The 72089-nt window shown below is 34.1% G+C and overlaps 2 protein-coding genes across 3 annotated transcripts; both read right to left on the bottom strand.

The window, feature by feature from the left end:
* Positions 1–23476: 23476 nt before the first annotated feature.
* LOC149784265 (G protein-coupled receptor 84-like) lies at positions 23477–48519 on the bottom strand. 2 transcript variants are annotated; one of them, XM_089932295.1, is made up of 2 exons: positions 48214–48519; positions 23477–32188 (listed from the first exon to the last, which is right to left on the bottom strand). In XM_089932295.1, the coding sequence occupies exon 2, from the start codon at positions 32051–32053 to the stop codon at positions 30896–30898; it is 1158 nt and encodes a 385-aa protein (XP_089788421.1). In that variant the 5' UTR covers positions 32054–32188; positions 48214–48519; the 3' UTR covers positions 23477–30895. The 2 variants fall into 2 exon arrangements, with proteins under 2 accessions (XP_089788421.1, XP_089788422.1); XM_089932296.1 differs by lacking the exon at positions 48214–48519 and adding an exon at positions 33666–33824.
* A 16073-nt stretch (positions 48520–64592) lies between these two features.
* LOC149784264 (uncharacterized) lies at positions 64593–68554 on the bottom strand. Its single transcript, XM_089932969.1, has 3 exons — positions 68425–68554; positions 67740–67903; positions 64593–64910 (listed from the first exon to the last, which is right to left on the bottom strand). The coding sequence occupies exons 1-3, from the start codon at positions 68552–68554 to the stop codon at positions 64881–64883; spliced, it is 324 nt and encodes a 107-aa protein (XP_089789095.1). The 3' UTR covers positions 64593–64880.
* Between the last annotated feature and the right edge of the window lie 3535 nt (positions 68555–72089).

Below are 72089 nucleotides of genomic sequence, written 5' to 3'. Positions count from 1 at the left end.
TAGTTCCCGGGGTATGACAGGTCGCTTAGATCGCCCTCTGAACCTGCTAGAATGTCGTTTGCCAATCTAAGATTCACAAGGGGATAGTGTATAGCTGTAAATTAATGCTGAACCATATTAAATCCTATGGTGGGGCCCCGAATGGCCGAGAGGTCTAATGCGCTCTCCGTTACCGATCACTGCCATTTCACGTCTGCCCGGTTTCGAGTCTCGGATTCAGCCCATGTGGGTATGTGATAAAGCTTGTCAGTAGCTTCTCGTGGGTTAGTGGTTCTTTTTGGGGTTTAACCGGGTTCTTCCTCCACCATTAATAATGGCTGCCATGTTTCGCCTATGTTGTGTTAAAAAATGGCGTTGGAACCTACAACAACAACAACAATAAATCCTATGGTACGTATATAACGTACAGACATCATTAGCTTACGGTATCAGCATGCCTAACACCCGGGAAATACTTTCTAAGGCTTCACCCAAGTCTAGTCATCTTTTGTGTTAACATTTTAGAACGTAAAACGTTATATCATTTATGTTAAAGCAATATTTTTGTTCGATAATAAATTACGAAAATAATAATGCGATGATTTCTGCGATTGAACTATTACAACGCTCGCCTATTCAACGTACTGACCAACTCATTGCTGAAAGAAAATTATATGAAATTTTGAAATATAATTTAAAAGAACGAAATTCCGAACATATACAGACTTTCTTCCGAGTACCTTTTCATTAAGTTACTCAAGGGGCAAAGAGAATATCATTTGCTAATGCCACCGATGATACACAAATTCATCAATTCGTTCCACTCGCATCTGGCATAGAAAGAAACACATTAGAGTTGTCCCGCCAAAATGAGAAAAAAATTTTTTGTGAGAAATCGTGTAGGACAGATAATGACATTTTTGTTAGTGAATTTTAGTGTGTTAGAGCGTGAAATGTTCCATAGTGATATGGGAAGCTCTGATTTCTGAAATAAAAATAAATAATTGGCCCTAAAAGAATCATTTAAAAAAAAATGGTTTATCGTAAATCGCTAGCAATTCTGCGATCTGGAAACATGGTATGTTAGATCATTTTGCGGTCTTTACACTAACAAAGTACTTGTAATCTGTGGAATGTATTATAATCCTGAGGTGTGCAACGGGAGTATTAATTATGTTCATTCCATAGCATATTGCTATCTTGCAATTATCATACTTAATATACCGGTAGACTATGTATGCATTCTATTTGTGGTATGTTCATCATGAGAGGGTATCTTCAGATACGTCGATTTATATATGTGACTTAGATAGTGCCTGATAATTAGATGTATAAATTATCTCCCTTGGATTAAGTCATGCATAATTACTTCCTTGTATCTGCAGCGGAATTTAATGTGGACAAATTCGTTGCATATTCCTCTAGATAATTACCAAGCCTGATGTATAAGTTCACAAAACTTCTGTTTATGTTAGTATGCATAAACCGAATATGAAGTTTATTGCAATATAATTTCTACATATTTGTTTTGATTATATAACATAGATACGGTTCTGTATCTGACGTTTCATAAGAAGCTTTATTGTAAGAAAATGAAGCCTCGTGTTGAATTCGTTTACCCTTATTTGCCCTAGAATGCCTTTTGTCAAGGTTTGAATACCTTTCGAATCATTCCTTTTGTCGGATATTGCCGCATAAAAAGACACTAACCTGCTTATCTGTCAACATTTTTCTGTAGACTGTCATATATTACATAAGTTTCCCATGGTGGTCCTCCACATACATTAACACATTAACATCAGCGGCCAAAATTTCCTTCTACATATTGAACGATGAGATATTGCGATTGTGAAATAACCGTCGTCTTCATCACCATTATCATCACCATTTCTTCCTTCATCATCAATCAAAATGTATTTGACATAAATAAAACCTAAATGTATTACAGTCCGTTCTTTTGGGGGTGAATATGAGATATCCATTCATCTTATATATGTATATATGTATGTATGTATGTATATATGGATGTATGTATGTATGCATGTATGTATGTATGTATGTATGTATGTATGTATTTATGTATGTATGTATGTATACAGGTAATCAAGATCATGATATATTTCATTCTTAGAAATGACTAAATATATATAATTTCAGTACGAGACAAGGTCTGTGACTCACAAAATCGTGTACATATTGCACTTGATTTTATAGTAGTATTAGCGTTTACAACAGTGAAACCTTGCAGTCATTACAAATCTTTTCAACGAGCTACCGCACATTGTTAAGAATTATATTCATGAAATGTCAATGGGCAGACAGTGTCAAAATTGTGTGATATTTGTTTGGTCAGACATTGTTATTCAGGCTCCAGACCATCAATATTTTCACGACTGTACTGCTTGTTAATACATTATCACAAAAAAGTAAAGTATGCCGCATCTGCTTATATATTACCTTGCATTCGAATGAACATTTTCAACTGACTCAGATCAGCTATCATGATACGCTACCTGTTCTGGACAAACCTCCCTTCTAGATATATCTTAACACTGGTACCTAATAAAAATGGAAGACTTTAGAACTGCAAGATTTCGAACACTCTATACAGCGATTAATTGATGACATGATAATATCTGTTTCATAAAATGTTAAAGCCACATGAATTAATCGAGCGATGATGGAATCGGCTGCGATTGTTAAAAAACTCGTGTAAAACCGGAGCATATCATTTTGGACAATTGAAGTTCTGACCCATTTGAACTCACAGTGTACTCCTAAGCGATGGCACTTATCATACAGCGGGAAATATATAACAATAGATTTTGTTATAGCTTTGTATTGACGTTTAATATATTATGTGCAGCATTGTTATGATTCTGTGCCCTTAAAATAAGAAACAAATATTAGATAAATGCCACAAGCCTTTTAAAATTCAACAACTAATTAATTTCCCCATAACACAAAGTAAATCACCCACCAAAAATAACGAATAAAAAATAAACAAACAAACTTACGGCTTTTGTTGAAACGCGGTAATATAATTCCTGGTTGACTGTAAATCACTGTTTCTTTCCAATAATACTTGTATTAAGCTTTATGAACATAATCACTGAATTAAATGTTTTGAAGAAATAAATTCTAGCTCAGATTACATTTTTTACACATCAAGAATAAATATTGATTATGCTAGATCTTAAAACACGAATGAATAATCTTTCCAGTAAAACGATTATATGATCATTCACTTGAAATCAGGTCACAATTAATAGTTATATGTATGTTTGTGTTTATGTGCATGTGTGTTTACTAATTTTGATGGGACATGATCTGCCAGGTATGTTTTTAAATAACGTTACATTTTATCCAACTCCAATTTAGGCAAGCACCATTGCCGCAGTAGCAGATAATTGTTTTTTTATTGACCCATGATCAGCATTTGCTATGCCTTTCTATTTCCATGAATTGTACAACAAAAACGTATACAACAATTAAATTGTTTCTCCTGGATGAGAGACGAACATCAACGTGTTGGAACAAATAATGGTTTGTTACCAAAAAACTACAAATAGAGTCAAAGGAAGGATATATTTTGAACGCTAACGTATGATATGGACTGGACATGATTCAGTACTTATCTTTCGCTTATCGTCGAAAGTTTTAATTTAATCTGTACATATTTCTGTCTCGTTATTGAATTTCGTATAGTCATTTTGTAACGGTCATTAACTACGCATGTACTGTTTTAATTATTTTGACCTACCACAATGGATATATACAGCCTTCTGTTGGAATAATTAAGGTACCGCAAACTATATTATACTATTAACACCTTATTGGAATATTTATTAACTATATTAACATACCTAAATAGTCAAGTATAATTCTTAATCTAAACCCTAGCACATAAAGCTTGAATGTAATCAGCAGTAGAGAATAATACTTGCATATCTATACAATATTACATCAACCTATGTCCATTAAATCAGTCTCTTCTTTACTATATAGGATCCTTTAGACATGTTGAGGACGAAAATCTGAAGCAAAACTATCATAGGGAGGAAACAAGAAGAACGAAATGGAAGATAGCGGAAGATAATGGAACCAAGAAAACTGTCAAAACTTTATAACAAAATGTCAAACAAATTAAAACAATATTAAATTAACACTGACTAAATTGTTAAAAGGCAAAATGGTTAGATGCACACAATTCAAACTGTCACAAAGTTGTGCAGGCTAGAACGTAGACACATACACGATTATACGAACATTCATGATCAAATATAATACGATCATTATCCATATCAATACTCTAACAGTAAAGCAATGTTTATAAAAATGTATGGTGTGTATATGTGCATTTGAATCCAATCCCTGAGAGAACTTTCAACATATATTCGCTTCCTTAATGCATTTGATAACTGGTAAAAGCGGTTTATGATTTCGTTCTAAAAATTACTTTTTAGCTACATTCAGGTTTAAGTTAATATCTCTTTAGGAATGATTTGAAATAAGAACCGTTGTATATATGACAAGAGTACACTAATTTTCTGCATTTCACTTAGCATTTATAAACTGGACAAATTCTGTAGCATTACCTTTTCCCTTATTCATATAGACTATGTAAATTGTTTCACTTCACCATTTTACCATTATATTTTTCAATTTCCGTTTATACTCATTCGTCCCTGTGATGTCATTTCCATGTCAAATCCACTTGAGTATTTATCACAGGATTTCAACTTGTCCCGAAAGTGTACCCAATATTTTATCCTCTGAAGTTTTTGTTTTGAAGATGACTTCTTGTACCGATGTGTATAAGATTATGTCTGAAAATATATGAGCTTCTCATAGAGCGGCTATTTTGATTCGCTTGTAATTAGGTTATCATTGTGACAAATCAAATTTTATTTTCATCAAAAGTAAGATATATAAATTGTGAAAATAGAACTTGAGGTCAAACAGAAGAAATTGAAATTTTAAAATAATAGTATGCTGACTCTCTATCAACGTAACTTATTTCATGTTTTAATGGTTACTGCATTTGTATGGGAAAATATGAAACAGTTTTTCTCATGTAAGTACTACACGACCTTTGGAGCACAGTATATCCATCCTACAAAACGAGTTCCTATTTTCACGTACAAATGAAAAAACATTTTTATTGTATGCTGATGTTCTTATTCTACCTAAGGATTAATTATATTAACAAAACACACAACAATAAACAAAGTTACTGAATGTATGCGGTATTCCAAACTCAATACACAAGCGCTGATGCATCATTACACAACAACACCATTATTACTGTACACATACCTCCGCCCAGTAAACAAATGAAGTCAGTGCAGCGCTCGACATAACTTTAGAAAAAATGGCGTATCTAGTTAAAATTGAAATTTGGAGTCATATTGTGAATGAATGGGCATTGCAACAACTTTCCAATTTGATCTGGAATGAATAGATTTTGGTATTGTTTTGATTCTACGAGATTTCGTGATTACGCACTGGATTTATGTGACAATTCCACATGCAATACATCAGATTAAAGAGGCGAGAAGCGTGTTGACATCTGCAAATGTGTTTCTGTGTATGTCATTGAATGTTTGAAATCATAAAGTGAGGCAAAATTCAATTATTTCAATTGCAACTATCAAAGAGACGCTATGGACTTTGCTTCTTACTTCATTTTATGTGCACAAGGGAGGATGTAATTGCACTTATATACTATATTATAGCACAATTTCGAACTGTGTAATTAAGACTAAGAACCTATGATATAGATCGTGCAATTAGGAATTGCAGAACTAAGAAAGTTCATTTGGAGGAAGTTCAGGATGTAAAACTGTAGGTATATATTATGCCATTCTTAAAATAATAATAATGAGATGACTTTGTATAGCGCCTAATCTTTAGAAGCTCTAAGCTCTTTACAACATTAGACAGCACTTATATTATAAAAACATATATAATGATACGATTACAAAAAATAAACACCATGACATTAGAAAACATAAAAAACATGCTGAAAATATTTAAGGTGGGAAACATTATTAGGTCTTTAAATTTGTTATCGCAGTCGAAATAAGTGAGTTTTATTACCAGCTAAAGAATACCATTTATGCCTTGACACTTGTATATTATTTTTAACGACCCTTTCTGGCGTCTACTGTATAGCTAGACTAAATCCGAAACATTATACTAGAAAAGGTAACGCGGAATGTGCCAAAGCAGCTGTTATGTGACATTCCACGAAACATGTGCTTTATTTCATGCAGATACAAATTTAATCAACCAATACGTAGAGCAACCACTATGCGATTGTACATGATTTGTTTACAAACAAATGGTATTGGCGTTTGAGTCTATTAAATGTTTACAATACACAATAGTTCCTTTATGCAATTTAATATGAAGCTGCGCAATAACGTAAAATACTGAACGATTCTGACATCGTAACGTTAACGGATAATGCATGATGATATAATAATATTGGTTATTTCACAGGCACGCAATACAAATAAAGTAACTGTAAAAGTAGACCATATGGATAATCAGCAGAGAATATGCACCTTGTAAATTACGGTTACAATCTAAATATGTTGTACACTGATCACATAGGCATATTCACCAACTTTCTATTTTTTCGTGGATACTATACCATATTGCTATAATTTGTAAGCAATGGACTTTGTCAAAGATTCTGTCAAACTCCATATTTACATCGTTTGACATGATTAGAAAACAACTACCAATAATTTGGTGAGAACGCCAAATACATGTCTCGATTATAATTAAAGGAATTCAATGATTTGTGATGAAATAAATTAAGATGATATGTTTTTTACGTTTGGATATAACCTGACAATTTTTTTTTTTAAATGTACTTTATTGTATAAACGACTATTTTTACAATTGATACTACATGGGTATGTTAAACTAAACAGGAACATTGCATGTTCTGAAGAACATATAACAAAATAATGCAAAGAGGGATATTAATCTAATCAAGTATATGAATTCATTGTCCTGTATCTTTATGAGCGACGTTTGACTTAACATCATTTTTAATATGTCTCATATGTTTCCTTTTTAGTCCTGACAGCATCAGAGGCAGGCAGGCTGGATATATTTTCCAAATATGGCAAGGGGTTATTGATGTTACACATAAATATGAGATACAGACGTTGACTAATTTGTCATAGTTACAAACATTGGTCGCATTGATAATGTAAATGTGCATGATAGCTACTTACGCATAACAATTAATTCATCTATGGTTTTGAGATCAGCTGACATCATCCGTCTGAAACTAAATGAAAACGAGTAGTTTACGTTATAAAACATGTTATTGACATGACACGCAAATGGTAGTATCCTGTTATTGTCATATTGAATACAGATCATTGCTTTGCAATAGCTTCCGATTAACTGTTGTCATTTGACAAATTTGGATAACTTGTCTATTGTTGTTGCTCAAGCATAAAAGCTGTCTGCCCTTACAGAAGAAACAAAAGGTCTTTAGATATGTAAGAAGTAGGACAAAATAAGATTTCTTCTCTGAAACTTCACGTGATATTGACGTCCTTGGCCCATCTATTCTGCTCTACATTACAATGTTTATACCATTGAAAGATCTTCCAGAAGGAAGGAATTGGACTTTGGATGAACTCAGTGACATACAAGTGCAACTGTTACTTCCAGTAATTATATTTATTTCTATCACAGTGATGGTCGGGATAGTCGGCAATGCACTTGTTCTATATGTCTATATATTCGTTTTCAAACTGGAAATCTCCACCCACAGATATTTTATAACCTTCTTGGCTTTGACGGATTTTACATTTTGCATGATTTGCTATCCATTTGTAATCGGAGTTTTAACCCATCCATACATGCTCGAAAATGAACTAGCTTGCAAGAGTCTCCGTGCATTTACTTACTTCAATATTTTGGCATCTGTTCTAGTTCTATCCGTGATTGCTCTTGATAGATACAGAAGGATATGCAGACCACATGGAAGCCAATGTTCCGTAAGAGGGACCAAACTTATTTTGGGAATCATCTTGTTCCTAAGTTTCATTTTTTGTTTTCCGTGCTTTTTCATCTTTGGAAGAAACACCATGGAAACTGGAGTTGCAAATATCACAGGTTTTCAATGTTTTATCGATGATACTTACATGAACACGCAGTTTCCAAAAGTCTATTTTATGTTTCTCTACACTGTTTGCATTATCTTAACTGCAACAATATCTGTATTCTATACATTGGTATGGCGTCAAATAAGAAAGCATAAACATTCAATGGTTGGCACGTTATCTCATGCTATCAAACCCAACGCGTCACATTGCACATCGGAAGCGAATGGAGTAGAAGAGGTCTCACCTCCTACAAAGCCAGATCAGAACAACATATTTGATGATGAAACAAACGTCAATGATTCTGGAAAATGCACGAATGAATACACAAAGAAGATCAAACCTGAAAAGAAAGCTGAATTAACAAAGATCATACGCGCATCCAAGATGCTCTTTGCTGTTACGGCTTTCTTTGTGTTGAGTTTTGTGCCGTTTCTTTCTCTGAAACTGCTTACCGTTTTCGACGAACTATTCATAAAATGTCTAGACAATATAAGGGCAATGTTTTATCAGCTTCTATCCAGAATGTTTGCAATACATTTCATGGCCAATCCATTTATTTATGGCGTCATGGATAGCAGGTTTCGAATGGAATGCAAGAAATTTGTGTTGAAAAGATAACGATTGTAAGGTAGTTATTTACTTTTTAAAAGATATTGTACGTGTTTCACACTAGACACAACTTATGATCTATCGGAGTCTTGACCATACATTATAAAAATATACATGTCCAGAAAACTTAATTACAATACTGTTTTATCAGGTAACATATGGGCAGGTAGGTTTTGATAAGTGTAGATAATCAGGTCTGAATGAATTACTGATACCCGATACATCATTTATTCGATATATTCTGCTGAAATGGTTTTCGGACATGCCGAAATTATACGAGTGGAAACCTACTGACTGTCAACATGTTGTTTTTTAAGGATATTATAAACCTATCATTGACTCCGTGATATCAGACTTCTATATATTTTGAACAAATAGCAACACACACTATTGTTTTGAATCAATGCCATATGATATCAAATTACAGCGTCTGAACATGTAAATCTAGCAATGCCTTTATTTGTTGAAATTATTGTTATGTAGTGTAGTCTTATCAGGAATAGATATGTTGCATAACAAATTGTATTATCATTTTCTGCATGTATTTGCTGCGCTAAAAATATCAACATCAACTGAAAACAGCGTTACAATTAAACTGATTTACGTTTTAGAACAGTGCATTGGTCTTGGAGCAAGTAAAAAGCGACGTGGGTGAATATACATTGTTAACTCGGTTTCAACAGCTCATCAGAGGTGTGGTGCAACCCCTTTCCATTTGTTTGTCCGCACAGAATACCATCAAATATGTATTTTGATGGGGATTATATTTATCTTACAAATAACTTGCATGCACATCATAAACTGATTATCATATTTATTGTACATCACTTGCTGTAAAGTAGCTACTATTGCTTTGGAGTATAGGGACAGTGCATGATGGACAAAATTGGAAGTTTCCTTGAGTCACGATTATGCTTGCATTGTTATACTGCACATAATAATACAACAGTTTAATCCTGATGTCGATGTAGTAGTTGCTAAAACTGAAAACATACGTCATTTATAAGTGCTTTCTTGGGTTCACAATATTTAACTTAGGATCTTAATTGCTATCAATAAGTTCATTGACCCATGATACAGTTTATTGACCACCATCATCAACTAGTAACCAACACTAGTACCTAGTACATTATGACCAAAACCCGCACCTACAAACATCTATTAACGGATAAGACGTTAAGTTAAGTAAGTTTGTTGGAAAAGTAACGAGGATTTCAAACAAGGGATTAACATACACTTACATAGACAATGAAGACAGAATGATGTCGAGAAAAGATGAAGATATCCTTGCAATGGATGAGTTTCTTACTTATGATGGTAACTGAACAATAAAACAATCTGACACCATACTCGTGCGCATCAAGCCCTACAATGCATTGACCTAAATGATTGACACCGAGTTCGACAACTGTACGGAAATGATATCGTTCCTAATTTGAAAGAGTTAGAACAAGTAGCTTTAGCGAACAATCAAACAAGGATCAATGTGCAAAACTCGAACTAAATATAATTGACATATGTATCTATTATCATGGATTAACGATATACAAAATTCTTTTTATATAAACAATGTGTGATCCTATCATCAAGAGTAACCAAATATAGAATTTATAGAAACATATGAGCAGTGTGTAATTCATCCATCTGTACTCTATATTTATGATTAATATCTACTCGTGTAGCGATCAGAACATATTTCTGGTTCAACAGCTGTGGTCGATTGGTCACTTAGTCACCACACATCATCCACCTTCCCACTTTGCCGAACGATCTCATGAGCTTCATTATACCATACAGACCTGTCGACCCTGATGTTTTGTTTCCTTCTTGTTGATATACTAATACCGTTGTCCTTGTCAAAGTCACGATCGACAACATACGATTTGCACGAAACCCCACTTATTTCTACGACTCACAATTGCATACAGCTAAATATATTATGTCCGAGCGATTTGGTAAAAGACACGGTTAAATACGAATACAATTATACACGCTATGCATTTGGGCACATGAATTGGCTCAATTATAGATTTAGTAGTTCATCATGAATTATTTTAAGAAATTTGTATTATAGTAATCACGCTTTAAGATGAATATGTCTGACAAGACAAGAGACCTTACTTATCATTCATGCATGCAATTAAAATAAATTTGTCCAGTCAAAGAAATGGTTAACTCAATGCAGAATATAGTTGTCTGATAGCATGGCGTTATATCATACAGATAAAACTTTCCTTGAAATTTAGAGTACATTCCAAAAGATCACATATAGCAATCCTTGCAAATAAACTGACTCTTCGAACTTTGTGACAAATCTAGTTGTATTGTGATATTACTGTTAGACGTTATTCAATAAACACCATGGTTTTGGCAAAATCCACACCAGAAAACATAATTTTTTCTCACTGATAGCACTTCTCTATTGCAGATTTGTGTATCTAGACTCATTATTTAGAAACAGATAAAGTGGAAAATGAACAACCGTCGGTTAACGCTGTTCACCGCAATTAAACCGAGTAAAGTTTTATTAAGATATAAGGCGTTAACGTTAATTACGAACAATTTTAATAGCAATATCCATTACTTAATCAATAACGGAATGAGAACAAAATAAAACCCCACACATATAATCTGAAACTCATCATTTACAATATCATTATAGCATGAGAAAATATATGCAAATCTCAGTCTGTTTTCATGTGATCGGTCTCTGCCTTTTCCGACTCGAGTCACCTTGATCCGGAAACCATGTGGAAACTTTCGCATTGTTCAAAGTTAGGATAAGATATTACTCTGTTTCCAGGTCAAAATCAATTCCGAAGAGGTAGGATAAATATGTTCCTCTCCACCATCATAGTGTGTTGATATTTTTACAATGCTAAGTGTTACCGGACACTTGTTTGTACGCGTTCGACCTCAAAGATACATCATGCCATTACTTACGTATATATTTACCGAATATCAGTCATGGCTTCCATACCACTAAACTTATGCATCGACTGTTTTCCCGTTTCCCCATACAATATAGTTTTAAACGCTTGTATAATGGGGGACCGTAAAGCTGATCTAGTTGCAAGTCTGAAGACCTCACTTTGTCCATTCATCAGGTCATATATGGGATTGTCCACAAATAAATCTTCAGTCAGGAGAGTTGTATAACTTTAAATTATAACGAAGGGAATGCGATAAATCGTTTAATCTGATAACATACTCGTGGACTGCGAATCAAACGTTTTGGTATACCTAACGAGACTCATATTTCCCACGACGTCAGCGCACCCAGTGTCACGTAAGACCCTAACTGATTGACCAATGAGATTACCACTAGCTCGTGGTAGCCTCAACTCGTTAGAAAAGATAACTGTCGATCGAATCATGTACCGAGTTTTCATTCAGAAAATCATTAAGCTTGTCGCCTCCTTACCAACCCATGCTTACAGTACCAACTGTGACTCTTTGGACCAGCCCCTTCCTTTCTGACTATCGAGCGAGATGTAGCCCAACTCCTTACATATATAACGTGATATATCCTTAAACATCTGCAACCGTTCCACATTCGAAATATCCACTTTTGTGAGTACAGGTTTTCTCGTTTGCTCTGGAGTTGCCCTCTCGGGTTTACCATGGCTAAACATCTAGTGGAATATTTGTCCAATTAGCCCGTATCTCTTAATGAGTGAATATACATCCATCAATTTACCCTTAAGTAACTTGCTGGAACAGAGCGACTAATCACCCTTTCTCTTCTTCTTGAGTGTGGCATATCGTACAAAACAGGTCTAAGAATTGGTCATATTTTGCTTATCTTCCTCAAACAGTGTAATTATTTGCCTCTTACTTTGGTCGAGTTAGGGTCGTATTCTCCCTCCCTTTTATATTGAAATAATCCACATATCTTTATATGATTCCCATTAACAGTCTTATCACGTAACTTTGCTTGTTTCTCCCATCCTAAATTATTTTCGTCCAGTTCTCGTACCTTTTGTATTTTCTCCCTTTTTGCTTTCCTTTCCATCCCTATCTTATCTTTCTTTTGCTGCTGATCTTTCTTCTTACTTTCAAATGCCATGTTTCCCCCCTCAGGTTGGTTCTTTAATTATACATTTATATCGTTCCCTCTCTCTTTATTTTACTCTGCGTCTCTCGAACCTATACATAACCAAACTGTTTGCTCATATCAATTAAATTTTTAAATTATGACACGATTAATTATGTTAATTTACGAATCCTTAGTGCACTGCCATGTGAAACAAACAGTTATGAAATTAAGCAAACAACACAAACTTACCATTTCCTTTTCATCATTGTTCGAGTCTATGACATATACGAAGTGGTATCTTTAACGTATAGCCCTATGTGGCCTTTCAGCCAGGTAATATTGGTTAGATATGTACGTATGGCACACTATTTAATTAGTGCTAGTACGAGGAGACACCAAGTTAAGAAATGACCTATCCATATCGGCAATAGCCACATGAAGCCTGAATTAAAATGCCACAAGTATTTATCTCGTTAGAATTTTCACAATTGCTTATGTCGGACTGTCCCTATGGTTAATTTTTTCTTTACCGGTTGCTGTCATATTGTACCTTTTTAATTCAAATTTAGAATTTGATGTACATACCTTTCAATATAATAGTGATCCTATTTATTGGTCCTAATTATTGATGAAATTGATGTTCAATATAAGACGGTAGGTAGAAAGAACAACATTCATAACTGTTTAGAAAATTTGCTAAAATGCGTTTTGCAAGTGTCAAACTGAAAACCTCCAGTCGGTCAACCTTTCTAAGCAAATATTATCTGGTGCTTATTTGTTGTTCCTTCTCCAGAACATCAGGCGGCGCTCTTTTCAATTCTAGCTGGCTTCAGGTGGATGTGAATTTACAGTTTGAGGATAGCTATAAACAGTTGTTCAGTTCGGAGAAGGATAAAGAACGGGAAAAGTATTAAGAAGGAAAAGCATAACAATTATATTTGAATTTCAAACCATATTGAATACATAATATGAAGTGATGTATCATATAGCGATGGATACAATCAATATACGAATCGTGGTCTTATCTAGTGATCTTATTATGCAAGAAAAGAGCTTTTATGTAACGACATGCTGTTACTATAAATTTGGACTGGTTCTAAAGAGCATTGGGAAATAATGTTTCATTTTGTGTGTTTGTGTGTGTCTTTATCCGATAATTTTTCAACGTAACTTAATAAAGCATTATATCGTAGAAATCATGATTGCACCAATAAATGTTTTATCTGACTCGGTCAGAAATGTTTTATCAAGACAATAATAAGTGTGTTGCAAGATTATCCAATTCGACAATCGAAAATAAGAAAAGAAAAATGTGAAGGGGAGGTAATGCAGATGAGAAATTATAACGTAAACTAAAGGCCATGCGATAATAATAATTACAAATTATACTGGATTGTCTTGCTAATATAATATAATACGGCATGTTCGTTACCCGTTTTGCAGACATATTTGCTCGTCACGGTAAAATGAACGATGAAGTCTCACATTGGTGAAATATTATTCCAACAGGGACGGTGGTGAAGTGGGCGAAAAGTCGCATTCTCCGATATTTTATGATATCTTTGAGTTGATGCCACTAAAACACTTGTGTGTTCATTAGTACTTTGAAGACTGGACTATTGTACCTGAATTATGTATGGATCATATCAACGTCTACTCCAGAAACTTCAAAAAGATAAAAACACAGATGTGTGGATCATATTTAGCGTACCAAGATCATAGCACACCTCCTCGCTGCTCTGTATCCTACACTGGATATCCATCCGATCCAGAATCAAATACAAAATGTGTTCTCTGCGCTACGTTTAACTGACGGACTCTAGTCCATCATACCTATCCGACCTCACCCATGTGTACACACCAGCAGGTAGAACGGTACAATTTGCGGGGCTAAAGGTGTAGGGAACATTGCATTTCGAAATTAACAACAAAACTAGTTGTGATTGGTTCATTATATAAGAGTTGTAATTTCTCATAGGCTCGAAACAAAGCTGTCCCTCCTGGCAACATGTGAGATTATGTTAATTATGTTAATTCATATAGAGATGATATTTTGTATTTTTTTTAATCAAAATAAATGTGATACATATGTCTGAAATTGTGTCTGTTGTGACTAGATAACTCTTCCCCTGTCTAGTTCCAGCTCTCTTTAATGCAATGTAGTACCTGGTTTTGTCCTTGTCAAATTGACAATATAACACTACTCTCTAGAAAATTGTCTGACATGCACGCTAAAGTAGGATATAAAATATATTTATTTCTCCAAACATTATCATTAAGGTATATGTAACAACAATTGGTACCGTGATACCTAAAGAAAAGAATAACCTCTCAGTGTATCCATATAAACGCATACATTTGGGCGGCATTTATGAACCTTACTAGTTTGATGTAGGAAAACAAATGGCTTCTGAGCAGTTTTGGTCAAATATTGAAAGCCCTTTAAGAATAAAATGTATGAAATCATCATAAAATAGCATAAGGTGGCTTTGAATGGTGACTTTTAATAGCTATAGCTATGGCAGATATAGACTTGTGTTCCCTGATTCATTTATATATGTGCTGTTAGCTCCTAGATTGGAATACATGCAACACAATAAGAACTATAAGCATAATATAGTTTATTTTGGGCAGATATTGACTATTTTACCTGTAAGAGATGTAAAATCATGTGTACAAAAACAGCTATCTTGTTCTTGTAAGGCATACCATAAACCATGATAGAGAAAACTTGTAGATAGAGTTTTCTCTATCATGGTTTATGGTACACTTGTAGATAGATCACTTTTACCATGAAGGATGTTCTGGTATAAGTAATGTTAGGTAATTTATTAAACATATAATATTCGTACCTACTTCGATTTTGAATTGTCCTACTCTAATTGTCCGTTTAGTACAGTTGCCTGCCTTACAATTATTCATGCAGTTAGTTAAGTTCCCTTGCATTCCCTTTTGTTGAAGTAGCAGGGAATACCTACAAACAAGAGCAGTTTCTTTTAGTCAGCATTTTCCATTGACATTTGTATAAGCCCAGTTATAATCTACCATTGATTTTCAATTAATTCTATTTATTTCTGTCCAGCTATTCTTGTGGAAGTTCCACATTAGGTCCAACATTAATGATATATACCCCTTTTATTCACACTGTGTGCATTCATTCCATTCAAATCCACAGTGTTCTTGAAACGTTGCATCCCATCACAAGAATCCAAACTGGCATACGGTCATGTCTGCATGTTTATGGAAGACCCCACTCTACATGACGGCAATGTAGAAAATATGAACTTTGTGATATGAAAGAGCCGCATCATCTTAAAAATTAAAATTACATGACTCTTGAGGTCTCCACTAAATATAGAAGTATAAATGTTAGGTTGCCACTTTATCAATAATTTACTTTTGGATAATTTAATTGCAATGAAATTCGTGCAGGTAGTTCATGAACTCATATATTACATGTACATGGAATATATATTAGAGGTTACCACACATTATGTATACCATTGAGTTATCTCCCTTACACCAGTCATAACATTTAAATTTTTAAAAAATCTAAGATTGTCAGTGACTGGGTATGAAAAGAAAGAGAAGATTTGCGAAGTATTATATTAGCCCTCAATCTTGATGCAACTGTTAGTAGAAGTAATTTAATAATTTCTCACAGTAAAATGTACAAGTTTAAAAACTGATAAAGTATGTATTCTTTGGTCAAGGCAATTCACGGCCTAACGTTTTAGCGCATTAATTTTAATTTCGTATGTAGAAGAAATATATATTATATATATTTATCTGATCTAAATTATTCACTTTTTTATATTAGATGGAATTGAACACCACTTCACCTGAAATGTGTGTATCTGTAAGGGATGTTATAGCACAGTTGCCTTTGGGCTGTCCTTGGACCGATGGGGCCCTGCCCCATATATTTGTCCAAGGTGAGGTCATCAAACAGTCCCTTCTCATTTTTCGCATTGCTTATTTTGTCTCCTTTAATTATATTATCATAAGCTACCTCTCCCTTTTTGATATAAACTTTCCTGCTGTTTTTAACTTCATTTGACGCACTATACTTAGTGTGTATATTTTGGCATTTTCCTGTATTTTATTCCCCTCATTTCACCCCCCCCCCCAATCTAATATAACTACTTAGAAGCTGTGATTTACTATATTTGGTGACTCACTGTCTTACTGAATCAATTTTATTCACATTACAAAGTAGGGAAACTTTCTATTTGTATTACACAGAGGATGGGTAGGTCGACCTTTGTGTGAGGACTGGTGGATAGTGACCACATGTATCTGCAGTGAGTGTAAAATGTTCAAAGCTTATACTTTATAATAAGATTGGATCATGTCAACCTGTCCCTGTTGTTAAGTTCTGCATCTACCAAACAAATAGAATTTCCTTCATTTTAGGTGAATTGTACATTTTGAAGTAGGGCAGGTACATAATATTTCGTACACTGACCGTTGACCTAGTTATTACATACTATGATAAAATGTGATTTATCCCATATCACCCATGTGAAGTTCAATAAGTGCTGATATGAATACTACACAAGTCATATTTAAATATATTCATTTTATTAAAAACTTTGAGTTTGCTAGTGAAGCAAAAGTATGAAAACAGGAGTTCCAAACAGCTCAATGACATTTATATACGAATTCATGTCATACATAGCTTACTACATGATACAATTTTATCTCACAAGTGAGACTAAGTACAATTTGTTACTTATACAGTCCTGAACTATTTCACAGGTTATTTGAAAAAAATTAAGGTTTGCTATAGGTATAACGGTATTAAGGTCTCAAGTGCGCAAGTCCAGGTGGGCGGGGCTTTATGTGTAGCGAACATTGTGTTTTGAAATAAACAACAAAATTAACTGTGATTGGCACATTAACTAAGAGTTCTACTTTCGGTTAGGCTTAAAACAAAGTTGTCCCTCCTGGTTACATGTGAGATTATGTTAAATCCTATCTAGATGATATTTTCTATTTTCCATGATTTTTTAAAAAATGTGGTACACATGTCTGAAACTGTGTATGTTGTGGCTAGATAACTCTTACCCCTATTTAGTTCCAGCAGAGTTATCTCTCTTAAATGCAATGGAGTTATTGGTTTTGTCCTTGTGAAATTGACAATATAACACTGCTCTCTAGAACTGTGTGTGACATGCACTCTAAAGTAGGATAGAAAATATATTTATTTCTTCAAAAATTAGCATTAAGGTCTATGGAAAAACAATTGGTACCGTGATACCAGCAAGATAGTTACGCCCCTCTTCTGATAAAGGTATACTCATTATTCCTAGTGTGAAAACGAAGTCATATTGACAATGTTCTTTTTGCATACCTGGGTATTCAACTGTATTGTTTCGCTATATTATTATTAAAAAGAGCATCTTTACTAAATCTTCTATATTGTTATTAAAAAGAGTATCTTTTCTAAATCTCCATAACTGCCTTAGGCATTGCTTTTAGAACCAAGTCATTTGTGACGTTCAATTTAAGGTACGCGTTGGTATCACGTCAAAGATTGAAATACGTGTATTTAAATACTTTCCTTCTCCTTTACAGTTACAGTTACCATTACATTGATTTTATAAAGCTATGGCGTGTCCCCTTTCATCTCATAAAATTTGTGTCTTTATTGTTTTTATCATCTGGTTCTGCAATAATTTTATTTTTTCTGTTCATCTGTTCACCTGTTTAGACTGCAACATTTCATAATTTCTCACTCAACATTCAGAATACATATCTTTATAACTCTAGGTTCTTTGTGACAATAATGATAATAATAATAATAAAAATAATAATCTCTTACATTATTCCTGAGCAAATAACTAAATGTGTCACGAGGTTTGTGCATGTATGGTATATGTCACTGTATTCGTGTATGACTGTTTCTCATATGCAACACGACCCACTCATTCTTGATTGTTTTCATTGGAACTGTATGACTCTGAAGGGTATTATTTGACCCGTATGGTGCGATCGATGGTAATGCTGGCTCTGGAGACGGTATGGGTTTACTCGCAGCGAGGTCGAAATATTGAGGACAAAACGTCTTCAAGAAACATACTTCGCAGAGAACCTTCATCACAGCGGGACATGCGTGGTTGTTCCTTTACTATTCGAGGAGAGCTAGGTTGTCGACTGCACGTCACCAGATATGTTTTTTTTTTTTTTATGAATGATTATACCCCAATATCACTCTTAAATGCAATCGAGTACCTGATTTTGTCCTTGTCGAATTGGTAATATAACACTGCTCTCTAGAAAGGTGTGACAAGCACGCTAAAGTAGGATAGAAAATATATTTATTTCTCCAAACATTAGCATTAAGATCTAAGGAAAAACAATAGGTACCGTGATACCAGCAAGATACTTACGCTCCTCTTCTGATAATCGTATACTCATTATTCCCACTGTGAAAACGAAGTCATATGGTAAACGTTATTTTCCATACCAGGGTATTGAACTGTATTGTTTCTCTATATTATTATTAAAAAAAAGCATCTTTACAAAATCTCCATAACCATCTAAAGCATTGTTTTTAGAACCAAATCATTTGTGATGTTCTGTTTAAGGTACGCGTTGGTATCACGTCAAAGATTGAAATAGGTGTATTTAAATACTTTCCTTCTCCCTAATCTGTTATCAGTTACAGTTACCGTTACATTGATTTTATAAACCTATGGCGTGTTCCCTTTCATCTCTCAAAGTTTATGTCTTTATTGTTTCTATCATCTGGGTCCGCCATATTTTTATTTTTTCTGTTCATCTGTTCATGTGTTCAGACTGCAACATTTCATAATTTCTAACTCAACATTCAGAATACATATCTTTGCAATTCTAGGTTCTTTGTGACTCTAATAATAATAATAAATAATAATAATAATAATAATAATAATAATAATAATAATAATAATAATAACCTCTTACATTATTCCTGAGCAAATAACTAAACGTGTAACGAGATTAATGCATGCATGATACATTTGCCTTTATTCTTATATGACTGTTTCTCATATGCAACACGGTCCACTCATTCTTAATTGTTTACATTGTAACTGTACAACTCTGAATGGTATTACATGACCCATATGGTGCGATCGATGGTGATGCTGGCTCGGGAGACGGTAATGGTTCAATCGCAGCGAAATCGAGATATTGAGGACAAAGGTTTGCAAGAAACATGCTTCACAGAGAACCTTCATCACAGCGGGACATTCGTGGTTGTTCTTTTACCATTCGAGGAGAGCTAGGTTGTCCACTGTACGTCACCAGATATTTTTTAGTTTTGAATGAGTATACCTCAATATGTATGGAAGAAAGTCAAGTATACATGCATCATACATATTACATAGTGTTCTTTAAATCGTCTGTAGCTTGAACAGTCACGTGTTCCATACGTTGATTCTTGCTCGATTACTCATTGAAGCTACATGCTCTGATTAGTTTCATTTAGAAACGATGTCGCTTTGTTATATCAGTGATCATTCTAATAAATCAACTTTTGAACTCATTATAAATAAATACATCATTGACTTAGCATTCGCTAGACCCTATTTTACTCGGACATCATTCTGTAAAAGCAAACATCTTTGTGCTCTCTATCAGAGGGGCTTTAGAAACACAAACAATATAAAAATATATGTTTCATTACATGAAGAAGAGCTGGAAGTAATGACTATTATTATTATAAATTACCAAAATTCGACGTAAAGAAGAAAACATCGACAAATATAAACTGGTACTTAAAAGGCACCCGATTGTTCATTTTTACGACGTGTCCAGCACTACTTAGTTTTTAACGTATACGTGCATTGCTCTTGTTTCATGTTAACATGTACCATAAATAGAGAAAGAGTATATCCATTTCTAGCATTAACCTCTTTTGTACTCTTCATAAGTACATAAATATATACTGATGATAATTTGCACCTACCTAACCTACCTACATACCTGCTTGCATACATACATACATACATACAATCATACATATATACAATACATACATAGATGCATACATACGTACATACATACGTACATACATACATACATACATACATACATACATACATACATACATACATACATACGTACGTACGAACGTACGTACGTACGTGCGTGCGTGCATGTATACATACATACATACATATTACATAAATATATGTGTAAAAAACAAATGGTTTGATTATAATTGAAATACGCTATAGTAATATCTGCCTTAATAATACTATTAAATATATGTGTATTACTGCTTCATTGGCCTAGTAGTTAGAGCATATGCATCGGATGCGCAAAGTCGCTTGTTCGAGAGAGAGAGGGAGAGAACAACACTTTACGGACAAATCAAATATGTGAATAATTAACGCAGTTTGGTAAACATGTATTTTTCAATGTTGTGGTCTGTATATGCTACAATTAAGAATGAAATATCCATGGGAGTGGTTTGAAAATAATTGAAAAACCAAGTCTAGAAACGTTAACGGCAGGGTGATGTGCTGCAAAGTTGATTCATTTATCACGTATAGCAAACACGAATAAACATTTGGTTTTTAATCTCTGGCCTTCACATATTATTATCGTTCAACTGCCAAAGGTATGCACTGATATATGCATGGATGTAGGTAGGTATTATTTATTTATTGATTCATTTAGATATCCTAGTATTTCATATATCTCATAAAGGCATCATACATCAAATACTTCCATAAGAAGAAAAGGCAGAAAGAAGAAAGCATGGTGATTAAGATAAATCATGGCTAGAAGATGAATAATAATTTGTGACATAAAGAAAACTAGACCATAATATATGATTTATTTATATTTTTATTTATTTATTTATTTACGTATTTATTTATGTAAGAAATGGATAACTTTCAAATATGAACTTAAAACTTATATATAAATGTCCTACATCCTGTATTTTTTTTTTCGTAATTATAAATGAGATACGCGGCACAGCTCTAAGGCTGCAAGATTGTGTGTGTTTGGGGGGGGGGGGGGGGATTACGTGTACCAAACCTTCACCCCTTATGGGTATGCTACTGCTAAGCGCGGGCCGAGACTCTCACCCTCACCTTATATTTCGACTCAAAATAGCTGATTTTATCCTGCGTTTTGTCGGGGATGTAATATCCTCAAACTGATTGGAATATGACAACGATGAGGTTTGCTCTATGCCCTCTAGACTTTTTTATTCTATATATTTTATAACAAAATATCTACAATTAACAGGATTACTATTTAGATAGGAAAACTAGCACAACACAATCAAAATCCTTTCCTTCAAAATCTAAGATTATATCAAATGTTAAGCTAGTAGTGATTCAAGGGATCTAAATGTGGATGAAGTATGATGCACAAACGTCGCTGGGTTACGTCACAAGGCGTTACGCGAAGTGTACAGGCTTGCGAAAGAGCGTCGGAACAAAACCCATGAAGCATATGCACTTTCAAACAGAAGCATGGGATTAACATAGGGTTACCCTTTCTAAGATAAAGACTAACCATGTTTGAACCGTTTCAAAATCTTTATTAGCAAACGAAGATAAATAATAAAAAGAGAGAGATTTGTGATAAGTTGGGGGGCCATATGTCTAGTGCCCCCATCACCGCAAAGTCTGCAATAGTAATCATTAAAAACATTTATTAATGGACAAAGAACAAACCAAGCTATACAAAAATGCAACCAAACGCTTACATGCTAGCTTAATTCCGGAAATTGAAAAGAAAATACATATAAATATTATTAATTCATATTTGCGTCAAAAAAAGGTATATTTACTTGGTAAACTTTTTCTCTATCTCTTTCACTCATTCAATGAGAGCATGCATTATTATTAACCTATCAAAATGGAATCGTGTTATTGCTTTATGACTGGTTTATGAAGGGTTTTCATTCTCATTCCTATTAATCAATATTATAAGTCACATAGCGTACTAATTAACCTTAAGTTTCCCTCAGTTATATGTGATAAACGGTTTTCATCCATTCAACCATATTTATATTTCGGTCAGAAGTTGCATGTTGTTTTTTCTAATCTCTCTTCTACAGTCTTCACTTAATGGTTCTGACGCGTTTTGTCCAGTTAGTAAAAATACTATACCAGAGGTCACGAAAGATTTTAGTTCACTTTCTTTGTATTGTCTTTGACAGAAGGTAGATGTGGAGTTCGTTTATTATCCAATAATTCTGTCTATTTGGTGTGTGTGTGTATGTGTGTGTGTGTGCGTGTGTGTGTGTGTGTGTGTGTGTGTGTGTGATTTGTACTTTTAACGTAGCTTTATAAAAGAAATATGGCATATTGCTATGATATCTGCAGTGTGACAGTTTATATTGATGTCTGGCACTGGGGCAATTTGCCGCAGACATGTAGAAATGATGTCCCACCCAGTCACATTATCCTGAAACCGGGCCGACTAGTCCTAACACTAACCTCTTAATGCTGAGCGCAAAGCGAGGCAGCTGTTAGTACCATTTTTGGAAGTCTTTCTTATGAATCGGTCGGGGATCGAATACACGACCTTCCGCTTCCGAGGCGGACGCTTTAACCACTAGGCCACCGGAACGGTCCTGTCTATTTTGGAGCCAGACAGAGCTTTCTTTATTCCACTTATTTTCTCCCAAGTTTAAAGAACCAAATTAATCAATGATGCACAATTGGACGTATAAGAATGGAAGAGAAAAAAAAGATCTAGACACAACAACTTTATTCGGTTATTTTACAGAGAAATATCTGAAATTTAAACTGTACAATTTTCAACAAGCCCAACGGACCCATATTTTGTTAATATTTACTCGCACATATGGTCTAAAAACCTCTATTCGCATGGAAAATACATACGTTACAATAGATCTCGTATTTGAAAGTATTTCTTATAATTTACAAATAAAATTATACCCGGAAAATGGTTGAAATTTATATAATTAGGTATTTTGAGATAATTTAACATAAATTAGTTGAAAACATTTTTGCGTTTTGTTATTATGAGTTATGTCACATATAGATAAGTGTGCGTAAAATAAAATGCATATTTACAAAAATTTCTTGTGTCTTAAATTTCATTTAAATTGATAATAATGATTATTCAAAACATTAACATCATTTTAAGTTGTCTGATTAATGTCATTCTAGCCATAACAGTTTTCGATTCAAAATATAATCACGAAAGTTTAAAATGTGTATGCCTTTCCAGTCCCTAAAAAATATAACGTATGTATCAGATACACACGACAAGAGACTGTACATTAAATGTATAATTGTTTTCACTCAGTTTTCTTGGATCCCTTTTGGACATGAAAATTTGACATGAAATATTTACAAATATGTTTGATTAATACATTCTTCATTTTAGTATTTTCTCCTTTATGTGACATTTGAACATCATAATTATTTACATGATGATTGATATGTTATAATCATTGTGACTTATTTTATATTTTATAGGAAGATAACATTAGTAAAATTTGTGTGCTTAATTAAGTTGGTAATGGATATTGCAGGTGAACGATTATTGTGCATATGGAAATGCGATTACTTATAGAGCACTCAAACGATTTTAGCTACTAACATCAGCAGGATATAACAAGGACATTCAAGTGAGATTTTGATGTTACATAATTTATAGGAAGATACAATTATTAAAATGTGTATACTTAATTAAGTGAATTCACGAAGTATTTAAAATAGAACAAAATAACTAACGTATTTTATAAAATGTTTTGTAACGTTAAATGGTTACGTATGAGTCGTATTGTTAAACACGGAAAGGACGATAGAACTACTGCAGCTGTCCCATAGTACACAGTAGAAAGTACACGACACCTCGACCACATGGATCGCGTATCCGTGTCATTCTCGACGAGTTTTAAAACATCGATATGCCTACTCATTCATATACTATAGTATGTGTTTATTAATTAGTACCACTAACGTAGACAGTCAAACATATTAAGTGCCTTTTGAGTATCTGTAAGGATGTATATATATATGAAATAGTGTAATATACGCCAATTGTATTTGCTAGACAATGACTAATTATAAAGGTTCTCCGTCTTTTCCGCTAGTAATGTGTATCTAGTGACACAATCTATTACCTTTTTAACAACGCTTTTTCTTGACTCTTTTGGCACACTTCTTGTAGATAATATTCATAGTGAATCCCGTTATTGATATATTACATACTAATATTGATATATTACATACTAATATTGATATATTACATACAAATATTGATATATTACATAGTAATTGTACTTTGTCCTATTAATATTCTTGTGAACTGGATTACACAAGGCCTCTTTTGGAACGTCATGCATTGAAACTGTCAATAAGTATTAGTATTATATTTTACCTTTAGGACTTAATTTAAAAATGAAGTCATTTCGTAGTAGAGAGGATGGATGTCCCAGGTGGGAACTGAACAAAAATTAAATGAAACGAATACAAGCACAATGTAAACTTGTACCGGTCACATTTTCATCAACATGGCTGAAATACCGGTCGAAATTAATACCCTCCTAGACATCAGGCAGAGCCTTATGATTCTTATGTTGGTAATGGATGGTGCAGGTGAACGATTATTGTGCATATGAACATGTGATTACTTATAGAGCACTGACATGAATTTAGCTACTAATATCCGCAGAATATAACAAGGACATTAAAGTGAGACTTTCATGTTACATACTTTATTACAAAGAAACAACGTATACATTGAGTATAGTAATCATATGGGTGTAGTTTGTATGCGGTAGACGCATTATTTGACATGACAACATTACAATGTTCTTCCTTTCTCCTATGATACCATTACAATATGAATAGTCCATTAAAACTCGGCTTTTTGATGGCAACAATATTACTATAGAAAGAAGCGCATGACTATTTATGTTTCAACACTTAAGGCGTCTATCGTCTCAATTTCCGCAAAACACTTAGAACAATGAAAGAATAATAATGACTTTTGGAAAATACCACTTCATACCTAATGAACCTCATGATGTACTTTAACAATAGCAGTTTTATTTACAGCCATAATTATATTATAATAGTCATATCTCGTTTCTTTTGATCTGTATTTATATTGTGCAAAATTTATATTCTAATAAAAGACTGTTGGCGAAGGACTTACACAAAAGCAAAAATAATTATCTCAGGATAGACTCTATTTGAACGTTAGAAACCTAGAAAATGAGGAATTGTCAGAACCGGGAATCAGATGTGTATTGCATTTATTGACGTAGGATGGGAATAGATACGTCATGGCAGACGTATCTGCTATATTTTCCTCATCATTTAAATGTAACGAAACTATGAAATAAATCCTGTGCAAACGTTTATAACATCAGATAGCTAATACATGGCTGTTAAAATAAATATGAACGCAGGAGACCAATAGCATCTAACGTTATTAATCAAATAATACTATTGTTTCAAAGGACACTGTAACAGGATGGTTGGGATTAGAATATAACGAAGACACAGACATCAAGTTCATGAACAAGATGTTCATTCATACGGTGATTGAAACGTAACTAAACCAGACTTCAAACTCATGATTATAAATTCCAATGTAATATTTAGCAAAATTATGCGCACTGAGTTAAACAACGGATCTAATGATTATTGTACCTTGATGGAACGAACCATAACGACGTGCAAATTAAAGAGTAAAGAAGTATTAATGAATATAAATTTTTAAACATATAATTAACAAATAGATTAAAACCATGGATGACCAATGCTTAGAAATATATTTTATAAAAGAAAAATTATTTCACCTACCACCAAGGGTATCAAAATATGAATTTACACAAGAATAAGTGATGTCATGTGTAATTCCCGAAGGAGAATAAACTATGGAAATTTTACAAATATGGATAAGATTGGATCCACGAGTAGGACGTATACAGATGTATATTGCACCAGTTTGGAATGTGCACAATTTGTCTGGGACCCAAATCTTCACCATAATTAGAAATGGTTCGCACGCATTTGAAGATCAAAAATTGAACGGTATTGTATGACTTTTTCTTCGACTTAAAATTAAGAATATGTCCATTTATAAATGTCAATCTGTTTGTCATATTTACAACAGTGACATACGCACAGCTAGGCCATATTTACCGTGAGAGAAGTGTCGGTCATTAATCAACGACATCTTTATCTTGGAGTTATTGCTTTCCAAAGTGATATTGTAAGATAATAACCGCATGTCATGTGTATTCTCGATTATGTTTCTATATGTTTTCATTTTTGCATGAATCAGCATGCTGCCTACTTACACAGAAGTAATGGCATGTTAGGAATTTATAAGAAAAACATAATCAGTTTGATTAGGTGGAAGATCGTGATCATACATTTAGTTGCCACTATTTTGCAAAGTACCCGTTAAGCAGATTTCCTTATCTAATTACCTACCTACTTACACAACATACACTCACACATTGACAAGCTTCTACCGAATACAATAAACTAACGTTCTGCACTAAAATGGTTACTCAGGTGCTATGTGACAGCAAATTTGATGATTTTAATTTGCAAGTAACATCTTTGTAATCTCTTACCAACATATCTATATTTCTCCAAAGGAGGATTTTGTTATGCAGTATAATGGCATTATGCTAATCTGTTTAGAGCAATAAAATCACTTACCATAACCTTCTTAGCATAAGGGGCTGAATGTTTCATAAATTTCTATGTAAAATGACGATTAATTTCAAATGTCTAAGATGGCTGAGTGTACTCAGTCAGTTTGTATTTATTGTACCGATTGCCACACAGATTAAAATAAAATTAGTTATTTCATGTTTCCTCATGCATTGGCAATACTACTACTACTACTACTACTACTACTAATAATAATAATAATAATAATAATAATAATAATGTGGTTAGTGTAAATTATAGACTTGAACTCAAAGGAAATTCTTAGCAATTATATCTGCAATTAGGGAAATAAAACAACGTTAGCATAAAATGTTTGTAGAAGTATAGCTTCTTAAAGGCGGAAGCATAATGTGCTTCATTAATATCATGCTGATAATTATTTCATAAATTCTACCGGCGTTACTAAAAGATGTTTGTAAATAATTTGCTCTTGCTTTTGGTTCCAATAGCTAATTGTTTTTACTCGACCATTTACACCTTGTACTGATATTATACATAGACAAAAAACAAACCGTAAGATGATATGGTAGCATAGTATTTAAGGCTTTTATGGTACAAACAGCTTTTCTGATACTAATAAAAGTCATAATAATAATAATAATAATAATAATAATAATAATAATAACGAGGACTTTGTGTAGCGCCTAATCTTTAGAAGCTCTAAGCGCTTTACAACATTAGACAACACCTATAAGATAAAAACAACAAAATATAATGGAATGATTACAAACACAAGCACCATGAAATTAGAAAACATTAAAAACATGCTGAGAATATTTAAGGTAGGAAACATTATTAAGTCTTTAAGTTCGCTTTTGCAGTCGAAAAAAGTGTGTTTTGAGAGCCCTCTTGAATGTGATTACTGTGTCGTTGTGTCTAAGTTCATTGGGAAATTCATTCCACGTATGCTGGACTTTGGTATGCAAATGAACGTGGAATTCATCTAAGGGTTGTTTTTGAAAGAGGTGAGATTAATGTAAATCATTCAATATTTTGATGTTGCTATAGAACAGCACCTTTACTGACTTTTCTTCGTAAGATGCAAAGTGTTTGGACACAAATTACAGCAATCGCAGCAGCATATAAAATATGGGAAAATAAGCGAGTTGTATTGGACACACTTCGGAACAATTGGCCAAAACATATTGTTTCACCGCTTAATAGTTTTTATACTTTCGTCGATGCTGTTATAAATAAGTGATTTAATATTGTCGGACCATGACAGTGTTATCAATACGGATACATTTGAGGGTTCATATCCTTGACCAATTTACTTGTAGTACCATTATCTATCTTTGACTGCTCTTGTGATGAGTTGGCATGTATTAACGTTGCAACATACAATCATTCGTTTTGTAAACTAGTCTAGTTCATGATTCGAAAACATCAATAATGTAACCCATAGCCTGTATATCACTTCGTCTTATCATGCTTGATAAAATAAAAAAATAAAACAATTTATAAGGATTTCTGTCGTTTTAGTTATAAAATTGATTTTAAATAACTTACATAACTTCATATATTGAATCATATATCTGTGTAATTGGATAGGTAAGTAATTTTATAGGCAAGTTATCTTCTTTGTACGTGCAGTGAACTACCGCTAGACGCCTAATTACTCGTAAATAGATTGTCCAAAGACACCTTGATGCAGATCATGATAGTTTAGTATACATTTAAAATCAATATACAAAGAATGTTTAGAAATGATTCAAAATTTAGTATAGAATATGCTCACAAACAAGCAAGTCATGCGTCTCAATTGTATCATGCAACGGTCAGTGAGTTAGACATACATTGCTTACTGAAAATTCTGAAATAGATTTTCCGCATATCTGGACTACAACTTCATCATAATGTGTGACTTAGTTCTTCAATGGCAAATTATCTTGTAATTTTGGCCATTTGAATTCCAGATCTTGTATAGGATACGGGTACAGTGTTATGAAAATGGCTTATGTGTCATCCAATACTAATCATCTATATATTATTTCGAAAGAACTAAAATGATTTTAGGTAAAAATCTCAGCGACGTTGTAGAGGGCGCTTACATCGGTTCGAACATCATGATACAAGTATTCAGACAGAGGAGTTGGTTATTCAGTGAACAATACATACAAATGATTGTAATTTGAATCAGGCATACATGTATGTTGTACTCAAAATTGTTATACCTTTCTTCTATTCCAACATATAAATAATATTGTTCATAAAAATCGACAACAAAATTAATAAATAAAAGAAAGCCAACTGAGCTAAAATAACAAAGAAAAGAAAATGTTATAAATAATAAGTACGTGTAAGCTGCGCATGTTCTCAATTAGTGTGAAATCTACCGCGTCAACTTCCAGAACATGCTAATGACTTTCGGAAAATTCCACTTTCATCCCACTTGATCGACTAATGTAATCATGTACAATAACAGTTACTGTAGAGCAGGAAATGTGCGACAAAAACTATTATATATGTATCTTGATTTCACAACTTTGAAAACCGATACGTGTTGTGGATATATTTTACATGATGTTAAAAGAATATTGTAGGATTGTGGCCAAAACATCGCTTTAACGTGGTAAAATAATGACGGTAGTACAAAGTAAATAATGTGTCTTGAACAGTTGTAGCGATCCAGTGATTTCTGTATTGACATTTCCTTTTAAAATGAAACGCTATCACGAGATACTACAATTTTTATGCAGTAAGTTTTTATTCGTAAGAAGAATAATGTTGCATTATTGTGTTTCCTTTTAAAACTCGTTTCATACAGAGCTGTCTGGTGTGCATGGTGTCAAAGACTAAAACGACGCAATTATGCCACATACGACAAAATGAATAGGTAATAATTTTAAAATGTCATGTGACAAAACTAGTTGTCCAACAATAATTGCTTATGCTGGGATTTGCATAATAACAGTGGAAACGCAAAGTATCCCGGAATCCACGTGGGTAATATGTAGTTTTCTAAACTGGATGCGTTTTGCTAGCCAATATGATGCACCAAGCACAATCGGATATGATACAAATCGTCTGTGATGTACGCAAAACAGTTGGACCTTACCTCCTCTTCAAATGCTTCATCTTTCTTTGACAAGGGTTTGTCAAATAACAATATGACTAACGTTTAAAAACCTCATTACCATTCTATTTACGTTATATGTTTAAACTGTTAGGTCACATATTACCAATCTCTCTCTCTCTCACTCTCTCTCTCTCTCTCTCTCTCTCTCTCTCTCTCTCTCTCTCTCTCTCTATATATATATATATATATATATATATATATATATATATATATATATATTGGTAAATATGTGACCCAACATTTTAAACATTTTACATATCGAATGAATATATCTTCCTTATATGAAGTCATCGTCTGCGCAGATAATCGGTTAAATCTATATATAAAAATTCCCCAGTACACAATTTAGTGAAGACAAATCCTAATTTAATAACCTTTTCAACACAAGTTTCTTGCATTCCATTCGAAACCGTCTGTCCATGACGCCATAAATAAATGGATTTACCATGAAGTTTATTGCAAACGTTCTCCAGAAAAGCTGATAGAACAGAGTGCTTGTATTGTCCAGAGTTTCTATGAATTCTTCGTCGAGAAATGTCAATACTTCGAGAGAAAGGAATGGCGCGAAACTCAACACAAAGAAAACTGTGACAGCAAAGAGCATCTTGGATACTCGTATGGTTTTTGCAGTGTCAGACAGCTTCTTGAGGTTGTTATCCTTGTTATCTTTATTGATAATTCTTCCAAGATTTTTAACACATTTTGTGTCATCTAATAAGTTGAACTTAGTCTGAGGTCTAATCCTTTCTGAGACTATTTCTGTTGAATTCGTCTCCGCTGTGCAAGATGAGGTATTTGGTTCGTTAACGTAAGACACTTCATTTGTCTTTATTGAATTTGTGTGTTTTCTCACCTGACGCCATACCAAAGTATAAAAAAGACACATTGATACTGTTAAGATAATAAAAACAGAGTATAGAAACATACTGTAGCCAATAGGAAACAGGGTGTCTTTGTGCATATCGTCGGGAAAGCATGATATTCCGGTGATATTTGCAATGCCCGTCTGCACGGTATTTTTACCGTACATGATAAAGCAAGGAATAGAGAAGATGAAACTAACGAACGCGATGATCCCAAAAATAATTTTTATCCGTTTTATAGAAAACTGGTTTCCGTATGGTCTGCATATCCTTCTGTATCTGTCTAATGCGATCACAAATAGGATCAGGACTGATATCAAAGCATTGAAGTAAGTAAACGCACGAAGACTCTTGCAGGCTAGTGTGTTTGTGAACTTGTATGGATGGGTTAAAACTCCTATCACAAATGGATCTCCAATCATGCAAAATGTGATATCCGCTAGGGCGAGGAAGATTATAAAATATCTGTGTGTGGAGTTTCTCACTTTGAGGACGAAGATATTGACATATAAAACAAGTGCATTACCGACTGTTCCGACCACCATGGCGATAGACATAAATATAATTACTGGAATTAATAGCTGCACTTCTCTCTCGTTCAGTTCATCCAAAGTCCAATTCTTTCCTTCTGGAAGATCCTTCAAAGGAGTAAACATTGTGAATTGGAGAAGAATATGTTGATCAAAAAATTCAATATGATTTTAACTTTCAGAGCAGAACTATTATTTCAGCCGTCTTCTGTGTTACCTTAGAGGTGTTTGTTTTTTCCTTATGGATGAATCACATTTATGCTGAAATAAAAAAACAGCAACAATATACATGGTATTAAAATAGTCGATGATCAAGTAGTTAAAAAATAATGTATCTGCCTCAATCAATGATCATTTTGCAGCATCATTACACATCTCTTTAGCATGTAATAACATAAAACTGCATTAATAATAAAACCGGTTGTATTTTTGGTTTCACAGGAGTAATAGTCCTACTTGAAAAATTGCAATGTTTCCATTGGGTATTGAACATTATATCCAAGCTTGTGAATATTATCTTCATGCGATCGAATTCTGTGCTACTAATGTTCGTGATCGTTTAGGGAGAAATTATACAAATGCTGACAAATCTAAAATCTCATGTAGATTAATCCTATATAGGTAATGATCACACACGTTTACCAATCCTAAAGACCATCATATATTTTGTATCAACGATACATTAAAAAACCGAACTATAAAACATACGTATTACTGGTCGATTTGGATAAATAGATAAATCCTTGCTGCATCTTTAGCGTAGATCCAACCCGTCGATATATGTTACGGTCATGACTAAAGCAAAATTATAAGAAATGTTAACTCATCTTGGTCAAACTATCATTCAGTAATGCCCGCCTCACGAGCATGTTGAGCAAATTCTATTCACATTTTGTTTGAAATGATTCCTAGAGAAGGTAAATTGTGGAAAATTATTTTTATTTGTGAATTTTATTTGCAATGATTAGAATTCCACCTGACTAATCATGTCCCATCAAGATCATTTGCAATCATTAGGCTATGAATAAAGGAAACCCTGGAAAAAATACAAATACAATTAAACCTTTTGTTACTTCCTTCTCCCTACCACCAATAGGTTAGGGATCTAACCGAAAAAAATATTATATATTTTTGCTACGATCAAAGCAAATACATATTCAATTTCCCAGAATTTCACACATGATGTGACATCATGGAATATTTTTTTTTTATTCTCACCTTTCCTTGTCTTTAAATTAGCTTAATCGAAACTTACCTAAGACTATGACCATGTTAACATTTTCTCTATATCTTTCTTTCTTTTCCTTAATTATTTTCTCCTTAACATATGTAGTAGTACCAGAGAAAGGATATAAATATGTAATATGTAGCAATAACTGTGGTACGTTCAGATTATTTTAAATCGAAACATTGAAAACGAATACTTATTTATTAAAATTTAGACCTCTTTTCTAGTCATTATATATTAAAGGTTGTACGCAGTTATTAGTGTTCTGGATATATTGTGAGAGTGATGGCCCAAACTGAACAGAAATCAGCGCTATTGTAAGAAATTCAAATAGAAAAATAAATAATCACCAAACTACATACATGTATGTAAAGATTTCTGCGCGATTTGAATGTCCTATATATTTTCTTCATTTAAAATTTACTTTACATTTTATGAAATAATTCATTTAGGATAAAAATATGCATATATGGATTGATCATGCTGACGATATGTTATATTTTTACATACCTCTACATTTTATGACAATATGCTAATCTTGAATGGTTCCACATTTGAATTTCTTAATTCAGTTCAAATAGCTCCACTGTAGAGATTCGTTTCTAATCTGATCATTCCCACAACCTGCTTGAATCAAATATTCAAATGCGGACATGATATCCGGGACAATACAATGTTAAATCCTATTAGCTGAAAATTGAATCAATCCCTGAATAGTTCTGTTATTACTCTTGCCAGCCGATCGTATTACAGGAAATGAATACATTATAGTATTGATATACTTCATGAGTTGATTTCACTTATCCTTTAAAGGTAAAGTTGTGGCATTTAGTACATTTTAGTGGAAGCGTTGTTTCTCGGAAAAATGGGCAATGAATTATAACTCTTCTTTCTCTGTATCATAACGGTTGGTCAAGTCTTTCTGCTCAATTATATATAATAAATAGCTCATCGTTGAAATGTAAATTGCAAAATATCCTTTAACATAGTACTTTCATAATTGGAGCAAATCAAATTCATCATTAATTCATGTTCCTATCTCTGTCTGTCTGTCTGACTCTCTCTCTCTCTCTCTCTCTCTCTCTCTCTCTCTCTCTCTCTCTCTCTCTCTCTCTCTCTCTCTATATATATATATATATATATATATATATATATATATATATATATATATATAATTCCTCTTCCGTTAACATTCTCTGATGCAGATATAATTTTAATTCATATAAATAAATCTATATTTCAGATATAACGTTTTCAGAAGACACTATATGGGATGGCTGATCAAAATATCAGCTTGAAGATTCCAAATACAACATAATATATGGATGGGCAAATGATGTGAACAGTTTGGTTTACTTCAATAATTTACAAATACCCAAATGAAAGTACATATTCTTTCCGTCCTAAATAGGTTTTGGATGGAGAAAGGTGGTAATGGGATTAAGGCTGCTATTCACAACCTTTTATATTCACTACTCTATCATTATATACCCCTAGCTTTGTATTTATTACAGTCACTTCCATTTAATACACGCCTATCTTTGGCATCTATTCAAATATTCATGCAGAATCATTGCGTGTGAACGCCAAGTCTGTTTTTACCAAACATCATTTCCATCTTGACCACCGTCACAGAGATACTGGACATAATATATCCAACATGACTTTGGGATTAATGTGTGCATATAGTTTCATGGCAATCATTTTAATACTTTAGAAGAGTAACAACAGCAAACATCCCTCAAGACAGAGAGAGGACGAACATCTCTCCATCTATCTATGTATATATTTATCTATCTATATATCTATCTATCTATCCTGTCTGCCTGTATGTCTGTATGTCTGTCTGTCTGTGTGTATGTCTATATATCTGTCTATCTATCTATATATCTATCTATTTATCTATATATCGATCTGTATATCTATCTGTCTATTTATCTATATATCTATCTATCTATCTATCTATATATCTATCTGTCTATATCTATCTGTCTATCTATCTATCTATCCATAAATACATACATACATGCATACACACACACATACATACATACATACATACATACATACATACATACATACATACATACATACATACATACATACATACATAAGTTAAGAGTGTTTAAAATGGACGAAATCGCAAATTTTAAATATCACATGTAAGTAGGAGTTCATGTATGTCGCTCAGACATAGTAAATGCCGAATTCTGATTTTATATAAATAAAACCCTCTGATTTGTTATTTTTTTATTTATATTTCACTTTTGCACAGCTTCGGTGGCTTAGTGGTTAGAGCGTCCGCCTCGGATGCAGAAAGTCGTGGGTTCGATTCCCGGTCGAGTCATAATACAGATTTACAAAAATGGTATTAACATCTGCCTCGCTTCGCGCTCATGGTTAGGATGCTAGGGTTAGGACTCGTGGTGTCAGGATAATATGTGGGACATCATACTACACGTCTGCGAAATGATGCCCAATTGCTAGACATTACTTTAAACTGCCACACAGCAGACATCATAGCAAAATGACTGAATTTTGTTTAAAGCCACGTAAAATTCAAAATCACACACACAAACTCTTACCTTTGCACTTCTCAAGAACCACCCTGATCTTTGTCACCAACAATGTAGAGCAAGAAAGTTGCAATTAAAGTATGTTATACTTGATTAAAATCTGGTGAAAGGAACATTTCTATCTTGGATATTCTCTTGTGAATTTCTTGTCAAGCCTTTTCCTGAGAAAAGAATTGTATTATCTAACAATCAATGACAATATAATTTTCCAAACTAAAATGTTTTTTTCTTCTGCACACTGATATGCAGTTTAGTCTGTATATCTATACTGAGGTCACATTATTGGCTAACAATTGCTGTGCCGATGTCTAACATAGGTTTTATATGTTACATGAATAAACAAAATCATCCAGACTCTTGCCCTAAACGTATAAGATACACAAAATAAAATACACATACAATATTTTCATCTTTTGGAGGAAATTTTAAATAAGCATCAATAAATCACAAAAATGGAGATACCTTGAAAATAAAAGCCACCTGTTGTTATTTATAGCATAATATTTAATGAACTGATTGACATAATAATGTTTAGTACTAAATTGCACATTAATAGCCGTCTAGAGTAGGCAAAATCCCATAACCCTACATAACAGATTGACGGCATTTGCTTTTGGGTCAAGAACCCATATAACAAAAGTGGCCCATTTGTGGGTGCAACTTCAAGCAAAATTTTGACCATAAAGCTGGTCCAGTGCGATAGATGAAGAGACAACTCAGCAGGAAAATCCTGACCGTTTCTGGGGTGAGAGTCGACAATAACATTAAATCTGATGAGAATGTGCGTAATTAGTATGTTGATCTTTACTTGGGATGTCTTCGTACCTGATGTTCCTGTTTAATGAAAAAAATCTCATTTGATTTTAAGTATTTTAGTTCTTTCTTAAGATGAAAATAATCGCACATATGGTACGTCTTCATTTTACATCGTAATCTTTTTGTCCATCTACATACTCACTACTGAAGGCAAAATTGCTTTAACATTGTTGATCCAAAATATTATGTATAAAAACATAGTGTGAAAAAAACCGATCAATGTTCCATTGCACATGTCTAAAACGATGTGCTCAGATTTGACGTAAAGTGAGTTAAATACAAAATCATTTTGTGGGCCAAAGGTTTTTCCCCCACCATTACAAAGCATCGATATAGACAGGTGATGTCATTGCACATTCTCCATATTATACTCAACATTAGAAATGTCAGGACATGTTAAAAGAAAACGACGAAAAGCGTGTTAAATATACAATAAATTATTTTTTTATCTGAAGGACTGGCCAAGACAAGGATTCTCAAGCTAGTAAAATATATTTACTTGACTAGATATCACTCATTCCAATATCTACTACATTTATTTTGTTATCTTGCAAATACATATCGACAATTTCGAGCTGCTTTCATTTTGTGAGGGAAATGCTGAAACTATAAATTACAGGCTTGTTTCACTAAGATATACATTTACGTACAACGGAAAGTGCTTTGAAAGATTGGTGCCAGGTAATTAAGTAGGAATGCGATTGAACGAGATAAGGTTAGACATAAATTTAAAATGCTTAATTATCTGATTATGTACTTAAGATTGAACTACTGCTTTCAAACAATGTCTTATGTCATATTTACAACACATAAGGTCTAAAAAAACACTATTCAAGGACAAAGGTTAATGATTCACAGTAATTGCACACGAGGAAAATAATGACATTATTTACTCAGACAGTAAATATTACGTACTTTACTAAAATGGTAAAATAATGCATATGGGACATATATCATACACTTATATCTGTACAGTACAAAAACACTTGGTACAGCAAAAGCCCAAAGCATCCCACAGCTAAAATAATTCATGTATGGCGTTGTAAAAACACTGCGTCAGTACAATACTTGCCTACCGTCAAACTGGTTAATTAAGTAGTCAGCATTGAAGGAAGTCATAGACCACCGTTTAATCAAACAATCAGCGCACACGAGTCAGTCAACAATGCCGGATCATTTGCTACTCAATCAGCAACATACAGTTCATTCAGCTTTACGGCCGCCATTCAACCAGCTCCGTCGCTAGCTTCCCGGTCAGCACCACGGCCGACATGGCTAGCACCACAGCCGTCATTGTTAACCCCATGGTCAGTTATACAATATTAACTTTTATATTTTGTTAAAATTGTCTTAATTAGTTATTTATTTTCAGTTGCGTATTAATCAAACCATTGATCCAGAATAATTATCAATGGTTGTAAAATATTCTTCACTTCATCATCAGTTACAAAAACAACAGGGGCCCCAAGTGGCCGAGTGGTCTAAAGCGCTGACCGTTACAGATCAACACCATCTCACCTCTGTCTCCGTGGGTTCGAGTCCAAGGCTCGGCGAGCGTGGGTACGTGGGAAAGCCTGCCAGTAGCTTGTCGTGGGTCGGTGGTTCTTTCCAGGGTTCGTCCTACACCAGTTATACTGGCCGCCATGTATAGCCTATCTTGTGCTGAAAATGGCGTAAAACCCTAGAACAACAACAACAACAACAACAAAAACAACATGAAACGCAACAAATGAATCCTATGTAAAAACTATGTAATCATTGAACGTTCAACTATTGTTCGTGGATATGATACTTTATCTTCAAATAACCAGTCATCAAACTCACTTTCTTCGCCTTAAAACTTCGAAAAAAAACTACTCCCCTTATTGGTTCTACAGGGTATATATCATCATTAAAGTTATGGACATCACAATAACCAACAAAAATAAACATAACCTTTTAGAATATATTGAGTCGAAAAGTATCTAATTATTATTATTATTATTATAATTATTATTATTCTCATTATTATTATTATCATTATTATTATTATTATTATTATTGTAATTCTTATTATCAATTATTATCATTTTTTTATTTTTATTTCCCAATTTTCACTCTATATTCTGGAAAAATAAACTATCTGTTACATTTTACTTAATTTACAACATATATTCGTAAAAACATATAGAAAAAACCGATGAAACACGATGTCGGTGTCTTACATCAACATGTGCTGCTCCCAAATTTAAATAACATTCATATTATCATAAACCACTTGCAGAAAATTCATAGTGTTAGACCTTAATAAATAGCTATCCTTATATTTGAATTAAATTATTTATAAGCCAACATTTCTTGATAACTTGAGCGTGTTGATGACAAAAAACACTCAAGTATTATTTTTGCTGTTGCATATAACCTTTGTTCTCATATAAATGACACAGTCTTGTTGAACTACATAAATTATTAACATAACGATATCACTTTGCTGATGACTACAAAAGTTCAAAACCTTACCAACGATGAATCGTATTGTTTGCCGATACAATAACAATTATCGCTTGAAGAATGGTTATTGTATATAAGAACTGACCAAATGTATGTTCCTGAACCTGAGTGCGTTGTTGATAATTGAACTAGCCTCTGGAACTTTCCAAATATCCATCCTTTATTTAATAATTGGAATCTCATAAATATTCCGTTTCTACCAAAGTGAACATGTAACACATTTAACATTTTCATGTACAACTTGATTATCATTTGTGAAAACTAATATATTTGTAAAATATATATTGAAATATGACTTAGCAATAACTTTTACGAACGGTTTTATGCATTTGTTTCTTACTGCATATATATATATATATATATATATATATATATATATATATATATATATATATATATATATATATATATATATATATATATATACATATATGTATGTAAATATATATATATATATATATATATATATATATATATATATATATATATATATATATATATATATATATATATATATATATATATATATATAGATAGATAGATAGATAGATAGATAGATAGATATATATACATATACATTGACCAAAATGCGACTTTTGGTAGACATGCGAGCAACCTTTAGGCCTAAAGGATATATCTCGTGTCGCCCAAAAGTCAGACAAGATTTTTTACTGTTTGTATGAAAATACAACTGTATTGGTGACTTGTTATATATAAATGTGATAGTAATCAGGTTAAAACTTATTGTTAAGTCGACTTTATTTAAAAGGTTGCTTAGATTTTTAAAGTTTAAATTTGTTATATATATATTCGTGTTGCAACCTTTCGGCGACATCATGTATATTACGTATATCTTTGTTGGTAGCGTGTATGTTTTTATCACTAAAATAGATTTTAAGTTTATTTTTTATGATCATCGATTTACATATCTTACCGTTAGCATATATAATGAAATACCATAGCCCAACATATTAGCTTAATATTTTGCCCACTTCTAGGTTTAACTTGAAGTGATAACTTCGAGCGTAATGCGCATGCTTATATATTGGCCTAGTCAGCTTCCGGAAAAGCTGTCTCTATATTTTCAAAAATAATCGCGCGTTTGTAGTTGCCTTACAGAAAGCGCGTTGTAATTACTGCAAATGTAATGCAGGGATTTCTAGACGTAACAGGGATCTAGCAGTGTAGCCAGTAGGAAGAATATTCCAAAGTATGGGAGAGGTTGGTTGATCATGCAATTTGACTGTATGTGACTGTTGCTTGTTTATTCCCTCAATAACTCCTGTTGCAAACTTTGCCAAAATACCTCGCAGTGACTTGCATCATTCGTAGATATAGTGCATACAGTAGATTAAAGATTGGCTTTTGATTTAATCTACATGCAATTTAGGTGATGGAGATACTACACAATGCGACACCATTATCGGGGTAGGGTGTGTCTCGTATCGTTGCTTAGAGTAGTTTACCTATAAATGACTGACTATTTGGAGTAACGTCGTTTTCGACCGTCAGGATATGCACGGCGATTACCTGTACAGAATATCGGGTACATATAAAATACTCTCAGGACAGCACCACCTCCCACCTCTTAAAAATAAAAGAGAAGACATAATTTCCTCCCCCAATTCAAGTTCATCTCCTTTTAAACTTTTTTAAACCAACACAATATATACACTGTTGTCGAGCATTTCTGCACACCTAAGGGTTTCGTTTCCAATATTGAAGCAAAACGCATACCTAATTCGAGCGATTGACAAAAATTAAATACAGCAATGCTTACCATTTTAAACGATGCAATTGTCACCAGAATATTCTTTTCAGAATAATATTAATTTTGGACACAGAGGATACCACCCCCATTTTCCTGTCTCGTAATATGTCTGCATATTCTGTGCATAGCTTTGTAAAGATGTAATGTTTGTCAATCGAGCTACATAAATGAAATGTATTACTTTCGACTGTTTCGGTCAAGAGTTCAGTCGAGTTATAAGGTCAGTTTTATAACTAGTTTTACAAAAGTCAACGTAAAATGCCATTAAATGGCAAGAGATATTAAGAAAACTAAACCAGTCTTGTAAAAATGTTAGTAAAGTTACATCTTATGAAAAATATAGCTATTACGTGGAAGAGAAACAACAATGAAGAGGATGTAATGTGATTACAAGGTCTTGTTGATGGGTAAAATTTGCTACATAATTTAGAAACAAACTATAAGAACGGGAATTTGTTGCCAATGTATGTTCTAGCCGCAGGTAGGGATGTTGCGTAGGTAGCAGACGATTTTGTACGTGTGGGACAACATCTTGTAAATTTGGAAACTTGGATTGAAATACAGGTTTGTTTCAAGGTACACTTTTCCATCTTTTCTGGGTTACAGGTTCAGGAAGGTCATGTAGTGGGTCTTCATTTAATCCAGGATAATTACTGGCTCACTTGGCCATTACATGTATCTGTTGTACCTGACTTGACCATACTTCTGGTGCATGACATTTATGTTTGGATTTGCACTGACAGTCACATGATTGGATTGCCATTATGGAGTCCACTGGTGCCATGTATTATATATTTCAGTAATTTCCATTATCAACTCGTAACGTGTGACACATATTTTCAATTAAACAAATGTTGAATAATCATTCTGGAACATGAACACTGCACCTTCAAATCAAGCATGAAATTACCCAACTAGCCCCATCTAGATATGTCATTGATGACCAAACATTGGTGATTCAAAATCAGATAGTGGAAATTACCTGAAGAACGATCATAAGAAAGAAAGGACAGTTTTCAGTAGTGAATGAGAGATTTCATTTACTTCAGTGAAAATCAGTGGATCACGTTATAAATGTTCTATACTTCTTACCTTTTGTTTAGATTTGCGTAGTCACATAAGGGTGATAGGAGGTCGGTTGGCATGGTTTACACTACTTTAGGCACTATTATAACTTGTTATTAGCTTTACTTGTCATAGAACAGAAGAGGCTATATGATTGTCTATCATGCATCATTTATATTTGTCCTTCCATTTGTCTGTTACTGCTAATTTATTATCAAATCTGTTAAACTACATTGAGGATGGCAGTGAACCTTTTCTTATACACGCATTCATCTAATGGTCTAGTTTTTCCTAAATGAAGACGCTTAACATACAGGTATCGTCTAGTTGAAAATCTTGTCATTACTTCTCAATGGATGGTGCTATAATGTTCTAATTAAAAGACTTCTCGTGATGTCTAGTTGACCTTACATGAAAAGGGCGCTGATCTGAGTTCCATTATAGTTGTCACACCCTTGATCGATCTTAAAAGCTTTATATCATTACTCCTCCATAGCAAATAGTTTTGTGACAATGACGCTGTTCATAAATCCTATATGGCTATCATAATGGCCATTTTGAGAACTTTGTCATCATTTCTTGTGCTAAATGGATGTTTTATTAACATGTGGATTTTACTAAAAACACAAGGTGTCTAATAAAAATGGTGCCACTAAGGCCACCACAGTGACCAGTGTAATGGTCATGTCAGCATGGTGTTTTAACTGAAAGACTTGTGATGTCTAGTTGGTCATAAATGACAATGATGCTAAACTGATGACCCAAATGGACATTTGGAAATTCTTGCTCTACTCTTTAATGGAAAGTCATTGTGAGATGGATGTTCATCAGAAGAGTTCTTCTGATGTCTAGTTAGTCCTGAATGAAAACAATGCAAACTGACTCACAGTATGACCACCGTGCTGGCCATGTTGAAAGTGTTATTATCTCAGCTCCTCATAAATGTATGCTTATATCAACATAGGGTTTTCTACAGCAGACTTATGATACCTAGCAGTTTTTAAGTGGAAATGTGTTGTGTTGCGATTAGTAGATCTAATAATGTTAAATTGGCTGTCTTTAAAATGTTGCAGTCACAATCCCCCAAGCATGCATGATTATATTGTCATCAGGATTTTACTAAAAGACTTGTAATGTTGTCTTGTTACAACTCTTTGGTCTTCAACTAAGTAAAAGAAAAGATTTAAAGCAAATCATCAAGTTTTGTAAACTTCAACATATAATTTATTTCCTTTTAATAAAAGGAACTTAACAGTATTGTGAATTAAATCCCAAATAGTCCTATCAATTCACATTTCCAAAAGTGTAATGTTCCAAATGAATTCCAGTGGTGTTCCAAGTAAATTCCAATCTTGCATGTTCTGATATGTGAATGGTCTTGAATTCGAAAATGGTCTTGCTGTTTCAAATTGATGTTACCTAGAATATGTCCTTGAATTAATTCACAATAATCCTTAAAGAGTGATTTTATCCTAAAGTCAATGAAAACTTTGTAATTCAAATGACTACTGGTAATAAATATAAATAAATCTCCTCGGATATTAATTGAACACTTCTAAAAGACCTATTCCACTACAACTGTTAAGATAGGAATAGCAATTCTGATTTAAACAACATTACATGTATGATGTACCTTATTTCTTCAGCTATGTTGCAAAAAACCATTTTTGGGAAATAGTCTGTCATCTTAATAGAATTTTCATCAAATTTGTATTAAAAAAAGAGCAGGAAAAGGTCATGTCTGTTAACATAAATATTAGCAAGCTGTTAAGAAAAGGGCAGGTGGATTTATTTTTCAGAGGGGAATACCAATGTCCTGAATTCACTTCCATGTTAGCATGTTTGCAAACAAAATTACATTATCTTAAAGTTAAAGCCCACAATAACGGACAAAATTTATATTTAATATGTTCTTTACAAAATGACCCGGGGCCCCAAGTGGTCTAAAGCGCTCTATGTTATAGATCACTGCCATCTCACCTCTGTCTGCGCCGGTTCGCGTCTCGGATTCAGCCAATGTGGGTATGTGAGAAAGCTTGCCAATAGCTTCTCGTGGGTCGGTGGTTCTTTCTGGGGTTTTCCCGGGTTCGTCCTCCACCATTAATACTGGCCGCCATATGTAGCCTATCGTGTGCTGAAAAATGGCATTAAATCCCACAACAATAACAAAATGACCCATAACAGTGTATAATCTTGTCAGAAAAGCATCAATCCATTCTAGAGACTCTTGTTATTTTTATTGTAGTAAATGTAATATGTGTTGTTATAGTTGGGAGATTGTTGTTGTTGTTATTTTCTGGAATATGACAATGAATTTTGTGCATGAAAATTAGATGCTACTCAGGAGTTGCTCTTATGTTCGCATAGTATACTCCCAGCAAGAGAAGAAAACAAATACTTAAATAAAAAAACAACTGAAGTGCATGCTGCACTATGAATATTTCTTTTATATATCCAAGTAGGAAAAGGTGCAGTTTGGATCTTCCAATTCACCTGTTTTGAAAACACAAATAGAAAGTGTGGGATTGTTCTTTAATTGATATTGAAATATTTCCCCAGTTATAATCTATTGTAGTTGCAATAGGCATTTTTTACACGATGATTAAGTGTTAGTAGCTTTTAATCAGTATATCGCTGCATTAATTGGCATCATACTTTCATTTGTTAGAATCATAAATGTGAGCACAAAACCTCAACCAGTGACATGTTTTTACAATTTTAATTTCATAATTGCCATAGCTGAACTTAAAACTACATTATGTCAGACGTTTGGAATAAATATAACTTGGATAGTTGAAACATTTAAATTCAAGCATGAATGAGTTTTGACATTTATTGAAATTCAAAGATCAGTAAGTTTTGACATGTCATAAAAATAGTAGCTAGTTGAAATGTTGGAAAGAAGAAGTACATGATGTAACAATACAATTTGTATCAAACCTACTGACTGCAAAAAAAGAATATTACGTTATTAATTATTTCACAAATTCCGTGGAGCCCAAAGCTCACTGTTATGGATCTCAACCATCTCACCTCTGTCTGTGTGGGTTTTAGTCTCAGGCTCGGCCAGTGTGGGTAAGTGAGAAAGCTTGCTGGTAGTTTCTCGTGGGTTGGTGGTTCTTTTCCGCGGTTTTTCCAGGTTCTTCCCCCACAATTTATACTGGCTGCCATGTACAACCTATCTTGCGTTGAAAAATGGCATTAAACCCTATAACAACAACAACAAATTCCATATGTCCTTGCAGGAAATAATTCCATCGGCCATCAGTTTGAAACATCTGGACTAGATACATGTAATCTGTATCTTCTAGCAACCTTTATGTTTCTTCTTACAGTTTTTATACAACAACCATTTAATAATATATGTGCACCTGTTTTACAGATGTCAGTCTGCTTGTTCTTTATTTTGTTAGGAATAAGTTAGGCTCCCTACTGTCTGTGGTGATCAAACTATTTGATAATTATACCTTTGGGAAGACTCTGATTAATTTTAGGTATCAAAAGTCAGGGTGACTAGGACTAAAAGACTGAAGATGGTTATCTACATGCATATTCACTGCTTTGACCAAACCATGTAAATGGCCCACACAGGAGATAAATAATACACTAACTGATTGAGAGAGAATGACCCACCTGTTACATGGCACTTTTGTTGGTTATTGTTAACTAGGAGATGATTGACTGTGGTATTATTGCCCAGATTGAGTAAATAGCAATGTCAAATATGAAATTAATGGATGGAATATGAGTAGTGGTATAGAATAAAACAACAATGCCCCCCATTTAAAACATAAAAATTTAATCAATTGCATAAATAATATGAAATTGAACATAACATTGGATATACTTTATCTTAGCAATAGACTTTCAAAATTTATAAGAAATGCAGTTATCCATTATGTTATACCGATAAAACAAATTTGATCATAGAGTCGAGTGAACAAAAAAAAACTCATTGCTCAGCATGCCGGCATAATCGATTTGTGTCCTCTTCCGAATTCAGTGTTTGTAAAAAGTCAGAGTTGTTGTATTCCTTTTCCTCTTTTATCCCTCTCTCTCTCTCTAGCCTCATTTGGGTCTTCCGCCATAACTTGCTTGTCTGTTCTATTTCCCCACTGGTTTACATATAGAGGTCTTTTCCCCGTATGCTTTCCAAGACATGCTCTCTTTTTCATGACTGAATGTCTTCGTGTCCCTCACTTCCAGATACCCATCCCATGGACAATGTTTTAATGAGAAAACATACTTGCTCTTTTCCTTGGAGTGGGGCATCCACTTCCTCAGAAAAACTTGGACTGCCAAAACGTTTGGAGAAGAAAATTTTAAACATTAAATTTTGTCATGGAAGCTCACTTCTCATTTAACTTAGAATGATTCTCTCTGGTCCGCCTTTATTAATAACTCTTCAGGAAAAACTAATTTTAGACACTTGTTTCCAAATGGCACTAAACTGCTCCAGTGGCCTAGTGGTTATATTTGTCCGCCTAAGATGCAGGGGTATCTGGGAATGAACCCCAGGAGAGTCATACCAAAGACATGCAAATGTTTCTAACAGCTGTATTTCTATGCGCTTAGCATTAAGAGGTTACTGTTAGGTCTGGTCAGCCTACTATAATGTGACTGGTATGGACATCATGCTACATGTCTGCGGCATGTTACCCTAGTGCTAGACATCACTATAAACTTCCAAACTGCAGAATTGTTGCAATATGACTGTAAAATTGTGAAAGCTCCATTAAAATTCAAAATCACACGCACACGATCCATATGGCACAGATTTGTCTGTGGTTTATCTCTTCGTTGCGTTTCCGCCAGTTAACCCCACGTTAATATCGCCTCTTCAATATCTCTAACTATTATTCCAGCAGGTCCTAATTAAAAATAAATCATGCCCTATCCCATGTGACAGAGCATCCCATCTTTCACAGGCTTTTGATTATTGCAGGCCAAGCCTATAATTTAATGTTAATTGTTACATGTCACCGTGACTGCAACAAGATTCCACTTAGTCATGGTACAATAAACATCTTCCAAAATTCGTACTGTTACATTGCGTTTGTGGACAGGGTCACTGACCATTTAGGGAAATATAGTGTACTGTCAATATCTTCTGTTCTGTGTTACCTACTATAAACCAGAGATTGTGGATGTCATGCATTTGAGACAAAAGACACCTAATGATTTGGGGGCAAAGATCCCCAAATACAGTTTCAACCTAATTTGACCAAAACTTGTGGATGACTCATATTTTAGACAAGGAATACTTCTATTGATTTTGTGGTTTTGAGCTCAAACTGCAAGATACCATTGACTTAAAGAATTCATATTACCCGTCTTAACACATTCTCAACTTGAGATCTTCATCCCATACTCTGGTCAAACATTTTGTTGGCTTGCATTTCATGCTTTAAACAAAGAACTGTTTTGATAATAGAGTCCAATGGACACAGTAACTCAATGAAGAAAATTGGGTTGACTGTGTAAAAGAGGAAAACTACATTTATTTCAGTGATCAAAATTGTCATTTGATTGCATTTGAGTTGTGAAAGATGAGGTATTTGATAATATAGTAGGTAACGACTTTTGAGGTGCCACCCACCATAATGGAAGTACGAATGCTGCTAATGAGTGTTGGGAATGCACTGAATAATGCTCATAATTTTGGGAATGGATGTTTAGTGTACCATTTTTGCTACTCATTTGGTAATAGCAAAACAAAACATGTATCTCAGAACATAATCAAGTGGATTATTCCCGCCCATCATGCTTTATTGTTTGTCAGAAGCAAGATATTGTCTTTTAAGGAGTTAGGAATGGTTTTGCATTTCTAATGAGAAAAGTAAAGTGTCGTATAATTTCAGGCATATTTAGAGATGTTTCCATGAAAACGTTTACAAAATATAGCATGGGACATTTGTCACATTGACATATGAAACATACTTTGCATAATATCAGGATCATATGGAATTCAAACCAAGGCATGCAAAATATCTTTCCTACTTAGGATGTTGGCATAAAGGCCTAGCATGATGTCTGGTGAGGGAAAATGAGGCTTCTTGCTGCAAAAAAATGGCTTGGCAGACTTTGGGAGATGCAGTAACTACTGACAGTTTTCAAATTTGGTCAGAAATGTTTGTTGTTTTGCTGTTCTAAACAACATATTAAATTACTAAGTCTTGTCTGCGATTTTAGTTTATATATTAAGATAATTATCACTTAGAGATCAAGATGTTTACAGATATTGAATTAAGAGTCTGTTTCCTTTCTAAATGAAGAATGTTCTGGAAGCAGCCTTGCAAACTAATGCATGACATACAAGCAAACCTAACAACTTGCTTACCTCCTACAGCAGAACAACTCGATAACTGCCAGCATTCATTGCTCGACAAACATGCCCCAGCTACCAAGTGCAGAGTATCAAACCAAAAGTGTTCTTCATGGTATATCAATGTTAGGGACCAGCTTCGCACTGCTAAAAGAGACCGCCATAAAGCTGAAAGGCTTTGGCTTTCCACCAGACTCACTATTCATAAGCAGATCTATGAAGCTGCTAAGAAGAATGTCACAAATATAGTCCATGCAGCAAAATCAGCCCACTACATTTCTAAGATCATGGAAAGTTCCAGCTGCAAAGAGCTCTTCAAGATTACTAACAAGCTAATGTCAAGGAACAAATGTACACCACTTCTAACTACTTTATCTCCAGTCGACCTTCCGGATATGTTTGCAAATTTCTTCCGTGACAAAGTACAAACCATTAGAGACAGGCTTCACACCACAGTTTCAGTTGACTCGTCACCATGCAGTTGGGATACAGAATTTGAGCGGCAATCATTAGCAGCATTTGAACCTGTCTCTATGGATTTCGTACATGCAATCCTGATGAAGAGTGCACCACAATCATGTGTATTTGATCAAATTCCAACATCACTGCTGCTTGAGTGCTTAGATCCAGTATTGCCTGCACTAACTGATATTATTAATACCTCTCTCTCATCAGGGGAATTTCCGTCATTTTTCAAAATGCCATTGTAAAGCCTCTGTTGAATAAACCAATACTCGATCATAACGATTTAAAGAACTACCACCCAGTTTCTAATCTCCCATTCATATTAATATCTTGGAAAAGGTTGTTCTATCCGACCTTGTATCTCATCTGAATTCAAACAGCATCTTTAGCAATGTACAACATGCATATCGCCCGTGCCAAAGTATTGAATATACTCTTCTAAAAGTAGTTAATGACATTCTATCTGCCTTTGGATAGCGGAAAGATTACAGTTCTCACCCTCCTTGATTTGTCTGCAGCATTTGACACAATGACCGTGATATATTAATTCACCGTCTCCAGGATATATTTGGTATTCATAATACAGCTTTACTGTGGTTCAAGTCCTACTTGGTCAACATGACACAAATTGTGTCTGCAAATGGAATACATACAAGCCCAGTTGTTCTTTGTTGTGGTGTTCCACAAGGGTCTGTTCTTGGACCTTTTCTCTTCATTCTATACATCCGCCACTCTCAAGTGTCATAGATCATCATCCACTGTATCACCCATTGTACGCTGATGACAACCCAAATATACAAATCTAGTCACCCATTTGAAGTTGATGCTACCATCCAACGTGTAGAGAGGTGCATTTCGGATGTGAAATTATGGATGACATGTAACAAGCTGTAGATGAATGATGATATAATTGACGCCATTTTGATTACAACACAAATATTTTCTCATTCATATACTTTACCTCAAACATTAAATATCAACAACACCAACATTAAATTCACACAATCAGTATGAAACCTATGCTTTACTCTGGACAGTACGCTCACATTGCACAAACATGTCATGAACATATGCAAAGATGCATATTTTGAGCTGAGACGCATCATCTCCATTCACAGATACCTTTCAGTTGATGCCACTAACACACTTGTACTTTCAAGACTGGACTATTTTAACTCAATTATGTCTGGTTCATCTCAGTATCTACTCCAGAAACTTCAAAACACCGCTGTTCGGATCATACTTAGAGTACCACGATCAGAGGACACCTCCCCGCTGCACTGTACCCTACACTGGCTATCCATTTGATCCAGAGTCAAACACAAAATGTGTTCTCTGTGCTACCTTTCTCTGACGGACTCTAGTCCATGTGTACACACCAGCAAGATACTAATGCTCTTCTTCTTACAGTCGTATACTCATTATTCCTACTTTGAAAACAAAGTCATATGGACAGTGTTCTTTTGCATACCAGGGCCGAGATATGTGGAATGAATTGCCCACTGAACTTAGACACAAAGACACAGTGATCCCATTCAAGAGTGTTCTCAAAACTCACTTAATTCGACTGCATGAACAAACTTAAAGACTTAATGTTTCCTACCTTAAATATTATCAACATGTTTTTTATGCTTTCCAGTTTCATGGTGTTTGTGTTTGTAATCATAGAATTATACATGTTTTTTATCTTATAGGTGTAGTCTAATGTAAAGCACTTAGTGTTTCTAATGATTAGGCGTTGTACAAAGTCCCCATTATTATTATTATTATTGTGAATTTAATGGGAAAATTAACTTTTTACCCTCATCCAGGTTATGTTATTGTGTCTTGGCTTTTGTTATATAGATATTTTGTTACTTCAGAATGATTCATTCCATATCTGAACATCAGTCTAGTTTAGGCAGTTGTGTTCAATTATATTTTCTGAAGATTTAATTTATTTCAATTATTGATGGTAATTACAAAGTGCTCTTTGATTTTAGGACTAAATTACTATCTTAGAATAATAGTAAATTTATTCAAGGATATTTTAGATTATATTGTTGTGTTACATCGAGACTGTCAGCACATCCACACTATTCCAGAATTATCGCACATCAGTGCATTCAATATCTAATTTTTTTTAGAATACTACTGGAATTCATTTGAAATACTTGATACCCATTTTACTTAAGTTAGACTTTTTGGGACTATTTGGGATGTAATTCACAGTAGTGTAAGTTCCTGTTAAACTTTCACTTTGTGTTCTAGGGAAATAAAGTATCTGTTGAATGTAATGAAAAAATTGTTGGTTTGCACTATATTAAGATACTTAGCTTACGACCATAGAGACATAACACTAGTCAGTGCTGTGATTGGGGGTTTTGGGGTGTAAAAGAAGTGTGCAATACTGGTATAATATAGTGCCAGGTTTCTTTGCATAGAACCTAGTAATTTTATACTTTTTATAATTATGAATTTATATATAAAAAATGCAGTCATATTGCACTAGTTGCAAATTGTCATATTTGTTCTGTAATTAAATTGGAAATAAATGAAAGATACTGAGTTTCGCTTAAACAGGTTTAACATAATGTTGCCAGGTGGAGGAGGGTCAGATCCCTTGCAAAATTGTGATCATAACAGTTTATGACCATGAAATTAATTCTGAGTTGTTTGAGTATGTCAGTGCAGATTAACAGTACATGCATAGAAGTTTTGTTATATATCTGCTTATTACAGCTTAAACTCACTAGTCAACACTGTGGCATGTAGTTATGGTACTATCTATTGCAGTGTGAACTGTGTTTGTAAACATTAATTGAAGAACTTCTGGTACCATGATGGAACACTGCATTGCAAGTTTCTCAGATTTTACTTTTCACACCAGATTTATTTACGATTCATGTAGAGTTTTAAAAAAAGAACCTGATAACACAATGACTAGGCTCCCTCTAAATCAAGATTGTGCCCCTGATGTAAGCTACCTGTCTGACCTGTTCACAAAAGGTGCTGTATAATTTGCCTCAAAGAAACCTTGATCCATTTGTCGATATTATGCATTTGCACAAAAACTTCAAAGTACGGGACTGGTGTAGTAGTACAATTTACCCAGCTCTGAAGGTTTTAGGTTTGGCCAGGCTAGCAAATTCTTTCCTCCTTCCAGCTGAAAATGCCCCCCCCCCCCCCAGGAATTGGTTAGGTGATTATCCTCACTTGCCAAATACACCATTCGAACATTTAAATAGCAAAACTAAATTTATAAAAACAGATACTTTAATATTTGTATAAGAATAAATCTCTGCCCCCTTTAATATATTAATTTTTAAAACCAATCATATTAAAATAGATACTTATGTTACAACCTTCCATATTAACAAGAATATATATGGCCATTCTTCATTGAGGTGTTTATATATTTTTCTTATTTTGTTTCGATTTTATACATAATTAGAAATGTAACTTTTGTAAGGTCTCACTTTGAAGAAATATGATTGTCCTAATTTCTCAGTTTTTGTTAGCATGTATACAATAATTTAGTATCTTATTGAAATTGCAAATTAAAAAGAAAACAATAGGAAGTTTGCACCCAGTGTTGTAAGTATTCTCTGGGTTCCTTACTTTATGTACTTTTAATAAAAGTGTCGCAGGTGTGATGTTTACAGGTGAATGTCATCGTTCTAACTGATATTTTGGGGGTTCAGTGGATCAGGGAAGGGTGGTCAGATTTTGAAAACAAATAAAGCCACAATATTTGCCTATTGCAAAACCCACCAGAAATGTCACATGTTCTATACCGTAACGTCTCATTAGAGCGCAAACCATTAGAGCTTATCACACTAGAGCGCAAAAGATAGTCTTATTAGGGCGCATCCAATTAGAGCGTGAACAATGAAAAACACATTTGTTAACTGTAATTTTATATTTATTATAAGTGGGTTGATTCATAATGATAAACACATTTGTTAACTGTAACTTTATATTTATTTTAAACGGATTGATTCAGAATATCTCGTAATACCAGTTATCATTTCAATAGCATCAATGCTCCCATCGTTGTACATTACTGTTAGTATGTGAATACGTTTCTTTGTTTGGACGTACCGCTTCTTGTCCTGCAGTGAGGTGCAGTCGTGTAATATCGGAACTTGCCTGCTCTTCACGAATTGCTAGATGTTAGGATGATGTTTGTTGACCAGAGAAAAAAGAATAAACCGGTGTAAGGTATAATAGTTGTACAAAATTATTTGTATTGATGGTTCTCTGGTTTCTGTCATGTAATTATTTTCTAATAATGACGAGACCGCCATTTTGTACACATATTATATATATATATATATATATATATATATATATATATATATATATATATATATATATATATATATATATATATATATATATATATATATATAACATCAAACGGGATGGCAATTCAATCTTGTTGAACTTAATTTTTTTCTCCGCGCCTTATTGTGAATGCACTCTAGTGAGATTTTTTGGCACCCTAATGGGATTAGCCCTAATGAGAAGAAAAAAAATTCAGCACCTTACTAAGCGGCGCTCAAACGGGATGCGCTCTAGTGAGACCAAACCGTTATATACATAGTAAATATCACAGGTAATTCCAGGTGTTCCCTACAGGAAATTGATATATAATCCGATTTATAAGAGCATCTGGTGGCATAAAATCTTGGTATAAATAAAGTTGAATATCCTTAATATTACTTAACTCGGGGCCCTGAGTGGCCGAGTGGTCTAAAGCGCTGACCGTTAATTATCACTGCCATCTCACCTCTGCCTGCGTGGGTTCGAGTCCAAGGCTCGGCTAGCATGGGTACGTGGGAAAGCCTGCCAGTAGCTTCTCGTGGGTCGGTGGTTCTTCCCTAGGTTTTCCAGGATTCTTCCTTCACCAGTAATACTGGTCGCCATGTATAGCCTATCTTGTGCTGAACAATTGCTTTAAACCCTAGAACAACAACATCAACAACAACGATTTCTTGACTCACAATCATGGATGACTTGTTATACATTGATTTAGTATCTGATGCTAATGATGGCACCTACCCAGCAAACATGGCAGCTATCAAAGCTCTCAGTAAGAGAAAGAGTGAATTGGGGTTAAAGGTTTTACTGCAAGAAGTGGTATACTTTATAAAGATGACTTCTTAGAGGAAATGAAGTATCAGCAGTCCTAGCAAGCTTTCAGTTTGGTAAGTAGTATTTAAAGCAGTTATTAATCATAATATAATATTAATGCAAAATTCTAAGATACTCAGATAACATGTACAGAGCCTGGGTCTACTGGCCGTAGTCCACACAAGAAACCAATATTACACTACTTGCTAAACTACTTAACATATTGATAAATTCATATTCTATCAAAATCAATTGTCCATCATTATTCCAGGAGTGGAATCAGTTTGTCTCTGCTCTCTGTCTTCCTCTGTTTTTCTCTATCTTAATAACTGTCTCTCTCTCTCTTGTCTCCCCTCTGCCTTTCTAACTCTTCCTCTTTGTCATCCTTGCTTCCTATCTCCATATTTCTTGTTTACCTCTCGTTCTTTATCTCTTTCTTCCTCTCTATCTTTTTCCTCTCCCTCTGTATTATGTTCACTTGTCTCTCTTTTCCAATTTTTTTCCTCTCTCTCTTCCTTAAGTTTTCATCTTTGTCTTCTCTCTTGTCCTCTTAATCCCTTTCACTTTCTTCAGCCCTTTTGTCCTGTCTTCCTTTCTCTCTCTCCCTCTCTCTCTCTCTCTCTCTCTCTCTCTCTCTCTCTCTCTCTGCCACATCCCCTGTGTCTGTCTTCCTCTTTATTTCCCTTCCTCTACTCTCGTTCTTCATGTCTTCTATCTGCTCTTATTCTCTCTCACATTTCTTCTACGTCTATTCCTCTCGCTCTCTCTTTCTTCTCCTATCTCTTTCTTCCTCTGTCTTTTTCTATCTCCTCCATTTCTCTCTCACACTTTTCTTCTATGTCTATTCCTCTCACTCTCTCTTTCTTCTCCAATCTCTTTCTTTCTGTCTTCCTCTCTAACTTTTTCTCTCTCTCTCCTTTCACCATTTGCCTCTAGAACTCTCATATACTCCTCTTCCTGTCATTATATATCCCACTGTCTCTCTCTTCTTTTTTTCTATCTAAATTCCTTTCCCTCTAGCTCTTGCTCTTACTCCATTCTTTCACTCTGTGGTACACAAAGTACATAAGTATAAATTGTAAACATTCTTTTCTTGTACTTTTGAAATATAATTGAATTGTTATATTTTATTTTAACAGATAAATACACATGGTGGACATGACAAGACATATCAGAATTGCCAGGAAGGGTATTACTGGATGGGGATGAAACATATAATACAAAATGTCAGTGACTGCAATAAATACAATAGACTGAATCTAGTACCTCTGAGTTCATTACCAGTGCCATCAAAAGTGTGGAGTTTAGTTGGTATCGATATTTCTGTCCTCTTCCAATGACAGACAGCGGGAACAAATATAGTATTGCATCCACAGATAGTTTTTTCAAATGGTCTGAGGATGAAGATCTCCCCATCAAAAGTGATGATGAAGTATAAAAAAAATTAGACTTATGTCGCATTGGTCCTATCGATCAAGGAAAAGAGTTCACAATCCTTTCACTCAGTCTGGAATTTATTAACAAAACCTTGCAAATGACTATTTTAATATAGTGTTAGGTTACTAAGAAAAAGTATGAACAATAATTAAAAGCTGTACTTTATTCCATGTAGGTGATTTTTGAAAGGTTATTAGTCTGAAATTGTAATCTGTATTAAATTTAATGTAATGGTTGATTAGAAATAAATCATGTAAGAGTTTGTTACATGAACTTATTACAGGTATTATATTTCACATGTCCCCCACCCCCGATTTGTTAAGGGACTCATTCTATATATGGTATTTCACTTGTAGGCCTTAAGTATATTACGACAGAACCCATTAATAATAAGAAACTATTTGGTTGTGGGTGGGGGAAAATCAGCTAGCTGATTCTGGCCCTCCCCCCATTTGTTAAGTGACCTATTACATGTATGATATTTCACATGTGGACATTAAGCTTATTACCAATTAGTCCAGCAGGGTTTGTGAGGGGAATCGGCTGAGCTAAGTTCTCTATGTAAAAAAAAAAAAAAATGGTTAATCAGTAGGTTAAGCAAACTATGCATCAGTCATATTGTTGCCTGGCTCTGTCAAAAGGCAAACTATGCATCAGTCATATTGTTGCCTGGCTCTGTCAAAAGGCAAACTATGCATCAGTCGTATTGTTGCCTGGCTCTGTCAAAAGGCAAACTATGCATCAGTCATATTGTTGCCTGGCTCTGTCAAAAGGCGTATTTATTGTAAATGTATACCAAGTCTTATTTACCTCTCCATGACCATGTATTTGACATTTCTTCACCAACATAAATGAAATGTTTTAAAACTTTTTATCAAGGTTTAAATACGAAACTGTTCGCAAGGTTGTTTTACTTTTTTATTGTATTATAATGAGTTAATTAAAATATATATCAAGACTGATCAATAATAGATTGTTCTGAGGAATGATAAAGTCCTAAGATAACCAAATATCGGGACCAGGTTTTTATATGGCTTCACCTTTTGGAAAGATAACTCGCTACGATCCCTCATTTAAGCATTTTCATCCATGTCGTAATTATTGTGTGCAGGGTAAAACATTGCTGTTTTATAATGTGACCAGGACCATTATGTTTTCATTTCTTCATACAAAATAATTGAAAACAGTTGAGTAGATTCGTTGCACATGGTAGTCATTTTATTAGTCTTAAATAAAATAAGGCTTTATATATGATACTTCAAAATTTATAACTGTTTTATTATATAGTGTTGTGTTCATTTACAAAGTTTTATACAAATTATAACTAAGCAACTGTACACTAAATTTTTTTGTTATTAGCTGAAATGAAGATTAAGCTTAAGGTGGATATGGAATTTAGTATCAATATATTTGCATTGCTCCTATTCTTGATGTTTGGAAAGTTGTACTGTATTTAAACTGCATTGTTTGAGGAAACAATATGGGCATTTACCGGCATCTATTGGTCAGTATGACTGGCCACATTTATTTTCAAACCTTGGTTAATTTCATGACCTGGTATGGGAGTTAAAGAAAAAGTATCTAACAAATTCACAAATTAACAAATATGGATGCTTAAAAGAAAGTTTGATGATAAAAATTCCACAATTTTTTTATTATAGATGAACCTCGCGGCTCTTGTTTGACAGTGGTGACACAAACAATTTTACTAAGACTTGTTCTACTGTAATCAACTGACAAAGTTAATCACAATGACCTGATCTTATCTTCCCATGTCTACATATATCACTATGCGTTTAGTTAATATTTCTTTACAATTTTTGTTCTACAGTCATGAAATTTAATTAATTATTTTAACAGGTTGTTTGACCTATTTGCAAATAATGTAGAACCGTGATCTAAATTTTAGGTTTGGTTAATTATGTTCTTTGTTCTTAAGCTGACTTTCTGAGATCGTGGATACTGTTGCCTGTTGAAATATAAAACTTTTATTTTTATATTTATTAACCGTACGAATTATTAGCAAGAGTTGGTCAAAGCAACATATTATTGAACATTAATGCATATTTATCTCTATTTTAAACAATCATGACACTAATCATCATATATATATATATATATATATATATATATATATATATATATATATATATATATATATATATATATATATATATATATATATATATACATACATACATGCATTTTCATTCATTACTGGTAAAATTAGATCAGATTTAGCAAGAGTTGTTCAAAGCAACTAAACAACTTGTTTATTTTGTTTGTGGTGCAGATCTGACATCAGATGTGACTGTTATGGCAGCCATCATATAAATATTGTTACTGTCATCTCATGAATGGAAAATCATATTGACATGTGGTTTTGCACCAGATGATTTATTATCAAGCCTATATGAAAGTAAATGACAATGGTTCCAATCTTCCGATTAGCATGGGTAACATTGTAGCCATCTTGAATTTGTTTTTCATTCTTCTGAATGGATAGTTATATAGACATTTGCTATTCACCAAAAGGCTTGTAATGGTCATAAATGAAAACATCCATTTTAAGTTATTTTAAAATCTCTCATATTGTTTGATTTCATATTTTATTTAAGTAAATTTATATTTTGGAAGACTTTAATGCTTCTTTGATTTTACCTAGTCTTGTTACCTAAGTTCAAGTCCTATGACTTAACGTTGGTCTTTAATGATGCCAATCTGCGCAGATAGTATGATAGCTACTATCTTGAAAATCTCTGTATCTCTACTCTTCGTAAAGGAATGGTCATATTGACATAGGGTTTTCACCAGAACACTTCACATACAAAATGGCCCCAATCTTGCTTCCATTAAGATTCTCATGGTGGCCATTTTGAAAATTGTCTTTTCCTCCAGAATATCAGAGATACTTTCCACACCATCAGTTAACAAAAAGAAACAGTCGTTGGTTCCTGGAAATTCACTTCGGCCTGCGGAGTATCATTCTTTGAAGGAGTTCTTGTTTTACTTAACTTGGCTGTAAAGCCACGTGAGCTGTTGCTATTAACTCCTTTTTGTGCTTTGACATCGTCTTGTGTCCATCGTGCATCATGTTGTGTCCCTCGGCACTGCTATATTAATCTTGACACACAAATTTCAACCAGACTTGTCAACCTTGTTAACATGTTTAGGTTTAAAACACTGCATGTTTGGTTTATGGTTTTGAGTTAGAAAAGCTTATTTTTATTATTAAATATGGTGAAGTTTGAAAAAAGAAAAGGCTTTTTTATTTATTGAAAACAAATTTCACATTTCTTTCTTTCAGTCTTGGTTATGTTTTCTTTCTCATCAATCCAATTGGAAGGTTGTATTCCTTTACATCTGTGCTTTTCCCATGTAAATTGGTGGTTTCATTAGTCTTAAAACCAGTCATTGACTCATGATCCAAACAAAATAAGTAGATCAGTTGAGCCCAGATACACATGCAAACGGTCTGACAATGTCTTATTCAAAAGAAGATGGACAAAAAGACTTTCATGACTTTTCTTGTTAAAGCAATTTTTCATTATGACCCTGATATGCATTAATGCATGTGTAGTAAAGAACGTGACCCTTCTGCATGACACACAAAGCTGAAGTTTTCAATCAGGCCTATATTATTGATTGTGGCTATACTACAAATTCTTGTGTAACTGCAACAATAGAGATATTGTTCACCACTACAATGATTTTATTTTATGTGACAGAGGTAGTTTGAAATTATTTTCTACAAACTGCAGCAGAAGATATTTTTATATTAGACAATTACCGAACTATATATAAATGGCAAAAAAGTCATAATATAATATTATATTATTTTGAAAGAATCTATTCACATATGAAATTGTGGTTTCATTTTACCAGATCAGTGAATTATGCACAATGCTACAGGTAAATGTTAAATTACTTTTTCACATAAATGTGTAATAAAGTTTAGTCAGAGACTTGTTAAAGACATAGCCTGGAGATATTGATGATTTATTAAACTTAGAAATTGTCTTGGAGTAGCAATGATGTACCGTTAGACATGACTTGGGAGGAGAAAAAAAAATCCTGGAAAGTCCCTTGATATTGTACATTAAAGATCTGAAGTAGTTAACATTTAGAGAACCAAGAAATGAAAATAAAGTTGCAATGACGATGATAGTGCTGATATTGAACATATTCAGTGAATATAGTAGCCTAAGAGTGACGATCACCAAGAACGAGATAATTAGAGAAAGATGTCTTAAGCATTAAGATATTGAATTAGGAACAACACCTTTACATGAATAATATGAGACGTTTATCGACGATGAAGAATGTAAGCAAATAATGCAGTGTTATAAGTTTTGTGGAAAGAGATTCACAGCCAAAGATAAAAGCTACAGTGTCAATATACAAGCAGTGCTTTGAGAACATCAGATGTAACTGTACAAGCGGTGGTCATTTATGTTTTCCTATAATACATTGCGATCATATTAATCAGCACTCCGTGATTTGATCAGATACTGAATTAAAGAAAATTATGTTAAGACACACAATTATGTTTGACATTTATCCTTGTTTGATGCAGACTGGTGTAAATATGTAAAATGCACTACCACAGGTTTGCAAATTACTTTCACAGTGGTGTAGTTTACAGCAAATGACCATACAATCAAATACTGTCCACTACGAGTATTTGGAAGACCATATGCATATGCTGACGAGCACATACACCTGATAATACGTACACCATCATTCCAACAAAAAAATTGGGGCACTGGGGATGTCTAACTCGTCTAAATGGGTCACCTTTACTGATCACAGCCATGCCACATTTGCATGTGTTCACGTCACAGCTAGGCTAATATAAAGTCCAGTGGCATTGGTATGTAATGACTCTAGAGGTGTTGGCCTTGGAAAATGTTAACTATTAAGCAAAACTTGCCATTATATATACTGTAAATTACATTTTTTTCGCATGACATTTTGGTATAGGTGTCTTAAATGCGGCATCCGCGTTAAATCACATAACCAGCTCTGCCGACCTTGTGGATCTGTTAATGAGTATTATTGTGCACTCGACAATGATTCGCTAAGATATATGTAAAACGAAACACCCTGTAACGTTAACACTGTTGAGGAAAAACATATGTTGATGATGTAACAACCAGAGTTGAAGTAATCACAGTTATGATCCTGATAGAGTAAGCAAACTAAAACAAAGTCATTGATGGAATTTTGTAATTAGAGAGAGATTTTCCTTGATATACTAGTACCAGTAAATGCAGAAGTTCAGTGGGATATTTCCATTCGTCGCAGAGATTTCAGTGCTGTTAGCAGTGATAAAATCAAACATTGTTTTGGTGTCTTTATGCGGGGAAACATGCGTTGAGGATTCCACAAATAATAGAAAATGGCATTTTGACCTATATTTGACAACGGGACCTAGAATGCATTGGGTAACATACATACTAAGACCCAAACATATTTTATATTTTGACTTGTATTGGCTTGTTCCACTGCTAAACTTGTTAAACATTTAACCCATGACGATAACCCAGACTGATAACCGTCATTTTCAGATGGGCCATTATATGGTCATGTTGTTGTTAAAGAATAGCATGCACTTGAGCATTCACCATCCCAGCAAATGTGTATTGAAATTACGTTAAAGTTTGCTTAACATTATTCAAAATTTATGCTAATATTTACTCAGATGTTGTATTGATGAAAATCTCAGCAGTTTTTCCACCAAGGCAGATTTGGCTGAGATTTGGCTTAGTTTACCAGCCACATTGTATCTAACATTGACCCAGATGAGGTTGTTAATGTTGAAGATGTAACTAGTAAACTTAAAATGTGTAACATGCTATTTGTGGAATCGACACGGCAACAGCCTTTGGTCTGAGTGTGGTATGAATCGCAACCACATTGACTATTACAGCTACACCCAGTGGAATTGTCGGAACCAGTGTCACATATGGTGCTGGTAAAATTATTTCGTTATGGCTGCATTCCGGAATACTTGTCTATTCAAACCTTTTCATGGCAGCACAAAGCAGCTTCAATACAATTAATAACTCGATGGCTATTGATTTAGTGTTGGTGGAAATGGAAACCCACTGGCATCTCGGTGCACATGTACAAAACCAGGGGTTTGTTGATTTACAGAGGGTACAAGTCAAGTAGTTTATTTTAAAATAAAAAGTTTATAAATTCCACAGAGAAGAGCAGTTCATTGTATTAATCATGCCACAGTCATGAATACGTGGTTTTCCAGTAGAGTGGTAAGAGCGGTATTTTGTTGGTTTAAATTTGTATTCATAATCTTTTATTCTAATTGAATATCCTCTTGCATGGACTGTTGGTAACTTTCATGGATTATATTCCACAGTTCACATGCATACATGCGTGTTTTTAAAATCTAAGAGTGACATATACTTATGATCTGAATCCAAAATAATCATATTAAGGTCCAAAAGAATGAAATGTTCGGAATAATTTTCAGATGCAAGAATATACTTGCTGCCAACAAGCCTGATGTGTCAAAATGGTGTCATCCAGAACTTGTTTGAATAATTCCCACTAGTTCCAAAATCAATTATAGTCCAATGTACACTTTCTTTTTCCACTGAATAATCCAAACATTTCCAAAATCAGTTTCTTTTTAACTTTGTAAGGAGAGTTAATATCTAACCTAACTAGGATTTTGAAGCCTTGGCAAGATAGACAGAACTTTATCATCAGGTTGAAAAAGTCTTACTTTGGTACTTTTGACCTGCATTAATTGTAATGTTGAGTGAGTCGACATAAGATTATATCTTGCTACTTCACAATCAGAGATATAATTCAAAAAGATTAGTATCAGATTCCTCTGTAAAAAAAAAAAAAAAAAAAATTTTCTTTTAACAAGTGTATGGATAATATATGTCAAAAAAATAGTTTAAAAAAACTGAAACCAGCCACTGACAAATTAAACAAGATCTACAATATTTGGAAACATGATGTAAGACGATGTAAAAACGATTCAAGAACATCTGATAGGTTTCATTGACTCCTAAATGACCAGTCAAGATAGTTTAATGAGCTTAACTATGAATTTCCTGTCTATATGACATAAGTGCAACAGTTTGATAGCTCACTGACCACTCTTCACCAGGTGGTGCCTCAGATGGTCTCGATTTTATCATAAAGACCCATTTTCCAAAACTATCAAGTTGTTACATCTGCAGAATCAGCATTACTAATAACCCTCTGAAACAAACTGGAGCTATCAGGATCTCTCTCCTTTTCGACGACAAGTGAATGCCATTTGCCAGCCTGATTATAAATAAGAGACTGATTAGTTAAATTATGATCACAATGATCAATACCAATTTATTGATCAGTAACAGGAGCAAAGCTGTCCTCATCAAAATTCTGACCAACAAATGTGTCAGGCAAAGGAATACTTTCTTGAAAAACATATTAGCCAAGAGCGTTATTTTTTGCCATGGCTTTAGTAACTGCACAAGCAGGGTATAAATAAGGGATATCGTTTTCAATAAGTCGTTGCCTATCAATAAATAATCATCCTAAATAGTCAATGAACTCACAGCGCTGATAGTCGTTGGTTCTGAAACTAGTTGTGACGACAAATTAACGTTATGGAGTGGAATTAGAAGAAAAAAGCACTCTACTCCCTAAACAAGAACACTTTCATCAGAAGAAGCCTTCTCAGACAAAGGCAGAGTACTTGATAATAAAATAATGCGAGAAGCTCCTGCTTCCCTTACTAACTTTATTGGGATAGGATTCACCCAATCACCAATAAGTGATGTAAAACCTTTTGACATAAATGGCTTATAATTCTCCATATTATCAGACCGCGGTTTATTTTTACTCAGCAGATGTATTTTTTCCAATACATGACTAGGAACTTGCCCTCAAAGAAATAAACTTTCTCAATAGCTGTCTTTATTCTTAAGCAATAATAAATAATGTGCCCGTTCTATGCCACTGAAAAAATCAAAAGAACTTTTTCTTCTTAAATAATACCTAAATACAACATAATTCATCTGCAAACTCATTTTAATATATGAAATTATAATTCAAAATAGGAATGGATTTGATTATTCAGTTATCTAATATGAACCTTGAACAGTCTTAATACGACTGTTTGTCGCAATAAACCACATGGTACAGATCTAAGTACTTAATCAAACATTTCAACATACCCGTTCACGTGATCTAATCTATATAAAATGTCTGTCAGAATAAAAAAGGAATTGCTTCCTTGTCCTTTTTAAAGGAAGTTTAAACTTTGTACAAACAATATCAAGTTTAATAAGAAGAAGCACAATAAGTTGTAAAGTGAATCTTGTTGTACTAGTAAACATACCAGTAACAATACTACATGGTTAATTCCCAAAGATATGCATTAACAATACCCTATTTCCCACCACTGATTTTGTGATCTCTAAAACCTGATGTAGCAACAATACTACGTAGTTCTCCACCAAACCCATTATGGTGTAGTAACAATACCCTATGTCTAGACATTGATTTTTCTTCAAAATCTGATGTAGTAACAATACTACATAGCCTTCCCCCAAACCCATGTAGTAACAATACCCTATTTCTAGGGCACTCGTTTTGTGATTTCCAAGCCAGATGTAGTAACAATACTACATAGCTCTCCACCAAACCCATGTAGTAACAATACCCTATTTCTAGGCACTGTTTTCTTCAAAATCTGATGTAGTAACAATACTACATAGCCTTCCCCCAAACACTAATAGTAACAATACCCTATTTCTGGGCACTGATTTGTTTTCTTCAAAATCTGATGTAGTAACAATACTACATAGCCTTCCCCCAAACCCATGTAGTAACAATACCTTATTTCTAGGGCATTGGTTTTGTGATTTTAAAGCCAGATGTAGTAACAATATTACATAGCTCTCCACCAAACCCATGTAGTAACAATACCCTATTTCTAGGGCACTGGTTTTGTGATTTCCAAGCCAGATGTAGTAACAATACTACATAGCTACCCTCCAAACACATGTAGTAACAATACCCTGTTTCTAGGGCACTGATTTTGTGATTTCCAAACCTGATGTAATAACAATACTACATAGTTCTTCAACAAACCCATGTAGTAACAATACCCTATTTCTAGGGCACTGGTTTTGTGATTTCCAAACCTAATGTAGTAACAAACCGACATTGCTCTCTGATGACATAATATTACTTGCAAATGTAGCATTTCTACATTGTTATACTTGAAATCTTTTTGTAAAAATGTTGTTCCTAGGAGACTGCATTGTTCTGAAGCTGTCATCAACAAGCCTGGTTTAATAGTATGGCCAGTTATAATACAGTCTAGTTTAGATTGTTGAAGGTGCTATTTATAGAACTTAGAAGATATTCAGTATATTGAAGTACACAACATTTTAATCATCAGGAAATATAGATATTTTCAACAGTAATGTAATGCACAATTTCTTTCGCATGTAATAGAATTAAAATGTCACTAGCATCTCGTGCTGTTATTTCTGGTAGTTCTTCCTTATAAGGCAGATATTGGGTAATTCTTTCCTTAGGAGGTTGTTAGTTTCATATAAATTCTGTTCTGCTCTTCCATCGATCTCTTTTCAACATATAGCCTACGCATAGAGTCATTGTCTCCACTAATACAGAATTTTGCCCTCATCAGTTTTCTGAAAAGAGAAAATAGTTTATTTGAAAACATTGCAGACACTAGCATGGAAATTTTGTTAATGCTATTTTGATCCACCATGCACATAGCATACAATACGACCTTTAAAATAATATATGGTTATAGGGTGCTCTCAACAGCTTCAAGGAGCTTACCCAAGGGCATCACTGGAGAATGGGAAGACCCAAGTGTGTAGTTATGAAGCCTATTACGTATGCCATCTTTCAGATCTAAACCTGCATTTCTTAAGAACCTACATTATGTATGTATGTATCAGCATACCTATAGATGGATGGACAGGCTGAATCGTAAATGTGTGTGTGTGATTTGGATTTTTAAAGTAGCTTTAACCATTTTTCAGTCATATCGCTACAATGCCCACAGTGTGGCAGTTTATATAGATGTTGGGGCATGATGTCCCACCCAGTCACATTATCCTGACACCGGATCAAGTAGTCTTAACACTAACCTCTTAATGTCTTGCAGGATCATATAATATCTGCCTTTACAAAATAATATTTAGTAGTGAGAATATTTTCAAGATGGCCTTGATCGATTTAATATTAAATTATTTGATTTTCCAAGTTTACATTCAGTATCTGTTAGACCAGAAGTTGAAAGATTGTGTCAAGTTCCTGACTACTTTGTAGTAATGATAAACATTAAACTGCATGCTATTGCAAAACAACAAGGACAGTAATGTCCATACTGTCATTGTGAACATTATATGTGAGAATTAGAGTCATTGCAGTGATGATTTATCACATAATCCGCATATGAACTATGGCGATTATACAAGCCAAGTTAACTAAATCATGGTCTAAGAAAATGGCCTAACCTGTTTTAACTTCAGGTGATGAAAACTTTGATTCCACATGTCCAAAAATGTTGACCGATCATTTGTTTTTCATGCAGATTCTGCTCGTATATTGTTAATTTTTTAGATTTGTAAAGCAGCATCATATCACCATTAACTGTCATTCTGTCAGCATGGTGGTATGCATAATCCTGAAGCCAAGATACTGCATGTTCTCTTCCTTGTCCTTTACCACTCTCTTTTCTGTATCCAGCTGAAATTGTGCCACCCTTAGATTTCTTTATGTATTTGTAATATAAATGTTTGTCAATCCTATACAAACATCTGAAGGAAATCCACAAATAGGCTTTCCATCAACCGCTCTAGTGGTCTAGTGGTTAGGGCATCTGCCTCGTATACGGGAGGTCGTGGGTTCGATCCCCAGTCGAGTCATACCAAAGACTTACAAATATGGTACAGTACTAACATCTGCCTTGCTTGGCGATCAGCATAAAGATGTTAGTGTTGCTATTGGTCGGCCTGCATGCCAGGTTACTGTGACTGGGTGGGGACATCATGCAACATGTATGCGGCATGATGCCCCAGTGCTAATCATCACTATAAACCGTCACTCTCCAGACATCGTAGCGATATGACTGAAAAAGTGTTAAAGCTATGTTAAAAATCCAAATCACACATACATACACACATACGTTTTCCACCATCAGTAAAATAAGAAACATTCCTTTTTTGTCCTTCTCATCAGCTATTTTGTCAAAAAAAGCACTCAACTCTGCTTTCAAAACAATTGTTCAGTATCAGTATCTTGCTTGTTTGATATCAGTTTCTGTTATCATTTTTGGACAATAATTCACACATTGCTTTGCTTTCTGTAAGCATGTTGTTACATTTTGCATAGCTTTTCCCAGCAGCTTGAAGTTACTGTAAGTTCTTATGTATCATCAAAGGTGTAATTACATATGCTTAAATCATAGATTTATATGCTTAAATCGTAGACTTTAGAGTTAAAATGTGTTATAAAATGTATAAGTTTAAATTTGTTTTTTGTTCTTTTATTTTACTTCATATTTTGGTACAAGAACATAAACATCAGTAAAACACACTTTATAGCTATGATGATTCAACAATGAACATTTTGTCTTCAAAATACAAGAAAATTAGAATTGTTTCGGCTTTTTTAAATGACACTAAAACCCTGAGCTTCACCACATGCCCTATCTTCCAGCTGCAAATAATGTCATAACTAATTAACAAACATATTTCTTGCTAAAATGCAATTCTGGATAAAGTGGATACATTTGCTGTTGGGTTTAATGCCATTTTTCAGCACTTGAAAGGCTATACATGGCGGCCAGTATTAATGGTGGAGGAAGAACCCGGAAAACCCCCGGTAAGAACCACCGACCCACGAGAAGCTACTGGCAAGCTTTCTCACATACCCACATTAGCCGAATCCAGGACTCGAACCCACACAGACAGGGGTGAGATGGCAGTGATCCGTAACGGAGAGCGCTGACGACCACTCGGCAACTTGCATACATTTGATGTCACATGAAAACTAAGGATAACTAAGATCATGAACATCTTTATATGAGGAAGTGAACATTTAAGTGGATAAGTGCATTCATTTATGTCACTATCCCCGTTTCGAGGCTTAAATTGCATGCTAGAATTGGAAGCTGCATCAACAGACCAACATTTATTTCTGTATTGCTGTGATGTGCTTATATTAATGGCACAATAAGAACTGTAAAAATTCTACACGTACCTACATGTACAAAACGTATTGTTCCACACCACCTGGTTAAATAATACATTATACTAAATTTTAATCAGAAGTAGGATATTGAAGAATAATATAAAATAATGTAACTGCTAATTGCTACATCTGAAGAAAACAAGTGGTAGATATTACAATTAATTACAAGCAGAATAGATAAAATCCTCAAATACATTGCATTTATTTTAAGGTTTATAAATATTTTGTGGTATAAAATTTAAGATGCTACATACCTTGATACCTTCAGTAAATGATGGGTTTTCCATCTGGATATCCATGAAGCAACTTTTTGAATATGCTGGTTTTGTAGAAGTTATTGATGATCCAAATCCATCAACATCATCTTTCTTAGTCGTGTTGTCATCTTGAAAAATGTGTTCCTCTGCAACTGATGTATCTGAAGCATCATGACTTTTTGACAGATCTTCTTGCAAAGAACTTCACAATTTGTCAATAAGTGCTGTACCCAGAACTTCAATACTTTTGGATATAGCATTATCCTGCCACACATAATTTTCTATTAATGAGGTTCCTAAAGCATTATTACTTTCAGTTTCATAATTGTTTTCCATGGAATTGCCTACTTCATCAAAGTCCAAGTCTGTTTCACTGACCATTGCAGTGTTATATGGCAATACATTCAAGGATTTACTTCAGGCAGCTTATAATACTAACCCATTTAATAAGCCATATGTTTACATTTACTGCTAGATATTAGCAGTTAAAATACAAAGCATTGGGCATTGCACGAATCACATCTAGCATAGCTAATGTGAGTAATTGGACTTTATCCAGTCCTTACCGTTCTTAATTGTTTTACAACTCGAGAGCCAATTGGGATCCCATTCATTACCCAACAGGTGCTGACATTTAGTTTGATACTCCCTTCATCAGTTCTCAGACACTAGTTAATTGTACAAATATAGTCCAACATAACCCGCATGTTTCTTGCTATGTCAGGCAAAAGAACTGCTCTGCCATTCTCTGTAACTGCTATCTCAACAGCTGTAAACTTTGATCTTTTCACACAAGGGATTTGTCTCTCCATTTGAAGTATTTATAAAATAACTTTACCAAACCTGAGTTTTCTCCATAATACAAGTGGGAGGGGGATATGCTTTCCTTTATTCTTGAAACACTCAGTTTCCTTGCATGTACTCTGATTAGAAGTATATTTAAGATGGAATAATTTTTACAACAGATTTAGACAGAATTTCTGTCCTACAGAATAATGATTACATCATATGGACAAGAACTTTTAGTATGTATGTATGTATGTATGTATGTATGTATGTATGTATGTATGTATGTATGTATGTATGTATGTATGTATGTATGCATGCATGCATGGTGCATATGCAAGTAGCTTCTCGTGGGTCGATTAATTAATTAATTAAATAATTAATACTGGCCGCCATTATAGCCTATCATGTGCTGAAAAATGGCGTTAAACCCTACAACAACAAAAACAGCAATAATGGCACATCTGTACTATCATAGCCACCACACAGAGCCAGGTTAATTTGGTAGTAATATTTGTTAAGTTTAATTTGCTGATAATTGTAACTGATGAGATAATCCACTCTCAGATTTGAGCAAATTCATGTGGGTGCTCTTAGGACTGATTCATTGTATATCTAAATTGTATTTGAAACAACTTCCAAACTCAATATAATGCCCTAATAGTCAGGGTTGGTTCATCATGCTAATACTATTATACACATAGGCAGACCATCTCCAATCATATCCTAAACTTCAAAGCCTAGAGACAAGAAAAGTTTGGAGGACATGTGCAATATCATTAATAAATCAACTCATCCATATATCCAGGAATGCATAGTCCCTAAACTTTCATCAAAATACTCAAGATAACTAGTAGATTTACTTTGTGTTTTTGTTTTGGAAAACAGTAATTTTTCCAAGTCCGGACATATATTTGTTCATTCAGAAAGTGCTCTTGTTCTTACATTTTAACGAATCTCTCTCTCTCTCTCTCTCTCTCTCTCTCTCTCTCTCTCTCTCTCTCTCTCTCTCTCTCTCTCTCTGGGTCATTAAGAATATATTTCAACTCTAGTGGTTTTCACACACTTCTGCTGGAACTAAGGCCAGCAAAGCAACAAAGTTATTAAAAATTATATGATTTTAAAATAAATTTTAATCTTTTTCAAATAATCTTGCTAAAATATAATATATGTTGAAAAGGTAAATGTGTAAAAGAAACATCGAACAAATATTCTCATGAAGGCAGTCACAGTCTCTAGGCTGACATTTTGGTTTGAAATCAATTTCATTACTTCTTTTTAACTGCTGAATGTGGTAACCATCTCTGACATTCATCAACAATAACACCATCTTCAATTTAACTGCTATGTTGGACATATTGGAATCCATATTGGCATCATTATTATTTAGGACCAACAAGACATCATAAGAAGTATTTTGGTGGAAATCCCATGTTGATATTACTTTCTATTTTGGAGGAGAACAATCTGGTGTATGCTCTTCATGTTAATCTTTAAATAATCCCAGCCCTTTTTTTAAACACATGGATAACAAGTTGGTTCTCTATATGAATTTGTGGAAAGCATTATCATATTAATGTCTACCATTTATTCTTTAAATCAGAAAATAGTTTATTCTCATCATACTAAAAATATTTACAACTCTCTCTCTCTCTCTCTCTCTCTCTCTCTCTCTCTCTCTCTCTCTCTCTCTCTCTCTCTCTCTCTACATTATTTGATTGGCCAGATATTTAATATAAAGGCCTCATTCGTTGTTAACACCTGCTGTGCATCCAACTTTGTTTTGCTAACATCATCAGCATGCTAAACAAGTATGAGCTCACAGTTAGCAAATTCCTCAGTAAGGAGAGTGCATGGATCAGATGTTTACAGCGATAGCATGTTTGAGCTAAAAAATCTTCTTTATACCCATAAGAAGACACAGTTTTGTACGGAGACTTCATTTATAATGCTATGGAAAGTAGAAGAAAGCAGGTTTGGATTACTGAACTATAATTTATACTCTGGAAAGCCAATATGCAGCTAGCAAAACTGCACCAGAAAAAGAAACCAAATAACTCTAAGAAACTACCCCTCCCCCACCTGGGAAAAGCCATTTACAATGAGCTAGTAATAAGGACACAAGCACCTACCCCCCCGCCCCAAATGTACAGTGGACCAAATTCGCTATTTAAAACCCAACAAACCCAAACACATGTACTAAAGTTATATTAGCACCCAATGTCTCCGTTCCAGCACTTGCTGGTAAAGAGTTGGAGGTGTCACACTGTTGTTCGTTTCTAAAGGTCATGGTTTTGTAATTTATGTATTCCCCGTTCTCCCAATTTTCAATTTCATGTCAGGTTGTTCTTTGATTCATTTTGTCATATTTTCTGAGTTGTCCCTGCATGCTGGTTGTGAGATCTACTCCATTACCACCCGGTACGTAGGTCAGTTTCCATTATCAGGTCAATACTTGCAAACACTAGTGCTTGTGAGTGTTTTCTTGCCTTGAACCTTACATGCATAAAGGGGCCCCGAGTGGCCGAGTGGTCTAAAGCACTCTCTGTTACATATCACTGCCATCTCACCTCTGTTAACATGGGTTCAAGTCTCAGATTCGGCCAATGTGGGTATGTGAGAAAGTTTGCCAGTAGCTTCTTGTGGGCTGGTGGTTCTTTCCGGGTTTTGTCTCGGGTTCTTCCTCCACCATTTATACTGGCCGCCATGTAAAGCTTATCGTGTGCTGAAAAATGACATAAAACACTACAACAACAACAACAACAACAACATGCATGAATCTTAGGATCAAACTCCTTCTTCCTTTGCAGAAGTCCAGGGTTAAAGTTTCCGTTCCCATCCCCATTTTGTTATCATTATTATTTTGAAGTGAACTGCCATAGTCATTAAAGTCCGGTGTGGTGCTGTTTGTGTGTTTTGTGATGTAACTGTATGCTTTAAAAAGGATCATTAGAAACTAAGTTAGACACATAGTGCCTCTAACACAATGTGCAGGAGAAAGTGGGCCGAAATCCCGCCAGCTGATGACAGATGGAAGACAGCAGGAGGTGAAGCCAAAATCAAATCACCAAACAAGACTGATAAGTGCACCCACATAAACACGCAACCTAATGATGAATGATAAACACAGAAGGATCTAACATTAGGACAGATACGAGTGAGTCATGCAAAATACCACAGGGGAGAATTAATAGAAAATAACCAAGAAATAGAGCACTAATTACAAACTAATTCTTAAACATAGGGCGAAATAAGAACAAATGAAACTTTTGAAACCAGAATTTTCTTTACCTTGCCTACAATAAAAACATTGATACCCACGACAACAAAAACAACATCGTATATCTCCCTGGAAAAGCCATCTCAGGATGTGCTGGCTGAAAGGACATCAGACCACCTTCAAGCAAAAAATTGCATAAGAAAAATCATCTTGTCTATGGAAAGCCTTCTAAGGTGGCTAGTAAAATTACACCAGAAACTCTTCTGATTAGCATATTTTCCATCACGTCAGCGTGTTGGAAAATTTCAAATGTATATAATTTTAATCATTCTTAGTTGAAC

This window comes from Sinohyriopsis cumingii, chromosome 14 (assembly GCF_028554795.1).
Source record: "Sinohyriopsis cumingii isolate HCF-2022 chromosome 14, ASM2855479v2, whole genome shotgun sequence".
NCBI classification, from domain to species: domain Eukaryota; kingdom Metazoa; phylum Mollusca; class Bivalvia; order Unionida; family Unionidae; genus Sinohyriopsis; species Sinohyriopsis cumingii.
The sequence above is the reverse complement of the archived record's forward strand: the minus strand, read 5'-3'. Positions and strand labels throughout refer to the sequence as shown.

What these genes read in the sequence shown, in the direction of transcription:
- LOC149784265 (XM_089932295.1), bottom strand. Translation starts at nt 32,053, where the DNA reads ATGTTTACTCCTTTGAAGGATCTTCCAGAAGGAAAGAATTGGACTTTG.
- LOC149784264 (XM_089932969.1), bottom strand. Translation starts at nt 68,554, where the DNA reads ATGGAGAGACAAATCCCTTGTGTGAAAAGATCAAAGTTTACAGCTGTT. An exon ending in GGTTATGTTGGACTATATTT is followed by an intron (nt 67,904 to 68,424) that starts GTACAATTAACT and finishes ATGATGCTTCAG; the next exon opens with ATACATCAGTTGCAGAGGAA. An exon ending in CATTTACTGAAGGTATCAAG is followed by an intron (nt 64,911 to 67,739) that starts GTATGTAGCATC and finishes TTCTCTTTTCAG; the next exon opens with AAAACTGATGAGGGCAAAAT.